This window comes from Carassius auratus, chromosome 40 (genome assembly GCF_003368295.1).
Source record: "Carassius auratus strain Wakin chromosome 40, ASM336829v1, whole genome shotgun sequence".
NCBI lineage: Eukaryota > Metazoa > Chordata > Actinopteri > Cypriniformes > Cyprinidae > Carassius > Carassius auratus.
Window position 1 is genome coordinate 2,207,877 of NC_039282.1, and position 60,948 is coordinate 2,268,824.

Here is a 60,948-nt window from a genome sequence, read left to right on the forward strand (position 1 = left end):
AGCGTAACAGGTCAGATGGTGGCTGGTCATTTCCAAATTTTAAAGTATACGCTGATTCCTTTACTCTTCGTGCTCTGTCAGCCTGGTTTAAACCAAATGTTTTCAACAACCTCTTCTATTGAAGAATCTCTTGTTTCTCCATACAGTATAGAACATTTGGTTTTTGATGGTGTCTCACTCAGACAGTGTAAACTTCATTTTGGCCCTATCACAACACATTTTATCTCTACTTGGAGAATGGTGACCAGGAAGATAGAGGCAAACTTGAGGTGACATCGTCACTCGCCCTTGTTTCATAATATTTTTATTTTTTTTATCAGGCAAAAACCCATTTTACTGTCCACAATTGGACTAAATGTAAAGTAATTTCCTTTGTTGACATTTTTGATGACAAAGGTCTGAAACCATTTCAAGATATTAAGACTCTTTTTAATCTACCAGGTACCTCCTTGGTCGGCACTTTGCATTTATGGAGTTTCCTGGGATGCACAATTGCCTGTAAACTCCTTGCGAAAAGTTATTCTCCCAACTGATAATTTCTGCTTCAGTTATTTACTCTTTTCTCCTCCAACAAACATACAAACCATTATCCATAACAACTATCTGGTCTAAGGACATCAGTGGTGACTTACAAACTTAATTTTCTTATCAAATTTGGGAGACAATCATATAATCCTCAAAAAATCCAAATCATCAGATGATCCATTGGAAATTATTACACAGACTCTATCTGTCCCCTTTAAAACACTTCTATATGCATGTGTCACCTTCCCCGAATTGCAATTTATGTCCACAAGGGGTCCTCGGTACATATGTAAAAACAATTTGGGAATGCCCTGCACTTTCTTCTTTCTGGTCTCAGCTTGCTCATTCCTATTAGAAAAGGATGTGGTTTTGACTCCAGATCTTTTCTTTTTAAATAATTTTTCAACATTGTCACTGTCTCAGCAACAGAGAAACGTACTTTTAGCTGCTCTTACTGCTGCTACAAAAAAATGTTAGTTAGTCACTGGGTTCCTCCCCATTCAATGACCAGACGAGTATGGGGCTTATCTTTGCTTGACATTGTTTCTATGGAACTATCTACAGCTCGTATTCATGGAGCAACGACAAAAACTTTGAAAACCTGGAGTGCTATCTCTGACATTGTTAAAGCTTTTGTATCTTCTTTTTGATATATAATTTATTTTGAATTCGTGTATATTTTGATTGATTTTTTTTATTTTTCTTCTTTGTGTGATTGAGTATTGCACTTTGAACTTTTGCTTCTCGTGTGTGTGTTCGGCAGACTGTATATGTCATGATTCTGCCCTCGTGTCCTTGATTTTTCCTAGTCTTGAGGCAGGATCATGACAGACCCGTGTTTTGTGTACAAGCACATGGCCTTGCCTTTGGGCCATGTGCTTGTGTTGTCTCGTTCCCTTGCCCCGCCCCCCTTGTTAACCTAGTCGTGTCTTGATTGTCCCATCTGTGCCACCTGTCGTGTCTTGATTGTTCCCTCTATTTAGCTTTCCTAGTGTGCTCTGTCTTGCGTCGGTTCATTGAGATTTGTTCATCACTTGTGATTGTACCTGTTCCTGAAGAAGTGTTTTGTATTTCTGTGAGTGTTTGTTTATAGTTAGTGTTCCCGTGCTTTGAGTCTTTGTTTATCCCGTTAACTCAGTCCTGTTCAGTTATTTTGTATTTCCCTAGTCAGTGTTTTCCCCCTCGTGGGTTTTTATTTTCCCCTTTTCGTGAATAAACCTGTTTGTGTTGTAAATCCTGTCTGCACCTGAGTTCCTCCTTGCCAAGATCCTGACAGAATGAACCGACCACCAAGGAACTCAGCAGGCAGGAGGGCCTCTGAGCTTCAGCATCAGGCGGAGTTCCGGAGGCTGTGCTGGACGTCGTCCCCCACCGACAGGAAGGGGGTCACCCTCCCATACTCGCCTGAGGGGGAATGGGTCCTCCGTAATTATGCCCGGCTGTGGGAAAGCATCTCCCAGGAGGAGCCACAGAGGTCCCCTCCACCTACCCAGCTGCCAACGATCCCTGAGGGTCGTGTCCTGGCTGTGGCAACCCTGGGGGACCAGGCAAGCCCCTCCCAGAGTCCTGAGGTGCCCTCCACAGCCAGCAGTCTCCCCATGAAACGAGGGAGACGGTTTTCATGGGAGTCAACTTCTGAGTCTTCGGCGTCCGAGACTGCCTTGCCCGAGACCAAACTCCCCAACCCGCCTCTGACCCAGCTGTGGCCTCTGCACCGCGCCCAAGGAGGAAGAGGAGGAAGAGGGGGCCTGCCGGTCCTGTGACCCTGTCTCCTCCCGTGCCAGCAGCGGAGAGCGCTGGCGTGCCCGTGCCAGCAGCGGAGAGCGCTGGCGTGCCCGTGCCAGCAGCGGAGAGCGCTGGCGTGCCCGTGCCAGCAGCGGAGAGCGCTGGCGTGCCCGTGCCAGCAGCGGTGGGCGTGCCCGTGCCAGCAGCGGTGAGCGCTGGCGTGCCCGTGCCAGCAGCGGAGAGAGCTGGCGTGCCCGTGCCAGCAGCGGTGAGCGCTGGCGTGCCCGAGCCAGCAGCAGTGAGCGTGCCCGAGCCAGCAGCGGAGAGCGCTGGCGTGCCCGAGCCAGCAGCGGTGAGCGCTGGCGTGCCCGAGCCGGCAAAGAAGAGGGCAGTATGCAAGTCGGCAGTCGTGAGAGCGCAGGAGAGTGCCGCGGCCGACTCTGCAGCAAAGACTTTAGTACAGTGTGTCTCATCTCGTAAGGAGATGCCAATTGTCTTAGCGGCTAAAGCCTTTTCAGATTATTTGTCTAGTCTTGTCCGTATCCTAGAAGTCCCCGTCAGTCCTGTCTTGTCCTCAGACCCTGTCCCCAGAATTCCCGAGTGTCCTGATGTCGTCTCCCCGTGTCCCGTAGATGTCGTCTCCCCATGTCCCGTGAGTGTTGCCCCGTGTCCTGCTGATGTAGTCATGTATCCTGTTGATGTGGCCCCGTGTCCCGTAGATGTCCCGTGTCCAGTAGATGTTGTCGTCCCGTGTCCAGTAGATGTTGTCCCCCCGTGTCCAGCTGTCGTCTCCCCGCGTCCCGTAAGTCTTGCCCCGCGTCCCGTAAGTGTTGCCCCGCGTCCCTTGTCTGCTCCTATCATGTCCCCTGTCAGTTGTCCCGAGACCCCTCCCCGCCCCTCACCACCCAGACCTGCCCGTACCCCCCGTCGTCAGCCTTCGTCCTGTCCTCCTAAGATTCCTGCACCACCCACCCACCCTGGTCTGTCCCCCATGAACTTTGTGGTCCCGCCTCCTCCCCTTCCCTGTTTGTTTTTTTTGATTTGTCACCCTAACCCTGCCGTCGTGTATTCATGTCTGCCTTTGTTGTTATTTGTCGTGTCTTGTTGGTTTGTGTCGGTGTCCCAGTCTGTCATGTCAGTCATGTCTCGTGTTTGATGTTCCCTTGAGGAGCGTCTGGAAGCCGCTCCTTAAGGGAGGGGTTCTGTCATGATTCTGCCCTCGTGTCCTTGATTTTTCCTAGTCTTGAGGCAGGATCATGACAGACCCGTGTTTTGTGTACAAGCACATGGCCTTGCCTTTGGGCCATGTGCTTGTGTTGTCTCGTTCCCTTGCCCCGCCCCCCTTGTTAACCTAGTCGTGTCTTGATTGTCCCATCTGTGCCACCTGTCGTGTCTTGATTGTTCCCTCTATTTAGCTTTCCTAGTGTGCTCTGTCTTGCGTCGGTTCATTGAGATTTGTTCATCACTTGTGATTGTACCTGTTCCTGAAGAAGTGTTTTGTATTTCTGTGAGTGTTTGTTTATAGTTAGTGTTCCCGTGCTTTGAGTCTTTGTTTATCCCGTTAACTCAGTCCTGTTCAGTTATTTTGTATTTCCCTAGTCAGTGTTTTCCCCCTCGTGGGTTTTTATTTTCCCCTTTTCGTGAATAAACCTGTTTGTGTTGTAAATCCTGTCTGCACCTGAGTTCCTCCTTGCCAAGATCCTGACAGTATAACCATTTCAAACAATGGGTATAATTCTTTCAACATTTGTTTTTACAACAATACACCATACTTTCACCCAAAACGATTAATTAAAAAGTTTAAATGGGTAAATACATATTTGTTATACTTAATTTTCTTTTCTGGCATAATTGTTAAAACACTAGACATTGGCATTGTTGTTAAAACTCTTGACATGCTTATTGTCAATGCTCGACATGCAAATCAAGCTTTGATTTTGCTGACTGGAATTTTAGCTGGAATGCAGTTTAAATTTAACATATTTCCAGTCAGCAAAATCAAAGCTTGATTTACATGTCGAACATTTACAGTAGGCTATTATTTACAAAAGTATTCAGAACGTTAAGTAAAGAGATTGAAATGAAGCAAATCATGAATATAAACGAATATAAAATATAACCAATAGTAATAATCTAATAATAATAATAATAATGATAATATACAAATACTGCGAGGAAAAGATGATCAGTTCATGGACTTACAAGACTGTAGGATGGATAATTTTTTTCTTGTAGGCCTATATGCACTTTATGTAACATTTATTCATGATAAACTTTGAATGCTGACTATAGCACTTAATAAAGTCCAGTAGCCAAGGCATATGGTTAATATTATAATTTAAGGTCACACTTTATATAGTGTCCCTAATACCAGTGTACTTACAAAGTTACTACATGTGTACGTTGTATGTTACCACAGTGCAAGTACATGTTGGTCCATAAAATCTACAGCTAAAATATATATCTAACTACACACATGTAACAACCCTTGAATGGTTTGTGTAAGTACAAATGTGTAACAGGACATATATAACTACACTGTGTAACAAAATGTATAAGAGTAATTGGAACCATTTGATCCAGGGTTTGGAGATGGGTAGGTTTAGGGTTAGGTAAAGTGGGAGGAGTTGGATCTCGAGTTGGAGTTGTGCACCACTGTAATACCAGTGTACTTACATGGTAACTCCTCAGGTACTGTCCGCTTAATATAAAGTGTACCATTCTGGACACCAACCACAAGTTATATGTAAAGCCTAACTTAATGGCCGCTGTTGTTTAACATCAGAGTAATTACATGATAAATCTAAGTGTAAAAATTCCTTTACCAAAAAGTGCTGTTAGTCCTGTTACACATTTGTACTTTCATTACCAGAAAGTGTTGTTACCAATGTCCTGTTACACATTTGTACTTACCATTCATTGGGTTTTTACATATGTGTAGTTACACAAACATTAGAGCTATAGATACTATGTACCAATGTGTACTTACTGGCAGCTGCATTTTTTACTATTTGTAGGCGATTTATACATGATTGTTTAATACTAATATACATTGAATTGCAGTAGTCTAGTCGAGAATAGATTAAAAAACCCTTCACCTTAGCAAAGAGGTCTGAGCTGAAAAAAACTTGATTTAACTTGATTGCTTGTCAAAAGTCAAAGCAGAATCAAACACAACACCCACATTTTTTACGAGGGCTTGACATATGCTGCCAGATCAACCAGCACACTCTAAAAAAATGCTAGGTTAAATATAAACCAGCAGTTGGGTAATTTTGACCAGTGGTGGGTAGTCCAGGGGGCAAAGAGAAAAAGTCCTGACATATTTTTATTCCACTCATGAACTAAGCCACTGACTTCACCAGAGGAGGAACCAAATAATTCCTTCCAAGTCACAAATGAGTCAGAAGTCAAATCCCAAGTCCCCAAAAAGTTAAAGTTAATAAGATAACTAAATGATTAATTAAATGATGATCGCACATTAGTGATGAACATCTGCTGTTAACAATCAACATCATTTAAGAAAAGAGAAACACAAGAACTACAACTGACTACAGCCAGAGCCTTAGATGAAATATACAGAATTTTTTTTCTTCTTTGTTTTAAAACACACAAAATATGCCACCATAATTGTGGTCAATGTTTGCTTTAATTAGTCTCTTGACCCTTTTAATAATACAAAGTAGTTTGTTTCTAAGTGATTGCAATATTGTTTCACAGCAAACATTCTTTGCTTTGCTGAATCAAAAGCTTGAAATAGCTGATTAACTTGCGATTTTCTGCTAATAACTCATGATGAATGAATGGCATAAAGTGGTCTCTCTTTGTCATATTAACTTACACACAGGTATTGAACTTAAAAAAACCCTATTAAACAAATGCCACCTTAATGTGTCAATACTAAGTAAAAATAAAAGAAGGCTTTTAGACATGAACACTTAACATACGATTCTCAACAGTGGTGATAATTTTTCATACTGCAGTACATGATGGGAGTTTTTACTATGCTGTTACCCAGCATGCATTGCATCATGAAGCATTTTGTTGATTGTCACCATTGTTAAGATTTGTATACTGATTCTTGATGTCTGAGTTTGTATAAATAGTACAGTTGTAAAAAAAATGTATGTATTATTATTTTAATCAATTGCTATATCTGTTATAAAAACACTTTGCTGTAGTTTTGCTGGATTTTTAGTGCAAACCTAAACATATAAATAAAAAAGTAATTTTGAGCAAAATCAGGCCAACTCACAAGGCTTATCTCAACAGATGATAACCGCTAATATCTCATCATTGTACAACACCACATGCATTTCTACTGAGATAGATCTAACAAAGCAAGTCAAGGGTCAAGGGCTCAACTAAAGCAAACACTGATCTCCATGATGGTGCCATCATTTTAACCACTAAAACATCAACATCTGATCCTCTGTAATTCTCAATAACAGCAAGTGTTCATCATTAATGCACAGTCGTCATTTGATTAGACACTTCATTATCTCATTTACTTTTATCTCTTTGGGGATTTGACTTCAGACTCATTTGTGACTTGGAAGGAATGATTAGGTTCCTTATCTCGTGAAATCAGCTGGTGAATTCATGAGTGGAACAAAAATATGTCTGGACATTTACTCTTTGGCCCCTGGACTACCCACCTCTGGTCAAAATAAGACACCCAGGCCTTAATATCAGACAGGCAAGAAATCAAAGCATTCAAACTCTGGTTGTCATTTTGCTTAAAAAGCACATCAATTTGCATGTCATCAGATAAACAATGAAATTACACTTTGTTCTCATTAAAAATGGAACCCAACAGGAGCATATACAATGAAAATAAATTGGAGCTAGGATAGAACCTTGAGGAACTCCACAACTCAACACTGATTTAAAGAATGAGCACCCATCCACACAAACTGAGAAAGTTTTACTATTCAAGTAAGATTTTAATAATTACAGGACAGAACCACTAATACCCACACAGTGTTCAAGATGGGAAATAAGAATACTGTGATCTTCAGTGTCAATTTGTTTATTATTATTATTATGTACAGATTGGTGACAGCTGGAGAGACAGTGGACAGCCCGGAAAGACGGCACTGGGGCAGTGAGGGGTAGCATCCCAGGCTGCACCTTCTGAGAAGAAGGAACCCACAAAAGCTACGAATCGACCTACCCCTAGGGATTCCCGAGAGGGGGGGCGGAAGAGAATCCCACAGGACGGATCAAAGGATGACGAGATATGGCAATGAAAACATGACGACGACAATGGAATGCAAATGTGGCAAGATATGCAAGAACCGACATGGCCTGCGGATCCACCAGGCCAAGAAGAAGTGTATACAGAAGGAGGTAGAGTCACAGCGCACAGGAACTACACCTGGTGAGACACAGGAGGAGCCAGGCCCGGAGACACCCCACAGTGCCCGGAGCCTCCAGGTGATGCAACCACCTGATGCACACAGGACATCAGAACATCATCGGGTGAAGTGGCCCCAAGCTAGCAAGGAGAAGGAGTGGCGTCAGTTTGACGAAGACGCAGATACCATCTTGGAGGCAACAGCCAAAGGGAGAGCTGATCGACGCCTCAAAACGATGACTACAATCATCATCAGCCTAGCTGCAGAGAGGTTTGGACTTTAGGAGAAGCGAGCAGCGAAGCCCCCCTATACCATGAACAACAGAGCAAGTAAAATCCTTCAGCTCAGGCAGGAGCTGGAGACCTTGAGGCAGCAGTTCAAGGTTGCAAGCGAAGAGGAGAGGGGACCGCTTGCGGAGCTACGCAGCATAATCCGCAAAAAGCTGATGACTTTGAGGAGAGCGGAGGGGCATAGGAGGAGGAGGAAGGAGAGGTCCAGGAGGAGAGCTGCCTTCCTAGCGAACCCATTTGGATTTACAAAACAGCTGCTAGGACAGAAGCGCAGCGGCCAACTCACCTGCTCCAAAGCTGAGGTTGACCACCACCTCAAGCAATCCTACAGTGATGAGTACAGAGAGCAAGACCTAGGGCCCTGCAGATTCTTGATCAATCCACCTGCACCAGCACTGGACTTTGACGGGAAAGAGCCCAGTTGGAAGGAGATCCAAGAGGTGGTTAGAAGGGCAAGGGCAAACTCCGCTCCAGGGCCCAGTGGAGTACCTTACAAGGTTTATAAGAACTGTCCAAGACTACTCCACAGACTCTGGAAGATCCTGAAGGTGATTTGGAGGAGGGGAAGGGTAGCAGACCAGTGGAGACAGGCAGAGGGTGTTTGGATCCCGAAGGAGGAGAAGTCTCAGAAAATCGATCAGTTCCGGACCATCTCACTGCTGAGTGTTGAAGGAAAGATCTTCTTCAGCCTCATTTTCAGGCGACTGACAGACTACCTCCTGAAGAATTCCTATATAGATACATCTGTCCAGAAGAGAGGAACCCCAGGGGTACCTGGATGTCTGGAGCATACAGGCGTGGTCACTCAGCTTATCAGGGAAGCCAGAGAGAACAAAGGGGACCTGGCTGTGCTGTGGCTGGACCTCGCAAATGCCTATGGATCCATACCCCATAAACTGGTCGAAGAGGCACTGAACCGGCATCACACCCCGAAGAAGTTCAAAGACCTCATCCTGGACTACTATGCCAACTTCCATCTCCTCCAGAACAACAACCTCAGACTGGCACAAGCTTGAGAAGGGGATCATCACTGGCTGTACAATCTCAGTCATCCTTTTTGCACTCGCCATGAACATGCTGATGAAATCTGCAGAAATGCAGTGTAGGGGGCCCCTCTCTAAGTCTGGAGATAGACAGCCACCCATCCGAGCCTTCATGGATGACCTGACAGTGACCACAACATCTGTCCCAGGCTGCAGGTGGATCCTGAACGGCCTTCAGGAGCTGATGTCCTGAGCTCGCATGAACTTCAAGCCGGCAAAGTCAAGGTCCCTCGTGCTGAACACAAAAAGTGTTCAGTGCTTCCACAAAAGCGACCAACCAAGACCTGGAGACCTGGCTGGCCGTGGTGGACAAGTCTGGCCTTCCTGGCAAGTTCAAGGCCTGGATTTACCAGCACGGTATCCTCCCTCGGATCCTATGGCCCCTCCTGGTGTATGAAGTACCCATTTCAACGGTGGAAGGTTTTGAGATGAGGATCAGCAGGTTTCTGCGTAGGTGGCTGGGACTGCCTCGAAGCCTGAGCAGCATCGCGCTATATGTGAAGTCAACACCAGCTGCCCGGGGGAACCTCCTCTGGCCTGTTGGCAACGGCGCGTGACTGGGAGCTGTCAGTTGATCTGGGCAAGCAGCTGAAGTTCCCTGAGGCAGTTGCCATAACAACATTAAGGCCAGATGTTGTGCTTAACTCAGAGGCCTCCAAGCAGGTAATTCTCTTGGAGCTCACAGTGCCTTGGGAGGACCGTATGGAGAAGGCCAATGAAAGAAAGAAGGCAAAGTACTCCCAGCTTGTGGAGGATTGCCGGAGCAATGGGTGGCGGGCAATATGCCAACCCGTCGAAGTGGGATGTCGAGGGTTTGTGGGCCAATCCCTTTGCAGGGCCTACAAAATGCTTGGCATCACAGGGGCGAGCCAGCGAAGGGCCATCAAGTTGGCCACTGATGCTGCAGAAGTAGCATCAAGGTGGCTGTGGATCAGGAGAGGAGAGGCATGGCATGTAGGGTAGTAGCGCTACCTGGACATAAGCTGAGACCTGATCACCCCGGCTGGGTCGCCTAGGGGAGGGGGTCTGATTGTTGAAAGACCCGAAACCCCCCGTGATCCTAGGTTACATCACTGATGATTAGATTAGATTAGATTCAACTTTATTGTCACTGCACATGTAGGTACAAGGCAACAAAATGCAGTTAGCATCTAACCAGAAGTGCAATAAGCAGTAAGTACAGAATAAAGGTCTATAATATATACAATAACTATACAGGTAAGTATTATGGACATAATTTACAGATATTAAATACTATAAGCACAATATACAGATAGGTGTACTATGAACATACTATACAGATGGGCTATGTAAAAGTGTATGTACACTATTGGCAGAACTATGAACATAATTTACAGTATTGCAATGGACAGTAAAGTGCATAGAAAAAATATTTCAATGTGCAAATGGATTATACAGTGTTCCTGGATGAACAGGCAGTAGTGCAGGTAATAACAAGTTACTTTTTGCTTGTTGTGAGTAAATAAATGCATCAGAGTGTTGAAGAGGGGGAGGAGTCTATGTGTGGTGTGGGGGGTGTTGAGGGGTGTCAGAGGGCAGAGTTCAGCAAGGAAACAGCTTTAGGGAAAAAGCTGTTCCTGAATCTTGTGGTCCTTGTCCGGAGGCTCCTGAAATGCCTCCCGGAGGGGAGGAGGTTAAATAGCTCGTGGTCAGGGTGAGAGGAGTCCTTGAGAATGCTGCGAGCTCGACGTAGACAGCATTTCCTCTGGATGTCCTCAAGAGCAGGAAGTGGTGTCCCTGTGATTCGTTGGGCAGTTTTCACCACCCTCTGCAGTGCCTTCCGGTCAGCCACTGAGCAGTTCCCATACCAGACTGTGATGCAACTGGTCAGGATGCTCTCGATCGCACACCGGTAAAAGTTCACCAGGATGGTTGAAGACAGCTGGTTCTTCTTCAGTGTCCTGAGGAAGAAAAGGCGCTGGTGAGCCGTCTTGACCAGGCTGGAGGTGTTTGTGGCCCAGGACAGTTCCTCCGAGATGGTGGTTCCCAGGAACTTGAAGCTGGAGACACGTTCAACATCCAGCCCGTTAATGTGGATGGAGTCATGAGTGCTTCCATTCTTCTTCCTGAAGTCCACAATGAGCTCCTTGGTCTTATTGGTGTTAAGGAGCAGGTTATTATCAGGGCACCATGTGGCCAGGTGCTGTATCTCTTCCCTGTAGGCAGTCTCATCGTTGTCACTGATGAGGCCAATCACCGTGGTGTCATCTGCAAACTTAATGATGGAGTTGGATCCATGCACAGGCTTGCAGTTGTGGGTGTAAAGGGAGTAGAGGAATGGGCTCAGCACACAGCCCTGTGGTACGCCAGTGTTAAGTGTGATGGTGGTGGAGTGGTTGTGGCCTGACCGAACATGCTGAGGCCTGTTGGTCAGAAAGTCCATAATCCAGTTGCAGAGGGAGGTGTTAATGTCCAGGTCTCCAAGTTTTGTGGTCAGCTTGGAGGGAATGACGGCGTTAAATGCTGAACTGAAGTCAACAAACAACATCCTAACATACGTGTTGTTATGGTCCAGGTGTGTGAGTGCAGAGTGCAGCACTGTGCATACTGCATCCTCTTTGCTCCTATTTCTGCGGTAGGCAAATTGGTGTGGGTCCAGTGTGGGTGGGAGGCAGTCTTTGAGGTGTGCTAGGACCAGTCGCTCGAAGCACTTCATAATGATGGGTGTGAGTGCTACGGGGCGATAGTCATTGAGGCACGTTGGGGAGGAGTGTTTCGGTACTGGCACAATGGATTTGGACTTAAAACATGTAGGCACAGTTGCTTGGATGAGGGACAGGTTGAAAATTTCTGTGAAGACCCCTGCAAGCTGCTCTGCACATGCCTTAAGCACACGTCCAGGAATGCCATCAGGGCCAGCAGCCTTGCGTGCGTTGATCCGGCTCAGTGCAGTGTGGACATCTGAGGGGGTGAGTTTAAGGGGTTGGTGGTCTGCTGAGGGTGAGATTTTGGTTGCCATCTCCTTGCTGTCGCTGTTGAAGCGAGCATAAAAGTCATTTAGCTCGTTAAGGAAGGAGACGTCCGTGACCGTTGGAGTGGAGTTGCTAGACTTGTAGTCACTGATGATCTGGATGCCCTGCCACATGCGTCGGGGGTCAGAGTTGGAAAAGTGTTCCTCTACCTTCAGCTTGTAGCAGTACTTGGCCTTTTTGATGCCCCTTTTCAGGTTAGCCCTGGATTTACTGTAGGCCTGAGCGTCGTCTGACCTGAAGGCGGTGTTGCGGGCTTTCAGCAGAAGTCGCACCTCCTTGTTCATCCATGGCTTCTGATTAGGGTATGTTGTTATCTGTTTTTCTGTTGTTACACTGTCAATGGTGGAGTTGATGTGATCCAGTACAGAGGAGGTGTAGATATCAATGTCTGTGTGAGAGCCACAGGCAGCCTGTGAAGCAAACATACTCCAGTCAGTGTGTTGAAACTTGTCTTGAAGTAAAGAGTCTGCTCCAGTTGGCCACACTTTGATGGTCCTCACTGATGGCTTCACACGGTTGATGAGGGGTGAATACTTAGGGGTGAGAAACAAAGAAAGGTGATCAGACTGCCCGAAGTGGGGGAGGGGGCTCGCGATGTAAGCTCCATTAATGTTTGTATAAACATGATCCAAAGTTTTGTCTCCTCTGGTGTGGCAGGAAACATGCTGGTGAAATTTGGGGAGTACTGTTTTTAATTTGCAGTGATTAAAATCACCCGCGACAATAAAAGCAGCCTCAGGGTGAGCAGTCTGTTGTTTACTAATGTTCGTACACCAAGCTTTGTTGACATAAATGCACAATCCACCACCTCTTGTCTTGCCGGAGTCATCTGCCGTTCTATCTGCCCGGAGCGTGTAGCGTCCGGCTAGCTCAATAGCATTGTTGGGTACGTGGCTGTGTAGCCATGTTTCTGTGAAAACCATGACATTGCAGTCCAGAAGTCTCTTACTGTGGGTGATGCGGAGTCGTAACTCATCCATTTTGTTCACCAGTGACCGCACATTAGCAAGGAAAATGCTGGGTAAAGAGAGCCGGAGCGGTGTTAGCTTTAGCTTAGCTCTTAGACCTCCGCGATTCCCCCGCCTTTGTTTACGATCTCGACGCCGCCTGCGAGCTCTTCCGCCCGGCCGGGTAGAGTGCGAAGCCTCGGGTGTTCTAGCGATCTCAGGGATGAGTCGAAGATTGGTGATAAAACTGCTGGAAAAGTCCTCACCGATATCCAAAAGCTCCTGTCGGGTGTATGATGTTAAAGCAAAGCTGTTCAGTACGAACAGACCCGAGATGAGCAGGAATAAAACTGCAAAATTGCAAAAACTGGAGAGACGCTGAGCCTCGCGATGTGTTCGCGCCGCCATCTTGGTCTTACCACCTGGTCCAGGTGCACCAGACGGTGTATCTAAAATCTTTTTAAAGAGTGGTTAGATTGTTGTACTTTTGAAATATTCAGGGCCAGTCCCTTCAGAGATACTTGTATTTATTATAGAAAGGATACACGGCCCAACAGCATTCAAAATCTTAATAAATAAGTGTGTTGGAATAATGTCAGTTGAAGATGTAGTGGATTTTAACTGCTTAGTAAGTTCTCGAAGAGAATCTATAGAGATTGGTTCAAATTCACTAAAAGATTAACTACAGGCTAGAGGGACTGAGGTGTCATTAGGATTTCAAGAGACGCATGTAACTTGTCCTTTTTCCACTTCTGCTCCGCATGCTGACATACTCGTCTCAATGCCCGTGTAGTGTTATTTAGATAATTCTTCATGAACTGTAGGACTAAAGATACAAGAGCAGAGTACAGGCTTGTGTACTTTGGAAATTTTGCCTGATAAAGAGCAAGTAAGCATTGCAGGCTTATGATCAGAGAAACTTATCTCACAGATTTCAAGATCATATATAGAAAGACCACGAACCAAAATGTGTAGAAGGACCTTTATCCATTTGGACCAAATCAAAAGAGTGAATAAGACTTGTAAAATCCTTTGCTAGGTGATTAGTATCACAACAAACATGAATATTAACATCCCCAACAATCAAGAGTCTGTCAAACAGTGTATGACTTCAACTTCAACTATCAGGTTTTATAAACTTATGGAGGTTTTTATAATATAAAAATATATTTCTAGTCAACTAAACACAAAATTGAAAGATCACTTAACTTAATAAATTATGTTGATAAAAAAATGCACAAAAGTTTGTACAACTAATTGACCTTTAAGTTGAGCAAACTCAAAAATCTGCTGAAGCGGGTTGCCTTAAAATTTTAAGTTGGCCCAACTTATGATTCTTTACAGTGTAGTTTGTTTCTAAGCGATTGCAATATTGTTTCACAGCAAACATCTGTGTCAGAACAACCCAACTGCTGGGTTGATCCCTTTTTAACTCAGTCTTACTCCCGTTGAGATTCAAAAAATACGAGACACCCAGTCCTTAATACCAGACAGGCAAGCAATTAAAGCATTAAAACTCTGGTTGTTATTTTGCTTAAAAACACATAAATTTGCGTGTCATCAGCATAACAATGAAATGACACTTTGTGCTTATTAAAAATGGAACCCAACGGGAGCATATACAATGAAAAAAAATTGGAGCTAGGATAGAACCTTCCCAGCAGGCACAGTACATCAATGTGACGTCAGAAAGACGTTGGACTCCAACTAATGCAACGTCAGTCAGACATAATATTTTGGTTGAAATTTAAAGTTGGGTTGATGTCTAAACCCAACTTTGTTTGATGTCAAACTCTGACATCAGACAGACGTTAAATTTTGGTTGGAATAAGCACCACACTACAACAAAGGGTGAAATGCATGGCAGCACATTAAATATCTCAAGATCTCAGCAGAGGAGGATTAAACAGTTCCACAAACAGCATTATCAGCTTCACTTATTACTAACCAGACTGACTTTATTTCTGTCAGACGTCTACAAAAGCTCTTATTTAAAAATAACAGGGGTTTAGCTGTAATGTGTTTAATTTCCATAACAGCATAACAGTATAACACCATAACAGTGATTAGTGTTTCCATTAGTTGTGCTCCTAACTCTTATTATGTCTTTTTTGTCTGATATTGTGTTTGCACATTTGCAGCATCAAAAAAAGCTAAAGTGACATGAAATCTGGTTAGGGCTGTTATCTGTTGATGGTTTTATAGTCTTCATGAGATAACCTGATTCACTCATGTTTTTTAATCTAACAATTATGTTGTTCCTTTGGTACATTCATATTACAATCCAAGATCCAGCAGTATTACAACAATCATTTAAAATCTTTTAACAAAGCTCAAAAAACATAACCTACACAGACATCAACAATCAGCGTATGAATCTCAACAATGGTGACATACTTCATGCAGCAATGCATGCTGGGAGCCATGAGTTTTATACTGTGGTGGCTTCATGCATGCATTGCTGCATGTCACCATTGTTTAGATTCATATACTGATTATTGATGTCTATGTCTCTCGAAAGATTTTTCTCCCAAATTGTATTTCAGAATGTTTAATCTGAGGAAAGAAAGTAGTTGCTGAATATAATTCACCAATAATAAATTACCACTTTGGGTCAGTGATAAGAGTCTTCAATCACTCTTCTTTATGATGATGAAAACTTTGCTATCTTATCTTTGTTTATGGCTCCTTTTATAATAAAATATGTGTTATAGTAGACACTATTACAAGACCCATAAACTTACTAATCCAAGAGTCAAACTCTCCCCTACTAAAGGAAACACTGATCACAATAATGGTGACAACATGTTCAAATAAAACATCAACATCTAAACCTCTGTTAATTCTCAAAAAGAGCTTCTGTAGACATCTGACAGAAATAAAGTCAAACTGGTTAGTAATAAGTGAAGCTGGTAATACGTGTACAGTTTATGTTATTTTTGGGGGGGTGTTTATTCCAGCCAAAATTCAGCATCTGCCCAATGTTGGAGCTAGACGTCAAACAGTCGTTGGATTTAGACGTCAAACAGATTTTCATTTTCAACAAAAATACAATGTCTAACAGAAGTTGGAGTCTACATCCTGTGCCTGCTGGGTTGAGGAACTCCACAAGTCAACACTGATTTAGAGAATGAGCACCCATCCACAAAAGCTTTCACAAGCTATAGCAGATTCATCACAGTGAAAATCAACAGATGGATTTATAACAGAACTTCTAGTGGAAAAAAGAATCCTGGGTCCATGGCAATTTCTTGATAAAATGTCTGAAAAATATTTTGATTTAGCTGCTTTCACAGCTTTTTGATAGTTGATCAAAGAGGTACGTAGGATTTCAAGAGACACATGTAACTTGTCTTCTTTCCACTTCTGCTCTGCACGCTGACATACTCATCTCAGTGCCCGCGTAGTGCTATTTAGCCATTGTTCAGCCTTCAATTTTTGTTGTCTTTTCCACAAAGGGGCTATAGAATATAAAATGTCAGAGCAGGTAGAATTAAACCAAGTAAGTTGTTGTTCAGCATTTGAATTATTAAAGAAAGGATCTAGAGAATGTAGCTGATAGGCCTCATTAAAATGTGAAGATAATTCTTCATGAACTGTAGGACTAAAGATACAAGAGCAGAGTACAGGCTTGTGTACTTTGGAAATTTTGCCTGATAAAGAGCAAGTAAGCATTGCAGGCTTATGATCAGAGAAACTTATCTCACAGATTTCAAGATCATATATAGAAAGACCATGAACCAAAACCAGGTCAAATGTATGGCCCAGAGAATGTGTAGGAGGACCTTTATCCATTTGGACCAAATCAAAAGAGTCAATATGGCTTGTAAAATCCTTTGCTAGGGGATTAGTATCACAACAAACATGAATATTAACATCCCCAACAATCAAGAGTCTGTCAAACTGTGTAACAATTCCTCCTAAAAAAATGCAAATTTATTGATAAAATCCTTATTTGGTTTCAGTGGATGATATATGACAGCAATCACCAGCTTTTTGTCCTTTTCTTCAGATAAAACATTTGTACTTCAAAACTGGAGAACATATTGGTTTTTAGGGTCTGACAGCCAAAGCTGCTTTTAAAGACGGATGCTAAACCTCCATCCTTTCCACTAGTTCTTGGACAGTTTATAAAAGTACAGTTTGAAGGCACAAGATCAGAGAAAGGACTACGACCACCCACAGTCAACCGGTTCTCTATCACAAATAAAAAATCTAAATCATTTGTAGTGAGAAAATCATACAAAATAAATGTCTTGTTGACCAGAGATCGAGCGTTTACCAGGGCCATCTTGACTCACCAACTGGCTGTATTGCATGACCCAATGGACAAAGATTTCCATGGTTGACTCCTTCTGGTCATGAATGAAAAAACAACCGGTACTGACAACAGCTATGTGAAACGTTCAGGATTACTTGCTGAACACACTGATGAATAACTCCAGGAATCGCTGAGAAATAGTACGGAACACTGTCCAACCCAAAATCAGAGTAAACCGTGCAAGGGTAGTGCGCCGGTAAACTTGCTAAATATCACTTTAGCTTGACTCCAATTCCTCCCCGCTTTCCTCTCCGTCGGCGGCATTTCCTCCCAAGAAAATCCCATAGCGACTGGCGCAAGCAGGCAGGAATAGACGTTATAAAAGGTGGAGGTGGACAATTAAAATCAGATCCACTCAAAGCAGTCCTTAATGAAACTTCAACTGAGCTCCTTATATTAAGGAGCGTTTGACTGTCATACATTAAAAGTGCATGTAACGTATGAGTCAGAAAGGAACTTAAACACAGGACAAACAAAACAGATATCAGACGGCCAGCCATGAACAAACAGTGCCATCTTTGTTCCTGTGGTACACTGTTGTTACATACCTCATTTTCTTTTTGGAGGAGATCGAGGGCCCGCTCATTTCCCGAAACGTTATCTTCCACATCACTGATTCTTTGCTCGGCCGTAGTGATCCGGCCTTGCATAAATGAGACAGACAGGGTCAGGGTATCAATTGATCCCTGAATGGAGTTGCAAAGTTCTGACATTTGAGAGATCAGCTCTTGCTTAACACTCCCAATGATCTCCCGAAACTCTTTCAGTGCGGCGGCGAGAACCCCCGCTGTATTTTTCCCTTCAGAGGCGATCCCCTCGGCAGCCATTTGCGGGGACTTTCTCTCAGTAGTTTTATGCTCATCTTTCCTGGGTTTTGGTCGACGCTCCATAGTTCTGCGTTGCACACAAGTATCAGGTAGACTTTTTACAACTATTTGGGCAATGTTTCAGGAATTTATTTCAACATATATTAGGTGATTTCTAGAGCGCTCTCCTGTGTAAGTCTAGCTACCTCGAGCGCATCATGTGACTCTAATATAATTAATTCAAAATAAAATATTAATGAATACATCTCTGATAATCCCGGGTTGCTATGCTCATGCAGGTTTGGGTACACATTAAACTGGAGAAATGGATGTCGTTCCTCAACATGGCGTCTCGAGGCCACGATACAAGGATGTCATTAACTAGACAAAATGATCTCATGGCCACGACTTATTATCATGTTCCCACGAGTTAATATGACATTCCCACGACAAAACTAAATGAACCAACCATGTCACCTTAGGGGCACCATACAGAACAGTGCACAAATGCCTTCGTTTTGTACAAAACTAGTCAAACATATTTGTTTGATATTAATATCAAATTTAAAACTAAGGTGAAACATTCCTTTGATTAACACTGATGTTTTCCTATAGCTAGAATACTGATTACTGAGTCAGTACACACATAAAGGAATATCACCACAGTCTTTCACTGTTTTTCAACAGCTATAATTACAGTCTAGAGTCACTAGATGGCTCCGCTGGTCTGAACACAGTGAACATGCATGTGTTGATGGTGTTAGAAAGTCCAGTGTGTATTTGCTAAAGCCATATTCTCATGTTAGAATCAGTGATACTGGAGTGTTACTGTGAGCAGAGTCTGTCCAGCTCTATAAAGCCTATCTGCAATCACTCTATTAATCAACAGACCTATAAATAGAAAGATCATGCGGTTCACAGCGCTGGCATAGAATTACAGCACACAACATGAATGTGCCTTCAACACACTGAGGCATGCAGATCTGCATGTATGCAATCAAAACTATCAGCAAAGCCTTCAGGGACCAGATCCCAGCTTGCTGCCCTTATACCTTCAAAAATAACACATGCGTTAAAACACACACACATACACATGAATGAAAGTCGCATGTTTAAGTGTAGATGTTTGATGGTGCATTGGCAGAAGTGCTCTGAGGGAGTGTATGTGACAAATGCCGATGTATTGGGTCTCTGCTGGATGTTCTTACACACACCTCCATCAGTGGACTCTCCTCATGCACTGGAGAGACGATACACTGGAGTCTCCACACAGATATAATGGTATAAAGTTACACATAAACTCATGGCCACTTTGTCTAGATGGTTACTTTACAATTCAGTTACAGCAAGTATTGTTTCTAATTACTAGTAAGATTTCAGTAATAAAAACACCATCCATTGCTCGTTGCATTAATTTTGATGCCTCAACCTCCACTGACTTGAAATCCAACAACTCCTAGATTTATTTTCATTATTTTCATGACTCGCACAGGCACATGAAGTCACAAGTGCATCAGGAAATCTTGGAATATGGAAAAGCTTACATTCAGAGGAAGGAAATATTGTCATTACACTGATTTTGTCAGGAGAGAAGCTGATCTGAACACAGATGTGTACGTTGTGGCTTTGCTTCGTTTTTTTGTGCACCTCTGATCCCGATATAAATTAAATTACTCTAAATAACCATGTTTTGAACTTATGTGATTTCTTCTGATAAAATATTTAATGAAATATAATCTTACATGAGTAACAGAGAAATTATGGCTCCAGTTAGCTTCAAGTTACACATGACAATTAATGCAACACAATTTCTTAAAAGTCACCATCAGTCACCACTGAGTGTTTGTAAAAACTCCTGACTGCGACCCAGTGTAGATTTTGGTCAAATGAGGCATAAATATATTGTTAGAAAGATTTTAGAATAATTTTATGGGGAAGACACTGTTGCAACTTTTGTGAGGTGTGAAGGAAATGTAACAATATTACTTTAATAAATTACATTTTTGTAGTAAGGAGCCCAACACTGTCTCATGATAGCCACTGCACTACATGATTTGTGCGACTGAAAACAGAAAGTGAGATAAATATGGAAGTTTCTAGATAATAATAAGAGTTTCCACGACATCACTGCACACGGCGTTGGGAGAGGCGTGGCCAACGCGACGCGTTCTCGCGGTGTGGAGCGTCGATAAAGGCGCAGCGCGTCCCTGTGCGGAGCGTCAGTGCGGCGCGATGTTCAACAGCCTGCTGAGACAGTTCGACGACGAGCCCTTCTTCACGTAAGTCACACACATTTCTGTATTAGACAGTCGGAAAATATAACCGGATTGAAATAAATCCATAAAAACATATCACTTTATGAGCTATTAGACTCAGTGCGTCATATTTCAAAATGTTGTGATTCAAAACATATCTTATTGTAAGGATTTGTTTCTTTAGTTATTCTTTTTAGTGCTAGTTAAGCCTGTCATGGTGTTTTTATTTAATTCATTTATTTGTTTGTTAATTTTTTTCTGGCTGAGATCATACTCAAAAGTAATATGAGTAATATGTCATACGAAGTAAAAACATACATGTAATCCAATAGAACAAATTGGGTGGGAAAAATATTATTATTATTGTTATTATCATTATTATTATGTTAACATATATATATATATATATATATATATATATATATATATATATATATATATATATATGGTATATATATATATATATATATATATATAGTATGTATGTGTTATACCTTTTCTGACATATATTTCATGTACATGTATATCCATTGTAAAACCAGTCAATACATGTTGATGTTAAGAAAACAAAATATAAACATTCATATTTTTGAAGATTTATGTGTTTTTTAATAACTAAATAAAATGGCATTTAAAAATCTTCACATTAACATATGTAACTATACAAATTTTGCTGTGGTGATTTTATACAGTATATATTATAAACTCATATCTACCTAGAGAATGTATGTATGAATTATAGGTAACATATATGGCTATATAACTGTATATAGATATAGAGCAATATATATTTCTTATATTGCATTTCCGTATGCGATCGTATGCTTTGTTATTAGTGCAATAAACCTTGATTCATCATCAGCTGGTGTGTCTGAATCAGCTGGTACTGTACATGTCCATGCATGCTCTCATATAAAGTCTCACAGTAATTTAGCTGAACTCAGAGTCACTGTGTGATGAATGCACTGGACCCATTGTGCTGTCAGTTGAGTGTAATGAAGTTTCTTGTCTCTCTTCTTTCTGTTGTTAAGGAGCTCGTCCAGGTAGGCTCATCACTTCTGTCCTCAGTGCATGCAGAGCAGTGCTTCTTAACTCCACACTGTGTGACTTCTGTGAATCAGACAAACGTACTAAAGTCTGTAATATTAGCATGAACTGCATTGGCTCAACAGTCAGTAATTCACTGCACCACACACACAAATCATGTCTTTCCTCACTGTGAATTTGTATTCAGTGTAGTCCGGGTCATATTTTCTTTCAAAATCATGGATATTGAGAATGAGGGCATGTCCACATCGACAGCCGAACTGAACAAGGTCTAGATTGTCACACCTGTCCAGTTGAGAAGCACTGTCACAACAATCAGAGCAATATTAGCAACACAATGATATGTTTTATTAATTGCATACTTGGTCTGGTCTCCTTCTTCAGCGACCCGTTCCAGGTGCATCATGAGCGCATGCGGCAGATGATGAGGGGTTTCGCTGACCCCTTCGGTCAGGGCTTCATGCCCAGCATCACAGACGACCTTCACAGGGGTCACAGGGGTCACAGCGCTGCGGCTCAACCCAACACCAGCCCAAGCGTCCGCAGTGACCGAGTGAGTGCCAGAGTTTGTCTTTCCTAATGAAACTACTTATTCTTCCTTCAGACTGTGCTGTCTAATCTTTTTATATTTATACACTTGGCACTTCCCATTCATGATTATCACAGTATCAGAAGAATCTGAACAATAGAGTTGGGTTTAGGGTTTTCTGTGCCTGAGTTCCCCAGTTTATCTCCCTGACTGTTAATCAGCTCACCTGTTAATGTTCTCCCTAATTAAGTTCCTCTGATTATTTAAGCCCTGTGTTTTCCTCTGTTTCCTTGTCTTGTGTTAATATTTAATGTTAGATAACTCCTGTGTTCTCCAGCATTTCTTTGTAGAATCTCTATTAAATAATTTATTGTTAGATTATACTCCTCTGTCGGGTGCTCAATCCCTACAAACTCGTTACAAATAGTACTAGTAATGCTTCAATTAGCAAACACCAATAATACTATAAAAAATGGCTTATTGATAAAGGGGGAATTCTAGGAGTTCTGAGTTATGAATCGAGTCATTTTCTTGTGTGACCCAGTGCAAATTAAGACCAAAAATATATATAAATGATATTGGTAAAAATATATCTTAAATGTATGTTTTAACAAGGAAACTTTCAAATGTATTTTTAAAAATGGCCAGAAATGTATTTGTAGAATTATATTTCTGTTGAAACATATATATATAGGTTTATATGGGCTGGGTATTTTACTTTTTGTGTATTATTACTCACAGTCTGTTAGTAATACAGTATAAAAATGGCCATATAAGTTATAAGAAGTGCAAGGATTTTAAATTTGAATCATCATTATCAAAATTAATACTGTGATGTAAGGATTCTTTAAGGATTATTGAGGGGGATGTGCTTAAATGTCATTTTTGGTAAAATAGGACAATAAGAGTTTATTGTGAAACCGGGTAGATGTGTTCAGAAGCTGTTTGTCTGCTGTATGCTATCATTGGACGGCGTGTCACCGTTACGGAGCGTCACAGGACCAGCTGGTCACTCCGGCAGCTCAGAACACTAAACTTAGTCTGTGATCCCCCACCTCTCAGTACACTTATTCCTGGTAATGACTTTCATCTGATTCCAGCTTCTCTTTTTAAACCAGTGGCCTTCCCCGTGTAAACGCCAGGTGAGAGGCTGACAAACTTTCAGGAGTGATGATCATATTAAAACTGACATAGTGATAACCATGGCAATGATGAGACAGAAAAAAATGACAAAATAAAATAAATCTTAATGCAGTTAATGCACTTAATTCTCAAAATAAAAATCACATATATTTTCTTTAGTGAAAAAACTAAAAGACAAACCTACGGCACACAAGACAGGAAATGAAACCAAAGTCCAAACACACAGAGAACATTAAATTACAGAGCACAGTCTTGAGTCATATGCTTTTATATAAAATAGAAATCAACACCTACATTGTGAAATCACGTATACATTGGTTGAAGAAGCATTTAGGTCAGATGATTGTCCCCTTCATTTTCCTAAACCAAATTCAGGCCCTGGCTTTGAGTTTCAGGACTGTCCTGCCAAATGAGGGACAGGTGCTCACCCAAATACCAGACTGATATGGACTGACAGTGTCACACTTCGTTCCAAAGGCCTCAGAAGTTTGGTTCTGGGGGACCTAAAGCACCAGTTAATATTCAAACCTGTCGCTATTGTTTAGTTGAAGGACATTGGAAGAAAGATTGTCCTCTACTTAAATAAAAAAAGTTAGATCAATTTAAACCTGCTGTGTTAGCAGTTCCTGCTACAGCCTCTGATCAGCATGGTGAGCTTTTTCAGCCAATAGTTGAGTTTGGTTCAGAGTCTTCCCAATGTGATTTTTCAGCTTTTATTTCAGATGGTGTAGTGTCCCTGGTAGATGGCGACCAAGATGTTCCAATTAAGATCTTAAGAGACACTGGAGCTTTAGATTCTTTTATTTTGGAATCTGTTTTGCTGTTCTCTAACAAGTCTGATTCTGGCAGTTGTATAATGGTATGTGGCATGGGTTTAGTTCCATTCTCTTCTCCTTTACATGATTTTACCCTTAAATGTGGTTTGGTAGAGGGTGATGTAGCTGTTGGGGTTAGACCCCAGTTGCCAGTAGAGGGAGTCCATATGATTTTGGGGAATGACTTGGCAGGTAGTAAGGTGTGGGCAGATGGCAAAATAAACATCTTTAAAAAGCAAGATTCAGTGCCCCCTGCAAAGGTATCTCCAGATTGCAGCTTTGTGTCTCCGGAGGTATTTCCATGTTGTGCTGTTACTCGCTCTGTCTCATGTAAGGAGGTTGAGAGTAAGCCAGAAAGCCTTGAGTTGCCAGTTAAACTACAAACAGAACAGTTGACTAGTTCTTGAGGTAAGATAAAGGTAGATATTACCTCGGCTGATTTTTTTAATAAAGCGTTTCCTGATTCAGTGGTGAGGAATAGTGCTCAGTGTTATTGATGGGCTGTTGGTCAGGAAATGGGTTCCACACTGTGACCAGGGTCTAGGTGAACCAGTTTTTCAGGTAGTTGTACCTGAAGTTGCAAACTTCACATGGTGATGTGGCAGGTCATATGGGTGTTTGTAAAACTTATGATCGCATACTCCGTTATTTTTTTTTTGGCCACGTTTAAAGCGGTATGTAGCTCAGTTTATTCAAACTTGTCATACATGTCAGTGCACAAACAAGCCAAATCAGGTTGTAAAGCCAGCTCCTTTGTATCCAATACCAGCCATAGGGCAACCTTTTGAGCATCTTATTATCGATTTGTGTTGGGCCTTTACCACGGTCCAATCAGGTCATAACTACCTATTAACTGTTATGTGTCAAGCAACTAGATATCCGGCAGCTTTTGCCTTGAGTACCATAACTTCAAAATCGGTAGTTAAAGCGTTAACTCAATTTATTTCAACATTTGGAATTCCAAAAATCCAGATCAGGTCAGATCAGGGGTCTAACTTTACCTCCAATTTATTTGCGCAGGTTCTCAAACAGCTTCAATTAAAATAAGTCTACTGCATTCCATGCTCAGTGCCAGGGAGCTTTGGAACGTTTTCACCAAACGTTAAAGTCCTTGCTTCGCTCATACTGTACAGATCTGTTTGCAGATTGGGAGGAGGAGTTACCTTGACTTCTACTAGCTGCTCACGAAGTAGTGCAGGAAAGCACAGGGTTCAGCCCAAATGACTTCGTGTTTGGTCATAAGCTGTGTGGGCCCTTATCAGTGCTGCAGGATGGTTGTTTGCCTGAGGAACCTCCTCGGAACCTTATTGACTATGTAAATGGTTTTAGGCTGAAGTTGTATAGACCCCTTATGCGCGGACGTCACAGGTACGTCACGGCGCTAGCTGGAGGCAAAACAAACGGAAAACTGGAGGCTGCTAAAACAAATCAACACAGGGTCGGCTACTCAAGGAGCTTAAAATGTTGTGTTGTTGGTTGCCAGAATCGACGGAGAACATTTTATATACATTGTTGTGAATAATTGTGACCGGAATTTAAGAACATTGTAAGAAAGAATAAATACAGAAAGTTTATAATTAATTTGCAGTCTTCAGAATTTTTATTTCTAGAAAATATTTACATCTTAATAATAATTTACTGTAATGTCACTCTTTATTTAATCTAAGGATTTACACACCCTCAGTTTCTCTTTACTATACACGCTCGGTTTCTCTATCAGGTAAGTGTAGATGTCAGGCCACTCAATCGGAGGTAATCCTGTCAGATCGTCCATCCAATGAGTGATTGTGTACGGGTCGACCAATCTGCTTCCGTCCGTTAAAGTTAACTTTTTCAAATAATTATCGCGGTCCCGGACAGTGAGTGACCTTAAATATTCAGATAAAGCAGATATATTCAGATTTTCCCCAGCCATTGTTAAAAAAACAAGCTAAGAAAACTCGCTAGCTACCGTTTGTTCAAGTGTTGAGGGGAATCTTTCTGCCTCCAGCTAAGCCCCGCCCACACAAATACGTCACCTTGTTTACCAACTGTAAAAGGGTCTATAGGGCTGGTGAACTAGCGAAAGAGAAACTAAAATGTTCTCTGTGGCGAGTGGGGCGGGGCCGAGGGACGTGGGAACAAGGAGTGAGGCCGGCGGGATGATTGGGAAATCAGCTACACCTGCGCCCCCACCGCCGGTATCGAGTCCCACGTAGGAGATGGAAGGATATGAAACTGGAGCGACGACCGTGAAGGACAAGAGAGGACCAGGCCTGGGCCATTATTTTATGATTTGCTTTTTATTTTGTGCGCACCAGTCATCCGTGAGGGGCTGGTGCGCTGTTTTGTGTTTATTTTTGTCATTAAAGTTTCATTTCGATTGTGCGCCGGTTCCCGCCTCCTTCTTCCGGATGAATATGGAGATTTTATCATTACAGTGGTGTCGAAGCCCGGGAGAAGGAGGGACGCGCTCCTGAAGATCCCTCGCCACTGTGGTGAATCCGCTGTGCCATCGAGCAGACGAAGAGTGTGCCACCATGGATGCTCGAGGCGGTGGGCTGGAGCTAGTTGCCGGGGACGGGCGAGCTCGCTGCCAGCCGCCCACGATATGGAGGGGCGGCTGCCGTCCGTGAGGGAGCGGAGGAGTCGGCGCTGTTCGCCAGAGAGCCGGAGCCTGCTGCCTCCGTGAAGGAATCCGGAGAAGCAGGGAACGGGGGACTCCTGCCGGCTGCCCAAAACCGGAGGAGCCGTCGCTGTCCACCGGGCGGCGGAGGAGTGTCGTGCCGTCCGCCGAGGGCCATCCAGTGCCACTGCCAGGCACCGCGGAGGAGATCACCCAGCCGGTGGAGGGCCGAGCAGCAGTGCGTCTGGGAGCCAGATTTTTTTTTTTCTCTCCTCTCTCTCGTCTCTGTCGCTCCTCCTTCCATCTCCTTTTCTCTCGCCTCATCTGTCCTACCCCCAGGTTCCCGCAGGTCCCCGTGAGCGGTCCCCCCCGAAGGGAGGGCGGGGGGGAGTAGAGCGCAGTCTCGGGAGTACCCCCCGGCCTGCGAGGGGCGATGGGGGTATGTGGCGAGTGAGGCGGGGCCGAGGGACGTGGGAACAAGGAGTGAGGCCGGCGGGATGATTGGGAAATCAGCTACACCTGCGCCCCACCGCCGGTCTCGAGTCCCACGTAGGAGATGGAAGGATATAAAACTGGAGCGACAACTGTGAAGGACGAGAGAGGACCAGGCCTGGGCCATTATTTTATGTTTTGCTTTTTATTTTGTTCACACCAGTCGTACGTGAGGGGCTGGTGAGCTGTTTTGTGTTTATTTTTGTCATTAAAGTTTCATTTTGATTGTGCGCCGGTTCCCGCCTCCTTCTTCTGGATGAATATGGAGATTTTATCATTACATTCTCAAAAGAAAATGAAACTGAGATATGACAGACAGGCTGAGCTGCGCGAGTTTAGTCCCGGTGATCGGGTACTCTCTCTTTTGCCTCTTGTAAGTTCACCTTTGCGCAACACAGTAAAAGGACCACAGTATTTTGCACAGTATTTTGAACTATCTTATTGAAACCCCTGGTCATAGGAAGTCCTCTAAATTATGCCATGTGAACCTGTTAAAATGTTATCACTCCCATGATCAAATCAAAGTTGAAGGCACTCCAGTGGTGCATCTTGTGGCTTTAGCTTTGTGGAGGGGGGAGAAGAGGAGGTCGTTAGGGTTTCTGATGAGGTCTTGCAAGGCCGGTTGAAAAATTCCCAGACTTTGCAAAACTTTGGGGTTTTGGTAGATCATTTAGACTCCGAGAAACGTGATGAATTGGTAGCGCTTATCAGAAACTACCCTGTTTTGTTTTCTGATACTCCATCGCAAACCCATTTAATTGAGCACAACATTGACATCCGAGATGGTAAGCCTATCAAATAGGTTTTATCATGTATCTGAGGAGAAGAGACTGCAATTGAAAACAGAGGTACAATATATGTTGGACAATGGTATTGCTGAGCCATGTTGTTTGAACTGGGCTTCACCCTGTCTTCTGGTCAAAAAGTCTGATTCCATTTTCAGACCCTGCACTGATTATAGAAAAGTTAAAAATGTTACTAAATCAGACCTTTATCCTCTTCCTAGGATGGAGGACTGTATTGATCAAGTTGGGTCAGCAAAGTATGTTAGCAAATTTGATCTTTTAAAAGGTTATTGGCAAGTACCCCTTACCAAAAGAGCTTGTGAAATTGCTGCCTTTATAATTCCGTCTGGTTTGTTCTCTTATACAGTGATGCCTTTTGGTTTGTAGAATGCTCCAGCAACCTTCCAAAGGCTGATGAATTGGGTGGTCTCAAGTCTGAAAGGGTGTGCCATGTATTTGGATGATGTGATCATCTATTCAGACTCCTGGGAGGAGCATATCGGGAGAGTGCAAACCTTGTTCGAAAGACTGGTGTGGGCCAGGTTGACTATTAACTTGGCAAAGTGTGAGTTTGCCAAGGCTACGGTCACATACCTAGGGAAGGATGTTGGTCAGGGTTTTGTCTGTCCGGTGGAAGCCAAGGTCTGGGCTGTAAAGCAATTTCCACGGCCCTCCACAGAGAAAGAACTGATGTGCTTCCTGGGAATGATGGGGTACTACCGTGCTTTCTGTAAAAACGTTTTTGTATTAGTGTCCCCACTGACCAACCTGTTGAAGGCCAAGGCTGAATGTCAAGTGTCAAGAGGCATTTGATGCAGCTAAGGCTCTTTTGTGTTTGGCACCCTTATTGGCTGCACCAAATTTTGGGAAATCTTTCAAATTGCAGGTAGATGCCAGTCTTCCCGGAAAACTGCTAGGAGCCGGGACTGCTTTTTTGGGGGGGGGACTTTGGATTGTTTTTAGGTTGGGCCAAATTTTGGGCTGAGGGTGGGACCCTCATTTCAAGGAGGGGGGTGTCACGGCCCCTCCTCTGCATTGCAGGGGCGGATCCTCCTGCAGGCAGAGGTGGGTCGTTAGTGATTGGAGCCACCTGGGCTCAGGGTATTTAAGTTGTTTCTAATCACTCTTTTCTCTCTCTCTGCTCCTCCAGGTATGATCCTGTTTCATTTGTTCCTTTATAGTTTTACTTAGTTTCCACTCAGTCATGTTCACACACACACACACACACACACACACAGATTCCTTCATCCATGCACTTTACACACACCTTACATTATTATGACATTCTCACACCTCATTCCTTTTTTCTTATTTAAAGTTAATAGTTTTTGATTTACAATAAAGTACCTTTTTCTTTGATTGGCCTATACTTGTTTGTGTCCCCTCATGTTTGCCTCAGGCTATGAGCCAGCCTGTGACAACAGACATACAGCCAGTAACTTCATAGTCGACAGCCCAACTAGTCGGATTTGAGCTGGTGATTTCAGCAGATTTTCTTGCTGTTTGTGTGTGCTGTATGCTTGAGACCATCAGAAACCACTGGTAGATTATCTGAATATTTCAGGATTATGGCTATAGGCTGAACGAATCGCTGCCGTCGAGTAACACATTCTCAGACGCAGACAGGACAGTGCGCTCAAGATGTTGTTGCAGTTAACTAAACACTTCTACTTATTTGGCAACATTGCGCAGCAGCTTATGAGTCACATGTGCATTTAGTAACAGAGTAACCTGAGAAATGTTTTCAATGTTAAGGCTACATCTGAAGCGTTACTGATGTCCTGACCATTCCAAGAATCGTCTCATCTTCTGAGAGCTCTGCTGTGTGGCTCATTTGCTAAATCAGAAGTGTTTTTCCCAGTGGGTCTGTCGAATCATTCTTCTGCCCAGAAGAGACCAGCGCTGTGAAAGCATGCAGCATAAATGCGTCGTGACCTCAGGCCTGTGTCTTCCAAACACAGCCCACCTAAAATAGCATTCGTGACCCGTCCTCAGGCGGGTTAAAAATACACTCCAGCACAAGCAGATAGCCGAGCCGTGCTCTCCAGGGGCTTTATTAGCTGGAGGAGTGTAGATGGTTTTAAACGACTCGACCGTAAGAAGCCGCTGAGGCAGTGCTGCTCGAAACCTTCAGAGAAACACGAGCTGCTTCGCCATTATTAGACACCATAACCAGAGGTGACAGCTACCAGATTTGGGAGTCATCCAGAGCTCTCTGAGCTACCCAAGCATTCAAACTCAGACATGCTTTTGTCTCAATTACATTCTGTTTAGTTTTCATCATCTGTTGTGTGTTTAATTAAGTGTGATTGTCTGGCATGTTTTGTTTTGGTGTTTGTTACAGTTTTCACACATTGCTCTTCAGTCCATCCAAATAGAATTGTCTTTTCACACGTTGTACCATTATATTCTCCATGTTGTTCATACAGATGAGAATCTCATGAAAACCTTTATGAAATATCTGAATTAAAATACGAAATCAAAAGAAACCGAATTAACCAAGAACATCTGTTTGCAGTTATATTCTGTGACTGCTTATCATGTCACTTCTGCTACTCATCTCTTATCTTCAGTTTAGTGACTCCCACACATCTCAGGTTTAGATACTGTAAGGTCAGTGAACTCTGACCTGCGCTGTGACCTGTGACCTCCAGTGTGTCCTCACAGCTATATACAGTGTCCCTCTCACAGCCGTGTATTATTGATGTGTGCTGGATAGATCAATGCTTTATATAGTGTTTGTGTAGCAGCTGTCCGCTCTCTGTTTGGGTTCTTCAGACCCTATCGTGTCGTGTCATGCTCATAGCATTGACTCATCAAAATCACATAACTGCTTCACCTCTTCATCAAAGCTTGTGACGATAGAGACAATCAGAATAGAAGTCACATCAGTTCATAGTGGAGAAAATAAAGTTCCTGTTTTGAAATCCATCACATGACAGAATGGGTCAAATGAGTTACAGATGCATTCCACGTCAACTCTGGCCAAAGAGCATAACAGCATCACACAGTCTGCATTTAAGCTCTAAATATGAGAAAATGGTTTAATAAAAGACTGCTGTCTGCAGTATATATAGAGAAACCTCATGTCCCTGCATGTGAAGGAAGGTCTTTAAATGTGTGTGATTCGTGTTACAGGAGCTGGATTTCTTTCGCAGTCCTTTCTCTATGATGGACAGCATGAGGAACAGGATGGAGGCGATGCATAGAAATTTTGTAAGTCTGACCTCTGACCTCTTCAACCCAGAGTCAGTGTCCATCTTTCAAAAACTGGCCTCATACAAGGACGCTAAGACACGCTGTTCTTTTGAAATCGTTTTTTTGTAATGAGCAGTTTTCTTAGTTATCTGCAGGGATGCCTGTTGTAAGCAATTCAGTGATTATGATTCTTTACAGATTTCTTATCGTTAACGAAGAAGCCCTCATCACAAATAAACTAAAAGCGTGTCTTTCACTGTCAGTCAGTAGTTCCACTGCTCGACTGAATTCAGCGTCCCAGTCAGAGAAGCATTCACAGTCTCTGAGATGTTTTTGTGATGTTTCTTTCAGGAGAACATGCCGTCAGACCCCAGCAGTCACTCGTACTCCTCTTCCTCAGTCATGACGTACTCAAAGATGGGAGACGAGCCGCCCAAAGTGTTCCAGGCCTCGTCTCAGAGGCGCTGTGCTCCTGGAGGAGTGAGTCCTGCTCTCAAACACACACACCTCACACCTCCTGCAGATCAGGGTCGTGATGCTGGCTTCTGTGTGTCCAGATCAAGGAGACCAGGAAGAGTCTGAAGGACTCTGAGAGCGGACTGGAGAAGATGTCCATCGCCCATCACATCCAGGACAGAGGCCACGTCATCGAGAGGAAGGAGAACAGAAAGACTGGGGAGAAGGAGCTTAACCAGGACTTCCAGAACATGGATGAAAGTGAGGAAACACCTGCTGGTGTAAACACTTTGACTGCATGCTCTTTTACTGTTTTCTTTTACTGCACAAACAAGCATTATTTTTATTAGTTATATTTGCTAAGTAATCACTTCACAAATTAAGGCCTAAAAAGGTCTGAAATCATGAAGTCATGCATTAAATGTTGCATGCACTGGAAGAAAAAGTTTCTTCCAAGCTATTTTTGTTTTTCAGTATTCATATCTAAACATCCCTAAATAAAGATATATTTACTTGAGGTGCAATTTGAAAATATAATATCTTATTTCCTGAGGAACTGAATAAAGTGAGTGATTGCTTAAAAATATAAACATTTCTGCCAATAAGGTCTTATTTTATGTAATTTTGTAAATGTATCTTGTATTTAAGTATCTTTAGACATTTGCACTGGAAAACAAGACAAAAATACAGTTTTTTTTTTTTTTTTGCAGTGAGATCAGAAGTATAGTTTGAGATCAGAGCTATTTAAGTCTTAAACTTAAAGTGCTTTACATAAAAGAAAGTAAAATAATAATGAAGAAAAATAATAACAAGAATAAAACAAGCTATTTTAAAACTTTTAAAATTATTTTAAAAATTTACTTATTTAAAATGAATTTAAAACAGTTCAAAAATGATTTTACATAAAACAAAATAAAATAACTGTGAAAATATTGTGCAATCAGTTGAGACATTGCACAGTGTTCATTCAATAAATGCACAGCTAAACAGATGAGTTTTGAGTCTAGATTTAAATGTGACTAGTGTTTTAGCACATCTGATCTCTTCTGGAAGCTGATTCCAACTACAGGCAGCATAGTAACTAAAGGAGGACTCCACTTGTTTTGTGTGAACCCTTGGTATTTCTAACTGAGTGCTCTGTTAGGTTTATATTCAGTGAACATATCTGCAATATATTTCGGTCCTAGGTCATTTAGTGACTTATATACACGAGTAAAAGTACTTTAAAATCAATCCTAAATGTAACTGGAAGCCAGTGTAAGGACCTGAGGACTGGTGTGATATGCTCAGATTTTCTGGTTCTAGTCAGAATCCTGGCAGCAGTGTTCTGGATGAGCTGCAGCTGTCTAATGGTCTTTTTGGGAAGAACGGTGAGGAGCCCATTACAATAGTCCACCCTGCTGGTGATAAAGGCATGTACTAGTTTCTCCAAGTCTGGACTGGAAACAAAACATCTAATTCTTGCAATGTTTTTTAAATGATAGTATGCTGATTTAGTTACTGCTTTGACATGACTACTGAAACTAAGGTCTGTCTCCAGAATCACACCAAGATTCCTGACTTGATTTTTAGTTGTTTGACCCCTAGAGTCAAGGTATGCATTCACCTTGAACACTTCATCTTTGTTTCCAAATGCAATGACTTCAGTTTTTTCCTTGTTTAACTGAAGAAAGTTCTGGCACATCCAACTATTAATTTCATCAATGCATTGGCAGAGGGAGTCAATGGGGCTGTAGTAATTTGGAGATAAGGCTAGGTAAATCTGGGTATCATCAGCATAGCTGTGATAGGCAATTTGGTTCTTTCTCATTATTTTACTTAGTGGAAGCATATACAGGCTAAACAAGAGCGGTGCAAGAATTGAGCCTTGTGGGACTCCGCATGTCATGGACGTCCACTTAGACTTATGCTCTCCTATGCTCACATAATAGCCTCTCCCTTCTAAGTATGACCTGAACCATTTGAGTACCATCCCAGAAAGCCCGACCCAGTTTTCCAGTCTCTGTAGTAGTATGTTATGATCGACAGTGTCAAACGCAGCACTGAGATCTAGCAATACCAGCACCGATAGTTTTCTGCATTGTCTTTTCATAGTCTGAACTGCTGTTTATTTTCTCCAAACTGATTTCTGTCTGTTTTCTTACTGACCATTATTGGAGCAATATCATCAATAACATTCTTAACTTTTGAGTTGAAGGAATCAAGGAGAATATCAACAGAGTCTGCAGAAATGCTTGGTGTTAAAGATATAGCCTCCATAAATAGTACACTTGTGTTCTCGTTTATGCATCTCCTTCTGACAGAGACAGATCTAGATTCAGTGGTAGCAGAGATCAATATATCAAAGAAAATACAGAAGTGATCAGATAGTGCTATGTCCTTAGTAACAATGGATGAAATGTTTAGACCCCTACTGATGATTAAGTCTAGAGTGTGTCCACCTTTGTGTGTGGGTCCATGCACATGCTGAATCAGGTCAAAAGTGTTTAGAACCGTTATCATTTCTTTTGAAGTTTTGTTTTCTGCATTATCTATGTGAATATTTAAATTCCCTGCAATAACAAAACAGTCAAACTCTGAGGAAATCATTGATAACATTTCTGTGACCTCTCCAACAAATGCTAAAGAGTATTTTGGAGGCCTGTAAATAATGATACACAGAATGCGTGGAGCACCTTTCAGCACAATCCCTAGATATTCAAAAGATAAGTACTGACCAAATGACACTTGCTTGCATTGATATAGATCTTTAAATAGAGCAGCTACACCCCCACCTCTCCTAACAGTCCTGCAAACACTCATGTAAGTGAAGTTAGGAGGGGCTGCTTCATTGAGGACTGTTGCACTGCAGCTGTCTTCTAGCCATGTTTCATTTAGAAACATAAAATCCAGATTGTTTGTGGTTATTAAGTCATTGATTAGAAATGATTTATTTTTAAGTGATAAAACTGAATTAGAGAAGGCTACAGGCACACTGGGTTCCCGCTTGTTCGGTAAGCATTTGTCAATGTTGCTGCTATTATACCGGAGAGCCGACACATATCACTGAGAGCTGCTATCAGTTGTTTTTGGTTCACCTTCAGCAGATAGAGGGTTTGGGCCCTGGCGTTGTGGCAGCGGTCGGAGAGCTCTCGCAGGAACAGGGCCCACTGTCTTTGGTTGTTGGGGGGCCCGCCCTTTTTTAGTTGATATCTGCGGGCTAGCAGCGAATGAGTGGGAGAGTTTAGTCCCAACATACACCAATTCCTCCATTTTCTGTGAGAAGCACAGAAGTGGAGATGCTGGAGAGAGGGATAATGTGTCTGGTGAGATGGGCTGTGTCTCTGGTGTTTCCGGTGGCTGTGATGTGTTGTCCTGGCTTCCCTGGCTGTTTTCCAGAAAGTCGTACTTGGGTGGTGAATCTTGTAGCTGTTTTGATACATCACAGTCAGTCTGTGAGGAGCTCTGTGGGCAGGGCTCAGCGGGGATAGTGTCTATCAGCAGTGATTGTTTTGGCTGCAAGGTGTTATCAGTGTCCTTGTGGGATATGTCAACCACATGATGACCTGGGCCCGGTGTGTGTGTGCTGAATGGATTGACACCCTCTGCTGAAGGATGACGAAAGGAAAGTAGATATTGTCCTTAAACACTCTTGTACCAAGTTTGTTAGGGTGGAGGCCATCCGGTTTAAACAATTGTCTATGGCCCCAGAAAAGATTGAAGTTGTCGATGAAATTCACTCCTTTTATATTACAAGATCTTTGTAGCCATGTGTTCAGCCCAAGCAACTGTGAAAACATATTTGTTCCCCTTGCTGGGAGTGGTCCACTGATGAACGACTGAACTTTGAGTCTTTGAAGTGTTTCAAAGAGTTCAATGAAGTCCTTCTTAAGGAGTTCTGACTGCTCTTTCCGAATATCATTCTTCCCCACATGGATGATGAGCAGCAAGTAACTTTGTTTCACGAATCACAATCCTTTGTAGAAGTTTGCAGCAGTTCATGCAACAAGTAGATCCAACAGGAGGCATTTTTTTCTCTCTTCTGTTTGAATGTAGGCAGTTGTTATCCCGTCACAGGAATGTAAGCTGCTGGCAGTGGGAGACAAAGTCTTCTTTTTGTAGTATTATTCCAGTCCCAATGTTTTTAGTTTTAGCGTTTGTGCCAAAAATCTGTTGTTTGAGCACTGTGCTCATCTGCTGATGTAGAAATCTTAGAAAAATCAGAGAAAAGTACAGAAATAAGAAGCAAAGCGCAGAGCAGTAAGCTAGAACGTCCGAATGGTAGCAAAGCTTGAAGCAAGGATCAAAGTGCTAAGCAATAAAGTGCTTTTATGCTTTAAAGCATTGTAATGCAAGACATTTACATTTAGAAACCATATTATTTTATTATTATATAGTAAATTATATAATTATTTTGTTATTATATATAAATAGATAATATTTCACATGTATTTTTCCATTTAACTTATTCCTTAATTTGTATTTATTTATTTTTATAAAAAGGTTTGGGCCACAGTTATACCTATGGCCCAAACAAAGCAGATTTGTCAGCTGGAAATGAGTCGTGAGCACAGACAGGAGATGACAGGGACCTGAGCTGAACTCTTGATTAGGGACAGTAAGCAGCTGCTGTGTTTGTGTTCCCAGCGGAGGCCCAGTCCTTCGACGAGGAGTGGCAGCGCCAGGTGTCCAGGTTCAGGACGTCTACACCCATGTCCCTCCTGGAAGAACAGAGACACCGAGCGGTCCACCGAGCGCCCATCACCGCCCCACAGGACACACGCAGGTCACACACAGAACATTAGCATAATTAATTACACACAACACACGCTAAAATAGGTTTCAAAATATATTGACATAAATATTTTTTCTGTCCATTTTTATTTTGCATATTTTTCCAAGAACCTTTGAATAAAAACTTTCTTTGTTGTCTATAATATGTGTGAACATCGAACACAGTTTGAATAAAAACAAACAAAGCCTAAAAGAAGGCTACTATTAGATATTAATTATATTTATGTATATGAAGCATGAAACACAATATTTTTTCTATTTCAAAAATATATTTCAACGAGCCCTTACTGTTTGCATCATATATTTAGCAAATATTTAAAATATATTTTGGCTAATTGTTATTGTTATTTATGCATGCATAAATGAATAAATGAATAAATGCCATGCATGCCAAATTGGGAAAACAATATTTTTTTAATTAAATATTTCACATGGGTCCCATTAGATGTCAGTTTGTCCCTAAAGCTGGGAGAAATCATGATTCATAGAAAGCTGATGCTACTTTACTTTACTCATGCAGTCGTGTCTTCTTCTTGATATTCTGTTAAGACATCTTGACAAGACTTAATAAATGTAAAATATCTGCCATCCTGACACAGTTAGACAGAATATTTGCAGTTCAGACAGAGTCCCTTTGAAAGATGAGATTTGTCCTGTTTAATATGATAATGTCTCAGTTTCTTTACGATTGTGTGTTCACAGAGAGGACAGCGAATCAAACCCAGCAGAATGAACTCAACATTAAAGGCTCTGGCATGAAGAAGAAGAAGCACTAAAGCTCATTCACAATAAAACTCTCAGTTTCCTCACATCTGCCAGTGTTTTCTTACGCCTGTTTGAGGACACACACACACGATATCTGCTGGAGAACCATCTGCAAACCCTGCTCTGTAAACATTTGTATAATAAAAATAAAGAAAATAAAATGCATGAAAGTAGACTTATTTTTATATAAATGTTCCTCCATTTGTGTTTGAGACACACGACTGTGTGATGTTGTTGTCGAGCCACACTTCACTTTTTCACTTTTCAAGAGGAATATTAAAAACACTTAGTGTCAGAATGATATAATGTCACGTGCAAACATTAAATGTTGATAATAAAGTTGTTGTTGACGTCTGGCCTGATTCAGTTTGATTCAGCTACATGAATGATCTGAAGAGCTCATGATATCATGATGTCCAAACCTGATTTAAACACAGAAAGAGTTTGTCTGGGTCTGACGGAGAAACTGGAAAACACTGCATGTGTAACACAAAACACCATTTTATTGTTTTAGTCCTTAACATGACAGATAATCAACAAGAAATGCTTTATTCTCCCAATAAAATATGAATTTGACGGTGAAGACTGAAACAGATCTAAAGGAATACATTGCCTTCGATTTCAATCTTCAGCTTTGTTTCTCTCTCATATTCTCCTCTTCTTTCTGTGTGAACACATCTGTGTGTCCAGCTCCGTCTGATGATGATGATGTGAGAGCCAGTTCTGATCTAGGATGCTTCACATATTATATCAAATATTCTATTCATAACTAAAATAGGAATTGTCATGATTTTGCTAAGTATACATTTACTGAAACCATGACTGTTTTATATTTTTTTATTTCAATTATTAATAAATGAATTAAACAACTCAAGTTTACGACCCAGAAACAATTATATATATATATATATATATATATATATATATATATATATATATATATATATATATATATATATATATATATATATATATATATTATATATATATTTGTGACAGGGTTGTTTCTTGCTCAAAGTGGCCAGTGCTAGTGTAGATGAATAGAGCATACAGCAGCAAAAACATAACTACATTCTTGATACTTAAGGGTTAAAATAAAACTTTGACGAAATAATATGTTTCCATCTTAATTTTATGTGTTGGTCAGCTTGAGTATACCCTCCCTACCTGTAATATACCTCAAAAATATGAATGAAAAGTATGTACTTAGCATTTTCTGCAGCACTAATAAAGAGACCTGAGTGATGTCACGTGTGACTGGTGTCTAAATGATCATATCTGTCCAATGCTTGGTGTGACGGGGTTGAGTTCAGACTGAAGGTCATCACTTTAAAGTCAGGGTTTTTATATATATACACAAATATGCAATAATTGTTTGTATTCATTATAATGGGTACACCAAAAGCTTTCAACACTTCATTTTAGTGAACCGCCTGAAAGTCTGTGGGGCTGAAATATTACAGAATGACCAGTATGTCCTGCAAATGTGGCTATAGTTTATATATATATATATATATATATATAGCGCGTAATGTTGTACTTTATATTGTGTTTTGTTGTGGTAAACAGAGTAAGAGTCAGTCCTCTGCTGCTGCTCTTCTTCGGATGAGGACAGCGCCACCGTGTGCTCGGTGTGTGTCAGTGCTGTCTCATTCTGCTTCACTGCTTCACACAGATGGAGTTACACGACATTAAGGTTTCATTATCAATATTTAAAGTAGATCTCAATTAAATTTGCACTGTCAATCTTTATATTATTTCCGAGTTCAGGATAATCGAATATATAGCCTACATATTCTATTCTATACTTTACCCTATAATGTTTTTATTTTGGGGAACTTTTATAGTCATAAATGTAGTGCATTAAAACAAAGCCCCCCTCTCTCTCTTATTATTATTATTTTTTTATCTTGCTGTATTTCAATTTGTGTTGTGCTCTGTTCTTTTAGATTTTAAGATTTTGAACTGCCTTATTGTTTTTGTGTTTTCCTGCAAAAAACAAAACAAAAAACAAACAAGAAACACTTGGAGGTGCCTTCGCTTCAAGAGCAACAGTACTTTATTAAATACAGTAGGCTAAGGACTAACAATTTGAGATTTATTAATTATCCACTCTATTTTATAGAAAACTAAACCATTTTAAGGCGTCTGTTTCATACAAAAAAAAAAAATTGTGCAATAATAATAAATGCTAATGATAGAAATAAAAAAAATTGTCATTTAATATGAAGAAATTGAGAAAGTATAGGGAAATAATAGTGATGGGGGGGGGGGAAGCGCAGGTTTCAGCCGCGTCACGCAAATCGTTTGGAAAATCGTTGGTCTGTTTTGTCCCTCTCGGCTCACCGTAGAACAGGAAGTAGTTTCACAAGCAGCCGGTCGGCGTGACTTTGACATCTACAGTAGCTCACGATGCGGCTTCTGAGAGCAGCATCAGCCTTAACTCAGCGACACCTGCACAACAAGAGACAGGTGTGTGTGTGTGTGTGTGTGTGTGTGTGTATGTGTGTATGAGAGAGAGAGAGAGAGAGAGGGTGTGTGTGTGAGAGAGCGAGTGTGTGAGAGAGTGAGTGTGTGTGTGTTACTCGTGGCTCTCTGATGTCTCTGGTGTGTGTGTGTGTGTGTGTGTGTGTGTGTGTGTGTGTGTGTGTGTGTGTGTGTGTGTGTGTGTGTGTGTGTGTGTGTGTGTGTGAGATACTCTTGGCTCTCTGATGTGTCTGATGTGTGTGTCTCTGGTGTGTGTCTCTGGTGTGTGTGTGTGTGTGTGTGTGTGTGTCAGGTGCTGGTCAGCTGTCGCTCCTGCTCGAATGGCCTCACACCGAACGAGCGGATCCGGAACATCGGCATCTCTGCGCACATCGACTCCGGGAAGACCACGCTGACGGAGAGAGTGCTGTACTACACCGGGAGGATCGCAGAGATGCACGAGGTGACTGCACACACACACACACACACACACACACACACACACACAATGCTCTCTCTCTCTCTCTCTATCCGGCCTGGGCCCAGACCCACGCTGTCAGCTCACCGCGGTGTGTGTGTGTGTGTGTGTGTCTCAGGTCAGAGGGAAGGATGGAGTGGGAGCGATCATGGACTCCATGGAGTTGGAGAGACAGAGAGGAATCACTATCCAGTCCGCTGCCACATACACCAGGTGGAGAGATCACAACATCAACATCATCGACACGCCAGGTACCAGCCACACACACAGAGAGACAGGGGCATCCTGGGAGAAAACAGGGCTAACACACGTGTAGCTAGCAGGGAGCCGGCTCCCGAAGGGTTAAACACAACACTCTACTAGTGATGTGGAAGGAATCAGCAGTGGATGTTCTGCAGTGAATGGGTGCCGTCATCCACAAATGCGTTGTTTTACCATTTTCTGCACTTCTAGTAATTGAGCTGATGAATCTGGTCCCTCACACTGACCGAAAACAGCTGTGATGTTGTGCACCACACTTGTTTCATGTGCTTGGTCATATCTAGTATGTACTGCTGATATGCAGGTCACGTGGACTTCACCATCGAGGTGGAGCGGTCACTGCGTGTGCTGGACGGAGCGGTGCTGGTGCTGTGTGCCGTCGGAGGAGTGCAGTGTCAGACCATGACCGTCAACCGGCAGATGAAGCGCTACGGTGTACCCTTCCTCTCCTTCATCAACAAACTGGACCGCCAGGGTGCCAACCCCAGCCGAGCGCTGCAGCAGCTGAGGTGAGGACACACTGACCCACACTGACCCAGACCGGACAGAGGTCATGATCCAGGCTTAACTGTGCACAGAGGTCTTTAGAGGAACCGTTAACCCTAAAACTCTCTTGCTCACCCTCATGCCATTCAAACCCATGAGACACTGGTGAATCTTTGACACGAGGATGTTAGAATGAACTCTGTTTTGCCTCTCTACTGAAAGTATTCTTAAAGAAATAAACTCAAACATCATCCATATGAATATAGTGGTTTAATTCAAGTCTAAAGAGACACACGCGATTGCTTGAGTCCAGGGGTTTCAAACTTTCGAACCCCTTTGATCTAATTATGTACTTGAAGTACCCCCAGCAATTTTAAGTACATATTTCAATTATTTTTATGGCACATTTGCATGTTTCACTTTTAAAACTAACAAAAATATATTTTTATAGTGTTTTAGTAATTTTACATAGCTGTTGTTAGTTATTACACCTGACAAATAAAAAAAATTTTTTTACTGTAATTTACAATGTAATGAAATTTTTTAATAATTATATATATATATATATAAAATCATATTTTTTTATTTACATTTTTTTTTTTTACAGGGTTTCCCCAAAAGATAATTTTGTTTATACATTTAAGATTTTACATTACATTTGTATAAACCTGTAACGTTTCTTTGCAAAAACGTTTTAACTATGCATTTGTTTTATTCTTTCGTTAACTGTATTAACTCACAGACGTAACATGGGTACCAACTCACGAACCCCTGCAATTACCTAACGAACCACCAGTTCTTTGGGAAACCCTGCTTTAGATGATGAACAAATAGAATGGAGGCTTTTATTCTCATATAAACAATGATGGACACAATCATAGATCGAGTCAGATATGGCAAACAGAAGCTTTCATGTGCTTGCTTGATGCACAAAAACAAACATCACTGGTTTCATTGAAATATCTTGATTTTGGTTTTAGAAATGAACAAAAACACTATCCATAATGACGCCAAGACTTTTGATATGGTAGGAGATGAGTATCAGAGACCCATCAACTGACATTGTGAAGGGATGAGTTTTGGAGAGTGTAACTATCCAATGAGGAGAAACTCACTTCTGTTTTCAGTTCTTTGACAAATGATTGCTGATAGCTTGTAGACAGGAAGTGAGGGCAGAGGGAGGAAGAGGAGTGTTTGGTTTTGTGTAAAGGTAAAGTTGTGTATCATTGGCGTAGCAGTGAAAATTGATCCCAAAATAACTGAGAATATTGCCAAGAGGTAAAAAACAATGATCCCAGCACTGAACCTTGAGGAACACCATGAGTGACTGGCAATTTTTGATGCCACATTTTTACTGACTGAAAAATGTTGTAGATACAACTGAAAAAAAAAAAAAAAAACTAGTGCATTATTAGCGATCCCATTGGCAGCCAAACATTCCTAACGAATTGAGTGGGAGGTGGTGTCAAAGTCTGAGGTAAGGTCGAGAAGGATCAGGATGGATTCAAGGCTGCTGTCGGCTTCAAGTAAGAGATCGTTAGGGATTTTTACCTGGGCTGTTTCAGTGCTATGATTCTGGTGCAAACCAGACTGAAAAGGTTCATAGAGGTTATTGTAATGAAGATGAGCTGTTGTAATATTCCGTTCTAATAGTTCAGTAATGAATGGGAGGTTGGAGATGGGACGGTAATTATTAGCTTCATTAGGATCCGAACCAGGTTTAACAGAAACAATCCTGAGAGATATAGGGACAATGTGAGTAAGTATGGAGGAGTTAATTATGGATGTTATAATGTGTGATAGAGGGAAAACAGGTGTTAACCAGAACAGTAGGGAGTTCTTGGACTTAGAAATCAGTCTAGTGATTTCTTCAAATGATGAGGATTATGGGTCCAGGGTGAGCAGATATGTGCAGAGATATTTATATTATTTATGAATTTATATTTTAAAATGTGTCTCTTTTTTTTTCAAGGACTAAACTGAATCATAATGCAGCGTTCATCAACATTCCCATCGGACTGGAAGGAAATCTGCGAGGGATCATTGATCTGATCGAGGAGCGCAGCATCTTCTTCGAAGGCCCTTTCGGGTAGAGAGCGTGTGCTTGATGCTTGACTTTCTTTAGCGGTTTATACCTTGAGACATGCTGTAAATCACAGCCTCTCTCATCTCCATGTCTGTTTCGTTTCTCTCTGGAGTCAGAGCATTCGTTTCGACGAGATCCCGGCAGAGATGCGCGCCGAGGCGGCGGACCGCAGACAGGAGCTGGTGGAGTGTGTGGCTAATGCCGATGAGACACTGGGAGAGATCTTTCTGGAGGAGAAAGTTCCCACAGTGGATGATATCAAGGTTTTACTGATACTGTTCAATAATCTGAAGCTCTGTTTCAATCCCTAGTGAGACTATTTGCTTTCTTCATAGACAGCAAATACATGCAATGTGTAACAAGGACACTGTAGCACTGCATCAGTGTCTCATCAGTGGATGCTCTGCAGAGAATGGGTGCCGTCAGAATGAGAGTCCAAAAAGCTGATAAAAACATCACAATAATCCACAGCAAAAGAAGACAAAAGATGAAACACATCCAGCATTAAGATGATTTTAACTCAAACACATAGAGTCTATAATCCATAATAACACTTCCTCCAGTGAAAAAGTGCATCTGATGTTGTCTCTCACAGATTAGTTTAGATCTGTTTAAACGCTGCTTGATCTGTGCAGATTTCTCTCCTGATTCAGACCAGAACACTTTTTCACTGGAGGAAGTGTTATTATGGATTATAGACTCTATGTGTTTGAGTTAAAATCATCTGTTTTTATCAGCTGTTTGGACTCTCATTCTGACGGCACCCATTCACTGCAGAGCATCCACTGATGACACAGTGATGCAGTGCTACATTTCTCCAAACCTGATGAAGAAACAAACCCTTTCTCTCTCAGTGTTATGAGTGTATTTGATCTGTTTCCTGAAGTGTTTCTCTGTGGTTTCAGGCTGCTGTGCGCAGGGCGACTATCCAGCGGGCGTTCACCCCGGTCCTGGTGGGCAGTGCCCTGAAGAATAAAGGAGTTCAGCCGCTGCTGGACGCTGCGCTGGAGTATCTGCCCAACCCCACCGAGGTCAAGAACTACGCCATCCTGAACGAGGAGTGAGTTTGCAGTGTTTTCCTCTCGCTTCCCCCAGCGACCTGACATGATGTTCAGAAGGAGATGTTTAGTGAATCTCTTCCTCAGAGTCTCTGTCTCGTTTCCCAGTACAAATATTAAAACATCCTTACTTCACGATGCATTTACTGGAGATATGAGGACAGGTATCAGTCAATGGGGAATGAAAACTGGTTTTCCCTTTGAATCAGGTTGGTTTTCAGACAGAAAGCAAGACTAAAAGATAAAACTGTTATTTTGATTAAAGAAAGAAATACAGAGGAAGAACAGCACTGTATTAGGATGTAGTCGGAAGGTACAGTAAACGTTAATTTGTAAATGAATGAAAAAGTAATGGAGATGGGTAGGAGTTCATATCTTCAAACTTTGAAGTGTTGCTTTACATTTCGAGAGCATGATGACGTCTTGTGTTTCTAACATTTTCTGTACTTGGTCTTAAAAAGATCTTGACCCTGCACTACTGCACTGGGTCTGAAATCTGTGTCCGTGTTTCAGGGCGTCTAGTGACGGCTCCAGGATCCTGATGGACCCCACGAGAGACGACACGCATCCGTTCGTCGGCCTGGCCTTCAAGCTGGAGGTGAAGCTGGAGCCCAGGAAGGGTTTCTCAGTTCTCAGAGTTTGAGCTGTGTTTGATGTGTGTCGTGTCTGCAGGCGGGGCGCTTCGGGCAGCTGACGTACGTGCGCGTGTATCAGGGCTGTCTGAGGAAGACGGAGTACATCCACAACACCCGCACGGGGAAGAGGGTGAGGGTGCAGAGACTGGTGCGGCTCCACGCTGATCAGATGGAGGTGAGGGCGTCTGCTGCTGGAGTCACCGCTCCTGCCAGCCCTGAGAGAGTCTGAGACTGTGTTTCTGTCTGCAGGACGTGGAGGAGGTGTATGCTGGAGATATCTGCGCTCTGTTCGGCATCGACTGTGCCAGTGGAGACACCTTCACCGCCCGCACCAATGCCAACCTCTCCATGGTATGTGATGAAGAGTGTGCAGTGAACATGATGCTAATGCTAATGTTAATCAAAAACCCAGCTGTCTGTGTTACAGTATCACAGTGTGTGTAGTAATCCTCATGATGACGTGTATTCGCAGGAATCCATTCACATCCCTGATCCTGTGATCTCCATGGCCATACGAGCCTCCAACAAGGTATCAGTATCACACTGACCCGTTCTCTCACAGCTGACCCTTCAGGCACACACTGATGCAGCCTCTTCTGTCCTCCAGAACGACATGGACAAGTTCTCCAAGGGAATCAATCGCTTCACCAGAGAAGACCCCACGTTTAGAGTCCACTTTGACACGGAGAGTAAGGAGACCATCATCTCGGGCATGGGAGAGCTGCATCTGGAGATCTACTCGCAGGTACTGACCGCATGCACCTGTGTGAGCCGCTGTGTGTGTGTGTGAACACACCCTGATCATCAGGAGTCTGTGTGTTACAGAGGATGGAGAGGGAATACAACTGTCCCTGTGTGATGGGCAAACCCAAAGTGGCCTTCAGAGAGACGGTGACCAGTGCTGTGCCGTGAGTCCTGTATTTACACACATCAAACACATTCATAGCTGCTGCTCGGATAAAGCTCTCGTCCTAAACTAAAACCTGAAACACTTCATACAGTGCAGTGTGATCTGTGATCTGTACTGGCTGCAGACTGAAGCTGCGTCCCAAATGATGCGCTCTACACTATGCCCTTAAACACTGTGTACTTGTGCACTACGTACTCAACCGTATAGTGTATGAATTTTACAGTGATTTGTCATTCATAATCAGAGTCCTCTTCACCTATTTAAAGCTGCAGTAGTTGAGTGCATGAAGTGAACACTTGTTTCGGTTCGGTCAAGTGCATCATTCAAGTTTTTAAAGTGCACTTTTTCTTTTTGTGATTTTAGTGTGAACACACAAATCATTATTTATATTCCAAAACAACTTCGAATAGGGCACAAGTACGTGAATTCTTATATTTCACGCAAGTTTTGAATTCTTAAAGCTTCTAATAGATAACCTTAACCCGTATGCGGTGTTGGGGACGTTTCCGTTCACTGGGGGTAAAGTTGAGTCTTATTTTGGCCACACAAAATGACTTGTTTTCAAGATAAAAAGTGATAGTGGACTGGATATTTATTTACTTTTTATCACAGTCTTGGGCATGTCAAAGATTAGTAACAACACTGTCTTTGATGCACTGTTGGTTTTTGTGCAGCAGTAGATTTACATTTTCTCCCTCATTTACTGTTCATGTTACTGTACTGTTCGCCCCATTGACTTCCATTATAATAACATTTTTTGATTGCAAAGCCAAGAGACCATATAATCATGCATTCTTGATGGAGGAATTCTTGATTCCCTGTTGGGAAGAGGTAAATATTTTTCTTTTTACAGCTGATCACCAGGTGGGACCATCAACCCTTTAGATAGGCCTGTGCAAAAAAAAAAAAAAGCTTAGTTTCTGACTTGTATATGAAGCTATATGGAGTATAACAGCATATAATAGAGTGTGTGTGTGTGTTTGTGTGTGTGTAAGAGAGAGAAAGAGAAAGTGAGTGAGTGTTTAGTAGCACCTCAGCTCTCAGAACTACACGGAGTAAACAATAACAAAGTCTGTTTATGCACCTGCTGCCTTTTGATGGTGAGAAGTACAGACTAAACAAAAACAAGTGGATTTAAACACTTCCATGCCATCCTGCTGGTCATTTAATGGTGAGAAGAGCAGCAAGCAACACGTGAAAGGGCTTGACTTGTACCAAAGTTTTAGAAATGATTGTGCAGCTTGACCCCTCCAGTGAGCTGCAGGATGTATTGTCTTCTCCCTCTGACACCACAGACTCAGGAGAATCAGATCCTGATTTTGTTGTGGCACCCTCATAATCCTCTCCAGCTTCCCCTGAAAGCGAGGAGGATTCAGAGGATCCTGTATCTAGGTGGATTGGGATAAACGGTTAAGTGTGGTTTTCCACCAACGTGGAGACAACTCACTTCCTTCAGCCTGCCAGAGGTGTGACTCCAGGGACGACGCCTTCTATACCATCGCAAGGGTCCAGAAGTGTGTGTGTGTGTGTGAGAGAGAGAGAGAGGGGATGATAGACCTTTGTGCACTTACCTTGATGCGTATCTAAATATACACCTCAGCTCTCAGAACTACAAGAAGTAAACAATAACAAAGTAAGTTTGTTTATGCACCTGCTGCATTTTGATGGTGAGAAGTACAGACAGCCTATGTGTGAAATTCTTGTCTTTTCTTGATGGTAAAGCCAGTTTAAAACCTTTAAATCCTTCAGTGATACAATTTTAGATTTTTCTAAAAAATCTACTTTGCATCAGATTTATGAACATAGTTTACAAACCCGATTCCAAAAAAGTTGGGACACTGTACAAATTGTGAATAAAAACAGAATGCAGTGATGTGGAAGTTTCAAATTTCAATATTTTATTCAGAATACAACATAGATGACATATCAAATGTTAAAACTGAGTAAAAACGTCTGGGGACTGAGGAGACAAGTTGCTCAGGTTTAGGAATAGGATTGTTGTCCCATTCTTGTCTAATACAGGCTTCTAGTTGCTCAACTGTCTTTGGTCTTCTTTGTCACATCTTCCTCTTTATGATGCACCAAATGTTTCCTATGGGTGAAAGATCTGGACTGCAGGCTGGTCATTTCAGTTCCCGGATCCTTCTTCTACACAGCCATGATGTTGTAATTGATGCAGTATATGGTCTGGCATTGTCATGTTGGAAAATGCAAGGTCTTCCCTGAAAGAGACGATGTCTGGATGGGAGCATATGTTGTTCTAGAACTTGGATATACCTTTCAGCATTGATGGAGCTCATCTTTCCAGATGTGTAAGCTGCCCATGCCACACACACTCATGTAACCCCATACCATCAGAGATGCAGGCTTCTGAACTGAGCGCTGATAACAACTTGGGTTGTCCTTGTCCTCTTTAGTCCGGATGACATGACAACCCAGTTTTCCAAAAAGAACTTCACATTTTGATTCGTCTGGAAACAGAACAGTTTTCCACTTTGCCACAGTCCATTTTAATTGAGCCTTGGCCCAGAGAAAAAGCCTCTGGATGCTTCTGGATCATGTTTAGATATGGCTTCTTTTTTTAACTATAGAGTTTTAGCCAGCAATGGTGAATAGCACGGTGGATTGTGTTCACCGACAATGTTTTCTGGAAGTATTCCTTGTTGAGACCTTACAAATAATGCAATATTGCCAAAGATGACCAATAAACAGTTGTATTAATTCAGAAATGTGTAAATCCCCAGCTGAAAAAGCCAAATTATCTGAACTTTCTGAATTATCTGAACTAGAATTAGAAGGAATATTTCTCCTCGACAAAGACATCAGGGAAAGTTACCGTTGGCATCGTGACAAGATGGCAGACGCAAACTTTCGAAGGGAGCTCCTGGAAAAATCATTGGAAACCCTGTCGCAGCCAGTTCAAATGAGCATGCACAGATAAGTTGACTTCACTCTAACTGGGTGTCAACTACAACTTCAAAATAAAATTAACTCAATTTATAAAATAAGATTAACTTTTCCTCAGAAACGTCTGAAAGTGAGTTCAAGTGGCTTAAAACAGATAGTTCAAGTTCCAACTAGCAATTTTATTGTCATTGAATGCACAAATCTTAGTAAGGTGAACAATTTTTAGTTGTCGTTTTTACAGTGTGAGCCCATGTTGTGATTTCCATTACAGTAGCATTGCTGTATGTGATGCAGTGCTGTCTAAGAGCTGAAGATCACGGGCATCCAGTATGGTTTTCCTGCCTTGACCCTCACACACAGAGATTGTTCCAGATTCTCTGAATCTTTGGTTGATATTTTCAATTCTTCTCTGAGAAACTCCTTTCTGATATTGCTCGACTGTTTTTCGCCGCAGCATTGGGGGAATTGGTGATCCTCTGCCCATCTTGACTTCTGAGAGACACTGATACTCTGAGAGGATCTTTTCATACCCAATCATGTTCACAATTGACCCAATAAGTTGCAAATTGGTCCTCCAGCTGTTCCTTATAGGTACATTTAACTTTTTTAGCCTCTTATTGCTACCTGTCCCAACTTTTTTTGGAATGTGTAGCTCTCATGAAATCCAAAATGAATCAATATTTTGCATGACATTTCAAAATGGCTCACTTTCAACATTTGATATGTTATCTATATTCTATTGTGAATAAAATATAAGTTTATGAGATTTGTAAATTATTCCATAGCTTTTTTACTCACTTGTAAATCCACTTGTTTTTATTTAGTCAGTACTTCTCACCGCCGTTAAAAGGCAGCAGGTGCATAAATACTTTTACTCCGTTATTGTTTACTCCATGTAGTTCTGAGAGCTGAGGTTTATATTTTGATTTTCTCAGACGCATCAAGGTAAATGCACAAATGACTCTCTCGCTCGCTCACACACACACACACACACTATAATATGCTGTTATACTCCATATACTGTAGCTCCATATACAAGCCAGAAACTAAGCTTTTTTTTTTGCACAGGTCTATCTAAAGGGTTAATGGTCCTACCTGGTGATCAACTGTAAAAAATAAATTTGACCTCTTCCCAACAGGGAAAACCACCAACCATCAAGAATGGATGATTATATGGTGTCATGGCTTTGAAATCAAGATGTAGTTATAATGGAAGTCAAAGGGGCAAAACAGCCATCAACAGTAAATGAGGGAGAAAATTAAAATCTACTGCTGCACAAAAACCAACAGTGCATCAAAGACAGTGTTGTTACTAATCTTTGACTAACCCAAGACTGTTATAAAAAGTAAAAAAATATCCAGTTCACAATCACTTTTTATATTGAAAATAAGTCATTTTGTGTGATATTTTTACAGCAGTTTAATTTAGTGAATATTTTCTTCCCGAACATAACGAAAGGGTAGCATATTCATACTAACAGCAAAATAAAGATCTATTTTGATTTCAGGGGAACTTTTGTGGGAGTAAGATTATAAAAACAATGTTAGTTGTTATTTAATTACTTTAATTTCTCATTTTCATTTAGTTTATTCTGATGTTCTAAAACACCTAAAAAAAAAAAGAAAAAAGAAACTAAAATCTATATAAAAAAGTTTTTTTAAAGTTTGCCAAGGCAACATTTTCATTTAATTCTACTTTAATGTTCTAAGGTACCTAAACCTGAATAGACATAAAAAAAATACAAAAACTAAATAGAAATATATAAAACTCTACATCAGTGATTCTAAGCTGACATTGATTTGATAAGGTGAGCAGTGATTAATAGAGTGGGTTTGTCTGATGAACACACACTGCAGCCATCCGCTGTATAGTTCTGTGTTTATTGGTCTGGATGACTGGCACACATGCAGCACACAGCTCGGGGTCAGCTCAGGGTCAGCTCGGGGTCAGTTGGGTGGTTTGGTGGCGTGAGGGCATCTGGGCTGCCACTCGGTCTGCAGGACCCTGACGCCTCTGTCTGGAGACCAGGACGCCAGCAGCTTCCACTGAATGATCTCCTGCAGAACACACACACACCGTCAGCACACACACACACACACACACACACACACACACGGCCTCGGTGTCCACAGAAGATGAGGAGTGTTTCTGTGTTACCTGTGAGGGGAAGTCATGAAGAAGAACCACAAACTCCAACATCAGCTGCTCCTCACTCGACCCCTGAGACACACACAGTGTTTGTGTTATAGTGATATAAATCCCATAATCACACAGTCTCAGCGGGGGGCGTCTGCACTCACCTGCTGGGCGACGCTGGCCACCTGAGCCATGTTGAACTCTGTTCTCTCACTGGACTCTCGGAGCATGATGAAGGACGCGGCCACACGAGCCAAACGCCAGAACGGCTGCATCTCCTCGCTCACGTTACCATAGCTGTCTGCACACAGAGAGAGAGAGAGAGGTGCGCTGCAGTGCACTGTGGGACTGTGGTGTCAGGTGCAGGATTGTTCAGGTGTTGTTCACACCTGGTATGTCGCGTGCAGAGACGGCGCTGTCAGGCGAGATGTATCTCTGGTAGAAAGCGTGCTCCTCCTGCGCGGTGCGGTTGATCTGCTGCAGGGCCTCACAGCGCAGCTGCACCTCAGGACCACTGTGCCGCTCCGTCTGGGGGAACAACACGTCCGCCGAGCACCGCAGCGCTGGGCCCTACACAAACAACACACATCACCCATCAGAGCACTAAATCAACATACTAGAAGGATTTCTCTCATTTAACAAGCCTTACTGAGCCCACACTTGTGTACCGAGAGTTAATCGACCCTACTGTTCTCTATCAGTCGCTGACCATGTTATACTGCAGTGTGCTTGAGTCTAGACTGGGTGACAAAGCACCAAATTAATGTCCATATTTAGGGATGAATATGCATAATCAGAAAATAAATATTCAATGCATTGACATTAAGGAGTGCGTGTAAAAATAGTTCAGTAATTTAATGTTATATAATTACGTTACAGCACCTAGTGAATTAGACTAATCTCATTCTGGCATTTATAAGTCCATCAGAGCAAAGTAGGTTCATTACTGTTCTCTTCACCAAATGTTACAAATTAAATGTATATTCTGGAATATTTGGAGAATATTCACCTTCTGAATGAGTCTACTGTGATTACAATAGTTGAGGCTCTTTAAGTTTGAGGAACCGCTGCTCAAAAAGACTGAAACAAGGCATTTTAAATCATAAAGATGCACTACAAATAATCTTTATCCATCAGTTAGACCGAAAGAGCTTGACATTTTCTGTCATGCTCTTGTTTTTATAAAAAAAAATTATCAGGATATATATATGAATGTAACACTTATTTAAATTTGGCGTCACAAGAATATCTGTATTTTCAGTAATGTTTCTAAAGCTGGGAAAAGTACATTGTTTAAATGATGAGAAGCTCTTAGTTAATGCTGGAATATTTTGGATTAATGCAACACATGTACGTTACTCAACAGGCTTGCATAAATTACTACCGTGATATTTAACTGCTGTATTGCTGAAGACTCATCTGAGCTTTTACTGATTGGTCTCCTGATAGTAATTAGTTAATGTTTCCTAAGAGGAGTGAGGAGAAAAATATCAGCTCATTTGTTAAACATTTATAATGATTTACTGAAGTACATTTCAACGTTGAATCCTTAAAACATATTATGTTTTTGTTTTATAGCTTCTAGTAATATTTTTAGCTACTAGTTTCCATTCCACTTAATTAGTTACTATTGCTTGTTCTTTAGCTACTAGTAACTTCTTAAATATACTAGTACCTATTTCAGTACCTATTCTACTGTTACTAGAAACACATTCCAGTTTTTGCCATTGACTCCTATGGGGATCTGCCTTTCAGACATCAACTATTCACTCACTTTTTTTTAATCAAAAAAATATTACTTTTCATTTGCTATTAGTGCCTTTTTAATAGATAAGTAGTTATTCATTAGACACTGGTGCATTATTATTATACACTAGTATCTTTTGTAACAGTAGTATAGTTACTAGTTACTACTGAAACACATAGTAGTATCTATTTAATAAGTAGTAGTATCTATTTAAAACAGTACAAGTATATTAATCATAAGCACTAGTAGCTAATAAACAAGTACTGCTACATAATGTAATCGATGCTAGTAGCTGAAAAATGAGTGCTGGTAGTGTGAAAAGAGACACTAGTTTTAAGGATTAAATGTTGAACTGGCTTGCCATACATGCTGTAGGATCTGTGCTCGGTACACTAGAGCTGGTTAGACAGGAGTGAGTCAGTGGTTCTGGACACGTTAGTAATGAAGTGTACCTCGCTGCCACTGGCCCAGTCTGTCACGGAGAAATCCAGCTTGTACTTCCTGCCTCCTGCTGCCACATCCTGTCAACACCAGAGTTAGCCAGCGTTAGCAAACGCTGATCCAAGGACACACTCACAGGTGTGGTCATGTGTCAGAGTCATGAGAGCCTCACCTCGGCGCTGGCCTTGTGCACCTGCTGCAGTCCGAACACCCTGAAGGGCGAGCCGTGGTGTGTGTTCAGGTAATGCAGGGCCACCGTAGCCGCCCGCCGCGCTGGGTAGTGTGTGGGCTCCAGGTCTCCAGTGCTGGCCATGTCCTCAGCCGTCTGAGAGAGTCAGAGCACAAACAAACACCTGAGAGGCTGTGTGGGGCGAGGCGCTGGACTCTCAGCCTTTATCACACACTGTTGCGTAACAGACAGAGTACATGTGATCACTGTCAGAATGAAGGATGAAGAAAGGTTCAGTTGAACAAACAAAAGATGAAGAAATATAGGGATCTCCAGCTGAAGCTGCCTGTAACAGTTACTGCTGGGAGAGGCTTTAACTTCCTGTTTTGTGCACTAGCCCCGCCCCCTCTTAAAGAGACACTGCAGCTAGATTAAAACAGATGACTGCTGGAGCACTACACAGTTTGTGATGCATGTAGGGATGGATTATAAAGAGAAACATGACTCTTCTCTGTAGTTACTGAAGGTCAATCAGAGGAACCGTCATTGCAACCAAACTGATTTGCCACATACATGATAATTAATACATTACAATCCATTTAAAGTGAATCTTATTTGTCTGTCTATCTATCAATACATAATATACTTTTAATTAGTCAACTAAGTTATTTTTAAATAAATGATGAGAGAACTATTGCTTCAAAGTGTTTCAGTGAAGAGCTACTCTCCTGCATGTCGTTCCAAACCTGTATGAATTTTTCTTTTGTTAAACACAAAAGAAGATATTTTGAAGAATGTTGGTTTCAAACGGTCGACGAACACCATTGACTTCCGTAGTATTTGTTCTATACTTTTTTCCCCCCAAAACTATGGAAGTTTGGTTACCAACATTACATTTTTGGGGAACTATCCCTTTAAATCCTGTAAAATGCCATGCAGTGGTTTCTGTGAACATTGTTGAGTGAGGATAGAAATGCAGTGTATCTGTGTATGTGTATACAGTAGATCTTTATATCTCCCCGACCAAAGATGGATAGTGAGTATGTGATGTGTGTAGTCTAGCACTAATGCGGATGGGTGGTGCTTTATGCTGCAGGTTTGACTTCACTCATAAGAAGCAGTCTGGAGGCTCGGGTCAGTACGGTAAGGTCATTGGTGTCCTGGAGCCGCTGGACCCCGAGAATTACACGAAGCTGGAGTTCAGTGACGAGACCGTCGGTACCAACATCCCCAAACAGTTCGTGCCCGCTGTAGAGAAGGTGACCGCCCGCATCTCACACACACACAAGACCTCAGTACTTCAGATCTGGAGAAATGCAGCACTGCATCAGTGTCTCATCAATGGATGCTCTGCAGTGAATGGGTGCCGTCAGAACGAGAGTCTGATAAAAACATCCCAATAATCCACAGCACTCCAGTCCATCAGTGAACATCTGGAGAAGACCAAACCTGAAACACATCCAGCATTAAGATGATTTTAACTCAAACACATGGAGTCACTGATGGACTGGAGTGCTGTGGATTATTGTGATGTTTTTAATCAGACTCTCGTTCTGACGGCACCCATTCACTGCAGAGCATCCATTTATGAGACACTGATGCAGTGCTGCATTTCTACAAACCTGATGAAGAAACAAATTCATCCTGATCTCTGATGACCTGAAGGGGTCCTTCAAAACTAAAATAACGAAGTGATGCCTTTAAAATGTTATGGTCTCTCAGCCTCGCGTCGTCCCAAACTGGTATCTTCTGTGGAGCGCACTGGTTTCTGTCTGATCTCTGTCTTTAGGCAGAGTGTTTCTATCTCTGGTGACGTGTGTGTGGTGTCTGTCCTCAGGGCTTCAGGGAAGCGTGTGAGAAGGGTCCTCTGACGGGACACAAGATATCTGGAGTGCGTTTCATCCTGGAGGACGGAGCTCATCACATGGTGGACTCGAACGAGATCTCCTTCATCCGGGCAGGAGAGGGCGCTGTAAAACAGGGTATGATGATCAGATCAGATGTGTCTCTCTCTGACGTCTGAGCAGAGCTTCACGTCAGTGTCCTGTGTCTCCAGCGCTTGAGAAGTCCAGCGTGGTGATTCTGGAGCCGGTCATGTCTGTGGAGATCGTGGCCCCCAATGAGTTCCAGGGGGCCGTTATTGCAGGGGTCAACCGTCGTCACGGGGTCATCACGGGACAGGACGGGGCCGAGGGCTACTTCACACTCTACGCTGACGTGAGTCCCTTCAGTCACACGGACTCAACACAACCAGATCTCACCGGTCACGTCAGACAGCTCCATTATTAGCTGTAGATTCATCAGTTAACTGGTGTTTGTGTTCAAATTATTAGAAATGTAGTAACGTACTAATAAACCCTCGCTACACAAGTTGTTTTTTCAAGAAAACTGAATGTAAAAGCAGAAAACATAGAATTGCTACTGCTACGGTGTTTTCTTGTTCAAGTCCTACAGTTGTGTGTGAGAAAGAAATCTGATCATGATCATACTGGCATAATGTTCGACTAATCTCTGTTGACCTGCTGTTCTCTGTCCAGATCCCGCTGAACGACATGTTCGGATACTCGACCGAGCTGCGCTCCTGCACCGAGGTACAGACGAGGACACACACACACACACACACCAGACTTTACATGTGCTCCTGCTCTTACTGTGAACTAACAAGACAACAACTGCCTTCAGAGTGCAGAAGTTCTCTGTGAAAGAACAAAACCAAGTCCTGATGGTTGTGGCCAGTGTTTCATATTGATATGTGTGTGTGTGTGTGTGTGTGTGTTCAGGGTAAAGGCGAGTACACCATGGAGTACAGCAGATATCAGCCCTGTCTGCCCTCCGTACAGGAAGATCTGGTCAACAAACACCTGGAGGCCACGGGACAGCTGCCCGCCAAGAAGAGCAAGTGGAAGAACTGAAGCCTGCACACAGTCCAGATCTGATTTAAACTCTGCAGGATCCGCTTGGGTCATGCTCTGTAAATGTATTTGTACAGCGAATGATTGCAAATGTAGTAAAATCATGATCCGTTTAAACTCGTCGAAAAATTTCAGTTTTCCTGTGGTTTTCAATAGGTCAGACAGATTGACACATTATTATGAAGCTCATTCTGGGATTTTAAAGCACTATTAGAACATAAAAGCAATGTGTGTTCCCAATCATCGGGCATCAGAAGGCAGGAGCGTACGATAGGCTTGTTACTGCGCTCATCATTATATATGGAACAAAGCCTAGCAGTGGCTTCTCATACTGCAGCAACTTCCATTTTTCGTAGTGATATTTGGTGTCAATTTACCAGGAATTGGTGATTTTGTTAAATGGTGGTTTATTTGCAAATGTTTTATATTCCAATTTTGCACACAAGTTAAATTCACAACTTGGGATGGAAACAGCTGTTGCGGATCTACATTAAATAAAAAGAAAAAATGAATAAAAATAAAGTATTTCTATAATAACAATACAAATGTGACTCGTCTGACTTTATAACATGTGAACGCAAAATGACCAAACAAAAAAATATTCACTTTTTTTGTCTGATTAGAGAGCCAGCTTTACTGACCAGATGCGCATTAAATAAAATTGCATGCGATTTATGGTGCAGCCCTACTTAAGACTAAAACTTGACTCTGAGAGATTAAACTCTGAAGGTGTTTGTATGAAAGTTAACCTGCTTTTTGGAATAACCCACTGATGATCAGCTAACCAGAGATCAAGAAACCACTCCCAACACCCTAACAACCACCCAAAAGAATGTGGAAACCACTTAGCAACACCTTGGCAACCACTTAAAAGAACATGGTAGCCAATTGGCAACACCCTAACAACCACCCAAAAAAATGTGGTAACCACTTAGCAACACCCTAACAACCACCCAAAAGAATGTGGTAACCACTTAGCAACACCCTAACAACCACACAAAAGAATGTGGTTACCCCTTGGCAACCACTTAAAAGAACATGGTAGCCAATTGGCAACACCCTAACAACCACACAAAATAATGTGGTAACCACTTAGCAACACCCTAACAACCACACAAAAGAATGTGGTTACCCCTTGGCAACCACTTAAAAGAACATGGTAGCCAATTGGCAACACCCTAACAACCACCCAAAAGAATGCGGTAACCACTTAGAAACACCTTGGCAACCACTTAAAAGAACATGGTAGCCAATTGGCAACACCCTAACAACCACAAAAGAATGTGGTAACCACTTAGCAACACCCTAACAACCACCCAAAAAATGTGGTAGCCACTTAGCAACACCCTAACAACCACCCAAAAGAATGTTGTAACCACTTAGCAACACCTTGGCAACCACTTAAAAGAACATGATAGCCAATTGGCAACACCCTAACAACCACCCAAAAGAATGCTGTAACCACTTAGCAACACCTTGGCAACCACTTAAAAGAACATGGTAGACAATTGGCAACACCCTAACAACCACCCAAAAGAATGCGGTAACCACTTAGCAACACCTTGGCAACCACTTAAAAGAACATGGTAGCCAATTGGCAACACCCTAACAACCACCCAAAAGAATGCGGTAACCACTTAGAAACACCTTGGCAACCACTTAAAAGAACATGGTAGCCAATTGGCAACACCCTAACAACCACCCAAAAGAATGCGGTAACCACTTAGAAACACCTTGGCAACCACTTAAAAGAACATGGTAGCCAATTGGCAACACCCTAACAACCACACAAAATAATGCGGTAACCACTTAGCAACACCCTAACAACCACACAAAAGAATGTGGTTACCCCTTGGCAACCACTTAAAAGAACATGGTAGCCAATTGGCAACACCCTAACAACCACACAAAATAATGTGGTAACCACTTAGCAACACCCTAACAACCACACAAAAGAATGTGGTTACCCCTTGGCAACCACTTAAAAGAACATGGTAGCCAATTGGCAACACCCTAACAACCACCCAAAAGAATGCGGTAACCACTTAGAAACACCTTGGCAACCACTTAAAAGAACATGGTAGCCAATTGGCAACACCCTAACAACCACCCAAAAGAATGCGGTAACCACTTAGAAACACCTTGGCAACCACTTAAAAGAACATGGTAGCCAATTGGCAACACCCTAACAACCACCCAAAAGAATGCGGTAACCACTTAGAAACACCTTGGCAACCACTTAAAAGAACATGGTAGCCAATTGGCAACACCCTAACAACCACCCAAAAGAATGCGGTAACCACTTAGAAACACCTTGGCAACCACTTAAAAGAACATGGTAGACAATTGGCAACACCCTAACAACCACACAAAATAATGTGGTAACCACTTAGCAACACCCTAACAACCACACAAAAAAATGTGGTTACCCCTTGGCAACCACTTAAAAGAACATGGTAGCCAATTGGCAACACCCTAACAACCACCCAAAAGAATGCGGTAACCACTTAGAAACACCTTGGCAACCACTTAAAAGAACATGGTAGACAATTGGCAACACCCTAACAACCACACAAAATAATGTGGTAACCACTTAGCAACACCCTAACAACCACACAAAAGAATGTGGTTACCCCTTGGCAACCACTTAAAAGAACATGGTAGCCAATTGGCAACACCCTAACAACCACACAAAATAATGTGGTAACCACTTAGCAACACCCTAACAACCACACAAAAGAATGTGGTTACCCCTTGGCAACCACTTAAAAGAACATGGTAGCCAATTGGCAACACCCTAACAACCACCCAAAAGAATGCGGTAACCACTTAGAAACACCTTGGCAACCACTTAAAAGAACATGGTAGACAATTGGCAACACCCTAACAACCACACAAAATAATGTGGTAACCACTTAGCAACACCCTAACAACCACACAAAAGAATGTGGTTACCCCTTGGCAACCACTTAAAAGAACATGGTAGCCAATTGGCAACACCCTAACAACCACACAAAATAATGTGGTAACCACTTAGCAACACCCTAACAACCACACAAAAGAATGTGGTTACCCCTTGGCAACCACTTAAAAGAACATGGTAGCCAATTGGCAACACCCTAACAACCACCCAAAAGAATGCGGTAACCACTTAGCAACACCTTGGCAACCACTTAAAAGAACATGGTAGCCAATTGGCAACACCCTAACAACTAGGGCTGCACAGGCGATTCCTTGCCGATTTTGAAACTGATTTTGTGTAGCTTGTCAGTGAACTACGGCTCTGTGTAGTGAATGCTGCTCCACCTGAACCAGTGTTGACAAGTCTGCGGTTGTTTTTCATGTCAGCAGGTTGAAACAACGCAAATTCCAATAGCGTGATATTTAGCCCCTAAAATGTGAATTTTACCAAGACAACGCTGCCAAATAAATTTGTATTTTATCCCCGGGATGCAATTTTTATCGGGGAACCTCCTGGAAATGCGATCGGGCTAGTTTTGAGAAGCAACTGGCAGGCTTTGTTGTGAAAACCTGGCAACCCTGATCTGAACACACATGCTGGAAATATACTATTGACAATAAAGCAGACTTGACTTGACTAATCACAAAAGCACCTTTACTGATGATATGCACATGAAAATCACATTCAATTTTTTTGCACAGCCCTACCCTAACAACCATCCAAAAGAACACAGTAACCACTTAGCAACACCCTGACACTTTAACTACTTAGCAACGCCCTAACAACCACCTAATAGAACATAGTAACCACTTAGCAAAACCCCAACACTTTAGCCACTTTACATCACCCTAACAACCACCTAAAAGAACGTGGCAGCCGCTTAGCAACACACAGTAAAGCTAAGGGAAGCAGTCAAACACTGAGTTCTGCAGGAAACACGTTGTTCTTCATCAAATGTTTAGCTGTAGTTCACGGAGTCACATTGCGTGTTACCTCGGACTGCGGCGCGTGACCCGGGGCTCCTGTGCACGCGAGCGGGGGCTCCTGAGACACGGGTGGAGCCGGACTGAGCTCAACCAGAGAGAGAAGCAGCCAAACTGAGCAGAAGGTCTTCATGATCGGCTCCGGAGGAGAGCTCAGACGCTGCTGCTGTTTATAAAGAGGAGCCTGTTGCGTAACACGAGCGTGAGCTGACGCTGTCCAGATGACCGCGGACGGATAACACTCAGCATCTGAACAAACAGATCTGACCGTCCTCTGGGATCACGAGAGAACAAACCGAGCTAGTCTCCAGAACAGACACTTCAGCTTTTGATAGCGTGACATATCTGTGCTGCTGTGATCCATTCGTGGTGACGTCACGGGGACTATTTCCCCTTCAACCAAACCTTTGCATGCATGTCTGACAAAGATCGTGCACTGGGAAGATAATTCAAAACTATTACACAAGAATCTCCTGTATTTTATTTATTTATTTATTTTCAACTTTTTTTTTTTTTTTTTTTTTTTTGCATAATTTAAAGTTGTACTTCTTTACTTTCAGTTAAGTACTGTATGTTTTTGACCAGATACTTGTACTTATTTTTACTCAGTATCTGCATTTTAACCATAGACTGTAAAAACAGATTTGACCTAAAGCATCGCTGCATCAAATGAGATCCAGTGCTTGTTTCGGAGTAACTCTGGGTCTCTGGTTCCAGAAGTGCGTCACACTTTCTCTCTAAACATGCCTTCTGAAGCACTTCTGCTTTCCACAACCTTTTGTAAGGCGAGGAAGTGTTGTATTATTCCTTAATCAGCAAGAATACACCACAAAACCATGCTTCCAGTCTTCATCGGAGCCAGATTAACGTTACAAATATTTAGTCAATTATTGACATTCCTGATTTGTAAGTTATGTCATCCAGATGCTCTGGGGTTTTACTGCATTCACAGTCTTTGTACATTGTAAAAGTTATAAATTTTGAATACTTATGTCCTCGGTGAAACTTTGGTCACTTCGATGAGTGATACACACTGAGACTGATCTGTTTTGTATGTTTCTCTGATTCGTGTTACCTTAAAACAGAGCCAGTGGAGCGAATCAAACACACAGTCGACTCTTTCTCTCGAACAGCGCTGATAAATCCTAAATTCAACCGGTTCGTCTTAAAAAGCCCTCTTTCCTCCACAATTTGCTTCGAAATTCTTTACGATTCTTTCTAGTGAATCGGTTCGTCATAAGCGACTCGCTCTCTCACATTAATAGCTTTAGAAAGATTCAATCTAGCGAATCGGTTATCTGATTTATTCTTTGTTCTAAATGAACCGATTACAAACAGATTCACTGATTCGAGTCAGTTCTTCAGTTTGAACAGTTTAAGCAATTTTCCAGTTTTTAAGTTGTGTTTATGTTAATGTATCTGTTCGGTTTGTATGTT

The 60,948-nt window shown here is 42.1% G+C and overlaps 3 protein-coding genes and 1 pseudogene across 5 annotated transcripts; 3 read left to right on the forward strand and 1 right to left on the reverse strand.

The window, feature by feature from the left end:
* The first annotated feature begins 7,307 nt into the window (after nucleotides 1-7,307).
* On the forward strand, nucleotides 7,308-9,921 carry LOC113058976 (uncharacterized; annotated as a pseudogene).
* Nucleotides 9,922-20,149: 10,228 nt separating this feature from the next.
* LOC113058233 (myeloid leukemia factor 1) lies at nucleotides 20,150-37,223 on the forward strand. Of its 2 annotated transcripts, XM_026225935.1 has the most exons (8): nucleotides 20,150-20,289; nucleotides 21,297-21,308; nucleotides 21,697-21,865; nucleotides 30,820-30,897; nucleotides 31,231-31,359; nucleotides 31,437-31,596; nucleotides 35,962-36,100; nucleotides 36,811-37,223. In XM_026225935.1, the coding sequence occupies exons 1-8, from the start codon at nucleotides 20,243-20,245 to the stop codon at nucleotides 36,839-36,841; spliced, it is 765 nt and encodes a 254-aa protein (XP_026081720.1). In that variant the 5' UTR covers nucleotides 20,150-20,242; the 3' UTR covers nucleotides 36,842-37,223. The 2 variants fall into 2 exon arrangements, with proteins under 2 accessions (XP_026081720.1, XP_026081721.1); XM_026225936.1 differs by lacking the exon at nucleotides 30,820-30,897.
* A 1,970-nt stretch (nucleotides 37,224-39,193) lies between these two features.
* On the forward strand, nucleotides 39,194-55,684 carry gfm1 (G elongation factor, mitochondrial 1). The gene is made up of 18 exons (XM_026225937.1): nucleotides 39,194-39,345; nucleotides 39,653-39,802; nucleotides 39,936-40,068; nucleotides 40,383-40,587; nucleotides 42,537-42,653; nucleotides 42,763-42,913; nucleotides 43,556-43,710; nucleotides 44,222-44,306; nucleotides 44,381-44,518; nucleotides 44,593-44,694; nucleotides 44,816-44,872; nucleotides 44,951-45,088; nucleotides 45,169-45,251; nucleotides 53,751-53,913; nucleotides 54,492-54,636; nucleotides 54,711-54,871; nucleotides 55,192-55,245; nucleotides 55,435-55,684. The coding sequence occupies exons 1-18, from the start codon at nucleotides 39,286-39,288 to the stop codon at nucleotides 55,564-55,566; spliced, it is 2,229 nt and encodes a 742-aa protein (XP_026081722.1). The 5' UTR covers nucleotides 39,194-39,285; the 3' UTR covers nucleotides 55,567-55,684.
* lxn (latexin) lies at nucleotides 50,023-60,719 on the reverse strand. 2 transcript variants are annotated; one of them, XM_026225939.1, is made up of 7 exons: nucleotides 60,587-60,719; nucleotides 52,658-52,810; nucleotides 52,497-52,565; nucleotides 50,687-50,867; nucleotides 50,462-50,598; nucleotides 50,319-50,381; nucleotides 50,023-50,218 (listed from the first exon to the last, which is right to left on the reverse strand). In XM_026225939.1, the coding sequence occupies exons 2-7, from the start codon at nucleotides 52,796-52,798 to the stop codon at nucleotides 50,108-50,110; spliced, it is 702 nt and encodes a 233-aa protein (XP_026081724.1). In that variant the 5' UTR covers nucleotides 52,799-52,810; nucleotides 60,587-60,719; the 3' UTR covers nucleotides 50,023-50,107. The 2 variants fall into 2 exon arrangements, with proteins under 2 accessions (XP_026081724.1, XP_026081723.1); XM_026225938.1 differs by lacking the exon at nucleotides 60,587-60,719 and adding an exon at nucleotides 59,522-59,828.
* Nucleotides 60,720-60,948: the final 229 nt, after the last annotated feature.

What these genes read in the sequence shown, in the direction of transcription:
- LOC113058233 (XM_026225935.1), top strand. Translation starts at nt 20,243, where the DNA reads ATGTTCAACAGCCTGCTGAGACAGTTCGACGACGAGCCCTTCTTCAC. An exon ending in CAAGCGTCCGCAGTGACCGA is followed by an intron (nt 21,866 to 30,819) that starts GTGAGTGCCAGA and finishes TTCGTGTTACAG; the next exon opens with GAGCTGGATTTCTTTCGCAG. An exon ending in CTTCCAGAACATGGATGAAA is followed by an intron (nt 31,597 to 35,961) that starts GTGAGGAAACAC and finishes TTGTGTTCCCAG; the next exon opens with CGGAGGCCCAGTCCTTCGAC.
- gfm1 (XM_026225937.1), top strand. Translation starts at nt 39,286, where the DNA reads ATGCGGCTTCTGAGAGCAGCATCAGCCTTAACTCAGCGACACCTGCAC. An exon ending in CCACAGTGGATGATATCAAG is followed by an intron (nt 42,914 to 43,555) that starts GTTTTACTGATA and finishes CTGTGGTTTCAG; the next exon opens with GCTGCTGTGCGCAGGGCGAC. An exon ending in ATCTGGAGATCTACTCGCAG is followed by an intron (nt 45,089 to 45,168) that starts GTACTGACCGCA and finishes TGTGTGTTACAG; the next exon opens with AGGATGGAGAGGGAATACAA.
- lxn (XM_026225938.1), bottom strand. Translation starts at nt 59,644, where the DNA reads ATGAAGACCTTCTGCTCAGTTTGGCTGCTTCTCTCTCTGGTTGAGCTC. An exon ending in GTCACGCGCCGCAGTCCGAG is followed by an intron (nt 52,811 to 59,521) that starts GTAACACGCAAT and finishes TGACTCTCTCAG; the next exon opens with ACGGCTGAGGACATGGCCAG. An exon ending in TGCACAAGGCCAGCGCCGAG is followed by an intron (nt 52,566 to 52,657) that starts GTGAGGCTCTCA and finishes TGGTGTTGACAG; the next exon opens with GATGTGGCAGCAGGAGGCAG.